The 55,000-nt window shown below is 43.4% G+C and overlaps 4 protein-coding genes, 1 long non-coding RNA gene and 1 pseudogene across 7 annotated transcripts; 3 read left to right on the top strand and 3 right to left on the bottom strand.

Annotated features, from left to right (window-relative positions):
• Positions 1 to 9,703: 9,703 nt before the first annotated feature.
• LOC121685557 lies at positions 9,704 to 11,149 on the bottom strand (annotated as a pseudogene).
• Positions 11,150 to 16,443: 5,294 nt separating this feature from the next.
• LOC121685156 lies at positions 16,444 to 25,101 on the top strand. The gene is made up of 3 exons (XR_006023276.1): positions 16,444 to 16,532; positions 21,139 to 21,143; positions 25,092 to 25,101. It is a non-coding gene; the product is annotated as an uncharacterized LOC121685156 (long non-coding RNA).
• A 7,645-nt stretch (positions 25,102 to 32,746) lies between these two features.
• Positions 32,747 to 33,296, top strand: LOC121685150 (complement C1q-like protein 3). Its single transcript, XM_042065502.1, has 2 exons — positions 32,747 to 32,870; positions 32,956 to 33,296. Exons 1-2 carry the CDS (start codon positions 32,747 to 32,749, stop codon positions 33,234 to 33,236), a joined length of 405 nt encoding a protein of 134 aa, XP_041921436.1. The 3' UTR covers positions 33,237 to 33,296.
• Positions 33,297 to 41,619: 8,323 nt separating this feature from the next.
• On the top strand, positions 41,620 to 44,011 carry LOC121685139 (involucrin-like). Of its 3 annotated transcripts, none has more exons than XM_042065484.1 (3): positions 41,620 to 42,193; positions 42,552 to 42,696; positions 43,598 to 44,011. In XM_042065484.1, the coding sequence occupies exons 1-3, from the start codon at positions 41,714 to 41,716 to the stop codon at positions 43,879 to 43,881; spliced, it is 909 nt and encodes a 302-aa protein (XP_041921418.1). In that variant the 5' UTR covers positions 41,620 to 41,713; the 3' UTR covers positions 43,882 to 44,011. The 3 variants fall into 3 exon arrangements, with proteins under 3 accessions (XP_041921418.1, XP_041921417.1, XP_041921416.1); XM_042065483.1 differs by having other exon boundaries at positions 41,620 to 42,290; positions 42,526 to 42,696; XM_042065482.1 differs by having other exon boundaries at positions 41,620 to 42,290; positions 42,517 to 42,696.
• A 1,731-nt stretch (positions 44,012 to 45,742) lies between these two features.
• LOC121685144 (cerebellin-1-like) lies at positions 45,743 to 48,914 on the bottom strand. Its single transcript, XM_042065489.1, has 3 exons — positions 48,539 to 48,914; positions 48,077 to 48,208; positions 45,743 to 46,361 (listed from the first exon to the last, which is right to left on the bottom strand). The coding sequence occupies exons 1-3, from the start codon at positions 48,867 to 48,869 to the stop codon at positions 46,084 to 46,086; spliced, it is 741 nt and encodes a 246-aa protein (XP_041921423.1). The 5' UTR covers positions 48,870 to 48,914; the 3' UTR covers positions 45,743 to 46,083.
• Positions 48,915 to 53,423: 4,509 nt separating this feature from the next.
• LOC121685143 (complement C1q-like protein 2) lies at positions 53,424 to 54,633 on the bottom strand. The gene is made up of 2 exons (XM_042065487.1): positions 54,007 to 54,633; positions 53,424 to 53,804 (listed from the first exon to the last, which is right to left on the bottom strand). The coding sequence occupies exons 1-2, from the start codon at positions 54,509 to 54,511 to the stop codon at positions 53,521 to 53,523; spliced, it is 789 nt and encodes a 262-aa protein (XP_041921421.1). The 5' UTR covers positions 54,512 to 54,633; the 3' UTR covers positions 53,424 to 53,520.
• Positions 54,634 to 55,000: the final 367 nt, after the last annotated feature.

The following is a 55,000-nucleotide window of genomic DNA, read 5'->3' as shown; positions in this document are numbered from 1 at the left end:
GACGTAAACGTGCACTTCTACACTGCCTGGGGACGTAAACGTGCACTTCTACACTGCCTGGGGACGTAAACGTGCACTTCTACACTGCCTGGGGACCAAAGGTCAGACTCTTTTGATCAAGGTGAGACCATGGAGGATGCTGTTGTGTTAACCCTTTCAGCGCCTGATCAAGGTGAGACCATGGAGGATGCTGTTGTGTTAACCCTTTCAGCGCCTGATCAAGGTGAGACCATGGAGGATGCTGTTGTGTTAACCCTTTCAGCGCCTGATCAAGGTGAGACCATGGAGGATGCTGTTGTGTTAACCCTTTCAGCGCCTGATCAAGGTGAGACCATGGAGGATGCTGTAGTGTTAACCCTTTCAGCGCCTGATCAAGGTGAGACCATGGAGGATGCTGTTGTGTTAACCCTTTCAGCGCCTGATCAAGGTGAGACCATGGAGGATGCTGTAGTGTTAACCCTTTCAGCGCCTGATCAAGGTGAGACCATGGAGGATGCTGTTGTGTTAACCCTTTCAGCGCCTGATCAAGGTGAGACCATGGAGGATGCTGTTGTGTTAACCCTTTCAGCGCCTGATCAAGGTGAGACCATGGAGGATGCTGTTGTGTTAACCCTTTCAGCGCCTGATCAAGGTGAGACCATGGAGGATGCTGTTGTGTTAACCCTTTCAGCGCCTGATCAAGGTGAGACCATGGAGGATGCTGTAGTGTTAACCCTTTCAGCGCCTGATCAAGGTGAGACCATGGAGGATGCTGTTGTGTTAACCCTTTCAGCGCCTGATCAAGGTGAGACCATGGAGGATGCTGTTGTGTTAACCCTTTCAGCGCCTGATCAAGGTGAGACCATGGAGGATGCTGTTGTGTTAACCCTTTCAGCGCCTGATCAAGGTGAGACCATGGAGGATGCTGTAGTGTTAACCCTTTCAGCGCCTGATCAAGGTGAGACCATGGAGGATGCTGTTGTGTTAACCCTTTCAGCGCCTGATCAAGGTAATAATAATAATAATAATAAAGCTTTATTTGTATAGCACCTTTCATACACAGAATGCAGCTCAAAGTGCTTTACATTTGAAGCATGTAACACAATAGTAGTCAGTCAGTCATTATCAATCACTTTTCTTTGCTGTTTATGATATGCTCAGCAACATATCAAAAATATAGAAAATGACGTCATAAGACTGGCAGCCTTAACCCTCTTATCCCCCACAAGCACGCCATATGGCAACTGTGGCAAGGAAAAACTCCCATATTCCAGGAAGAAACCTTGAGCAGAACCTGACTTAATAGGGGGAGCCCATCTGCTTCTGGCTGGCTGCGCCCTCCAATAGTAGCAGATGTAGAATAATCTGAAAATGTAGTCTACAGGATAAGATGAGTTAACTAAAAGCTTTCCTGTACAGGTATGTTTTCAGATCTTTTTTAAAAATATTTACTGAACTCGCCTGCTTGATGTACAGAGGCAGGGTGTTCCATAGTTTGGGGGCATAATGGATAAACGCAGCTTCTCCACTTTGTTTGTGGAGCACTTTGGGTACGATTAAAAGATTAGAATTGGATGATCTAAGTTTCCTTTGTGGTTGATAAGATATTAAAAGCTCAGAGATATATGAAGGTGCTATGCCATTCAGAGCTTTGTAAGTAATTAACATAACCTTAAAATCAATTCTATAGGAAATAGGGAGCCAGTGCAGTTCAGCCAACACAGGGGTGATGTGTTCTCTCTTCTTAGTCTTAGTTAAAAGTCTAGCCGCAGAGTTCTGTATGAGTGCCAATTTCTTTAGATGTTTTTTGGGAAGACCAGTGAAAAGTGCATTGCAGTAGTCTAACCTGCTAGTGATAAAGGCGTGAATTAGTTTTTCTGCATCTTGTTGAGTTAAAAAGGGCCGCACTTTGGCAATGTTTCTCAAGTGGAAATAGGCTGTCTGAGTAACTTTACTGATATGGGGCTTAAAACTTAACTCTGCATCTAAGATGACACCGAGGCTTGTTACTTTTGGTTTGACCTGGTGTGCCAAGTTCCCCAGATTACTAAGAATAATATCTCGCTTTAGTTTTGGTCCAACCAGAAGTACCTCTGTTTTGTCATCATTTAGTTTCAAAAAGTTTTTGCTCATCCACTGATTAATGGAGGTTAGGCATGCAGTGAGGGAGCAAAGGCCATCTGGGTTAGTTGGCTCAACAGAAAGATACAATTGGGTATCATCTGCGTAGCTGTGGAAGTTTACATTATGTTGACTTATGACGTTTCCCAATGGAAGCATATATAGAGAAAATAGCAGGGGACCAAGGCAGCTCCCCTGGGCCACACCAAAAGGCAAGTCATGTTTTTCAGATACATGATCTCCTAGACTGATATAAAAATCTCTGCCAGTAATGTAGGTTTGAAACCAGTTTAGAGCATTATCAGAGAGACCCACCCACTTCGCAAGGCGGTGAATTAGGATGCTATGATCAATGGTGTCAAATGCCGCACTCAAATCCAGAAGAATAAGGATTGAGACTTTGTTTGAGTCGGTAGCTAGTCTGAGATCATTGACTATTTTTACTAGAGCCGTTTCTGTGCTGTGATTTGATCTAAAACCTGATTGGAATTTTTCAAGGATACTGTTTTCGTTGAGGAAGGTATTTAACTGATTACAAACAACTTTTTCAAGTACTTTGCTCAAAAACGATAGATTTGATATAGGCCTGTAGTTGCTCAGATTGGTATGGTCAAGATTTGACTTTTTAAGTAAAGGTTTCACAACAGCGGTTTTAAAAGCAGTTGGAAATATACCTGTTTCTAATGAGGTATTTATTACCTTGAGAAAAAAGGGAGCTAAGCCATCATATACTTTTTTGAGGAATGTAGTAGGGATTGGATCTAAAACACATGTTGAGGAGCCGGTTTGAGTTATAATTTTACCAAGCTCAGATTGAGTAATAGTGCTAAAGGACCTTAATTTTGGGGGGCTGTTTTTGGGTGTACTATCAAACATATTACTTGTGTTACCAATAGCCTCCCTTATAGAAATGACTTTGATTTTGAAGAAGTCTGCAAATTCTTCGCATCTTAGAGAGGATGCCTGACTGAGTGTATCAAAAGGTGTTTGATGCAATAGCCTATCAATGGTAGAGAACAACACCCTAGAGTTTCCACTGTTTTCAGCAATTACCTTAGAGAAGTGGTTCCTCCTCTCATTCCGAATAGCTCTATTATAATTTGCAATTTTTTCTTTTAGAATGGCACGGTGAACCTGTAACTTAGTTTTTCTCCATGTTCTCTCAGCTTTCCTACATGATCTTTTTAGATCATGGATATTTTCGTTCATCCAAGGTGTCAGTTTGCTACAGGGCCTTTTTTTAGTCTTTAAGGGTGCCACTCTGTCAAGCAGAGCGCCTAATTCACGATTGAGAGCCTCTACCATTTGATCAATGGGATGATGTAAAATATCTAAATTTATGGAGTCTATAAGAGCTATGAACTGCTGTTCTGCTCTAATGTCCAAGAGTCGCGATTTGATTGCAATTTCGGGATGAATTTTTGGAGTATGTAGTACAATATTAAAAGATACACAATGATGATCAGACATATTTATATCATTTACTGATAAGTCTGTGACTTCTATCCCTCTGGAAATGACTAGATCGAGGGTGTTGCCAAGGTTGTGGGTGGGTCCTGTAACATGCTGCTTTAGCTCTAAACTGTCCAACACATTAAGGAACTTACTGGCTTTAGCATCAGTTGTCTTATTGACATGAATATTGAAGTCGCCATTTACAATTATCCGATCATAGCTAGTGATGATGAGCGACATAAGTTCAGAAAACTGGTCGAGAAAGCCAGTCCATAGTTTAGGAGGGCGGTATAAGGTTAATAGAAGTACAGCTGGGTCAGCCTTCAGAGTGAGGGCAATATACTCAAAGGAAGCGAATTCGCCAAAGTTGACTCGTGTGCAACTATATTTGTTTGAGAGAATGGAGGCAATTCCACCACCTCGTTTGCCTTGTCTAATTGAGTGGAAGAAATTATAATTTGGGGGACAAGTCTCAACAAGAACAGCTTCGCTGTCTGAAGTCAGCCAGGTTTCAACAAGAAACAGAAAATCCAATTTTTTTTCACTAATAAAATCATTGATTGCAAAGGTTTTGGTAGTAAGTGCACCTATATTTAGTAAACCCATGTTAGCTGAAAATGCCTCTGGCTTTTGAGGAATATGCTGAGGTATGGAAAGAATATTTGTTAGGTTTCTAGTTTTAAATTTGTCTTTTCTTTTTACTATACGTTGGGTAGAAATCAACGTTGGAATAGAACTATAAGCATAAGTCATGCTATTGCATGACACAGCTTGATCTATGGTAGTAGTATTGTATGTTACCCTGCAGAAAACATTCTCAGACTCATCCACATGTATAATGCCATTCGAATCAATACCTGGGGGGCGTGAATCTGTAATATTTTCTACAGAATGTCAATGTCTCAGTGTGGACGCTATGTTGTCGGAGAGTAGCCTGGCTCCATGTTGGTTTGGGTGGAGACCATCACGCTTCAGCATACTGGGCCTCTCCCAGAACAAGCCCCAGTTGTTGACATAGGGGATGCTTAGGGAAGCGCAGTAGCGTTTGAGCCAGGTGTGGAGATCGAACAGTCTGGACCATCTCTCAGCACCTTTTCTGTAGGTAGGGAGAGGCCCAGAGATGACAAAGCGTTTTTCTGTGCCCATCAGAGTGGTGATGAGAGTTTTGTAGTTTTCCTGCAGTGCTACTGACTGCTTATCTCTGATGTCGTTCGTGCCCACGTGTACGATGATGTTGTTGACCTTGGTGTGGCGGGCCAGGATGCTTGGGAGTTTCTGCTGGATGTCAAGGACCTTGGCACCAGGGAAGCAGTAGACCTTGGAGGGACCGCTACATGATGGGGGAATGCAGAGGTCTCTAACCATGGAACTGCCAATGACCAGGGTGGAGGTTGATGAGGTCCGGGGAGGAGGGGGTCGGGGGGGCGCCGACTTTGAGGAGGGACCAGGATGGTTGTCTCGGGGCTGGAGGGGCTCCTCATCCTCGGTCAGAATGGCATAGCGATTTTCCAGTCGTATAGGTTGGGCTGGGCCTGGGTGCCGTCCGGACCGTCTGCCGTGCTTGTGATGCTTGCTTCTACGCCATGGCTCAGGCTGGTGTGGAGTGGAGCTGGCCAGCAGAGCAGGCTTGGTTCTCAGCAGAGGCCGGGGAGAGGCAACAGGGACAGAAGTTGCATTAGTGCATGGCATGGTTAAAGTATTGGAGGACAGAGTGAAATCAGGGCATCTGGCATTTGTGTGTGTAAGAGAGGTAACGTTACTTACGGAGAGAATGGTGTCAAGGAACTGTTCATCCTTCTCAATCTGATGGAGGGTCGCTATTCTGGCTTCGAGTTCCACTATCTTTTCGCTGAGAAGGACGCATGAGTCGCAGCCTGGTGCACAGCTGAGGGGAGGCATCGTGTCGCGGCGAGGGCTCGCTGGTGTCAACTGTTTTTTAAACGTTTGTTTGCTAGTTGACTAGCAACAGCGATATCGTGCAGTTCCTTGATTTAATTCTCCTGTTAGAGAAGCTGGTCAGTCTTTATGCAAAGCTGTTGGGGTTTCCTGTCTTCATTAATCATGATGTGTCAACTGTCAGACCAGACTGCCTCGCTTGTGAGCAAGCGACTTCAGTAGACGAGATTCGGCGTCCTCGATTACTCCAGCCCCGACCCCGGGAAGGGAAATCTTACTAGAAATCTTACCGGCAGGCGGGTGTGGAGCATGCGCGGTCATGCGCACATTACGTTTAGTACTATATTGGGTGAGACCATGGAGGATGCTGTTGTGTTAACCCTTTCAGCGCCTGATCAAGGTGAGACCATGGAGGATGCTGTTGTGTTAACCCTTTCAGCGCCTGATCAAGGTGAGACCATGGAGGATGCTGTTGTGTTAACCCTTTCAGCGCCTGATCAAGGTGAGACCATGGAGGATGCTGTTGTGTTAACCCTTTCAGCGCCTGATCAAGGTGAGACCATGGAGGATGCTGTTGTGTTAACCCTTTCAGCGCCTGATCAAGGTGAGACCATGGAGGATGCTGTTGTGTTAACCCTTTCAGCGCCTGATCAAGGTGAGACCATGGAGGATGCTGTAGTGTTAACCCTTTCAGTGCCTGATCAAGGTGAGACCATGGAGGATGCTGTAGTGTTAACCCTTTCAGCGCCTGATCAAGGTGAGACCATGGAGGATGCTGTAGTGTTAACCCTTTCAGCGCCAGTTTTTTTTTTTTCAGGCCTATGGAGCTGTACCCCTCAAAATCCACTTTTCTCAGGATATAATTATTTGTCTGGAAATTTGAATGTTGCATTCGAAAGAGGGGGTAAAAAAAATACACATTGCTGAGTATTATATTTTTTGAGTCACTCATTTGTTCTAAAAAGCCTTTCAAACGTGTCAATGACGTCATTCATTAGCAGAAAGCTAGTGTGTTGTGTGCAACAACGACCCAACCTGTAAGAAATCGAATAGACGTAAGTACTCGTTCATTTAACTTTTGACCTATAATCCATATTGCGCTTGCAGAAAGAATTAGTAAAACACACACAGCACATAGTATACACACAGTGAGGTGAAGCACACACTAATCCCGGCTCAGTGAGCTGCCTGCTACAGCGGCGCTCGGGGAGCAGTGAGGGGTTAGGTGCCTTGCTCAAGGGCACTTCAGCCGCGGCCCACTGGTCGGGGCTCGAACCGGCAACCCTCCGGTTACAAGTCCGAAGTGCTAACCAGTAGGCCACGGCTGCCCCGGATTGCAACAGATTGCAGGTACAATGGAGTTAATAGGGCTTTAATTTTTTTAGGGAGTTAATAACCCAGCTCTCCGTAAACGGGCTCTGGCCTGATCAAGGTGAGGAGGATGCTGCAGTCAAAGATAATGAATGCGTAGCAAGATGGGTCGTCCTAGTTCATGTCTATGAGGGCAAAGTGGAGTTCAGTCAGAGACAGGCTCTGGTTCAGTTCCCGCTTGCACAGGGGCGTGTCACTGACGTATGACTGACGTTTAAACGCCTCGGTTCCACGCCAGACAGAAGCCGGAGTACAAAACAAACTTGGTGTACACCTTCATTAATGTAGATGAACTTTCGAACTTTCGACTGGAGGGTCATACTGTCACGACATTCTCCTGAAATGGAGAGGAGGGTTTGGAGATCATGACACCGTGGCCGAAATGTGCATTCATTGCTCAGAAAAATAAGGCTTTGACAAATTCTGGGAAAATCTTGGATTCTGCCAATAAAACTCAATGTTAAAAAGGGAACCCGATCACTGCATAAATGGAGGATAGTGGCTCCCCTTGTGTGGGGCGTGTACTACTGCTACCCTATTTAGAGGGAGAGCAGATAGCTAAGAAACGTTCAGAAAAAGTCCTGTTGGCAAATTTGAGGAAAAGTCGGTAAAGGGGCTATTTCACACAATTTGAGGGTGCTGAATTCAAATATTTCGTTTACCAAGCTCAATTTTGAGTTTTAAGCTTGCTAATTAGCATAATTCACATACTTTTTGGTTTTGCCATCAGATATCATAGGAATTGCAAAAAATAAGGCATTAATATATTCTTTATGTATCAGATATGTTGTAGGACAGGACAGGAATTACCCAAATGACCCTCAAGTAGCAAATTAAAATAAACTAAAATTAAAATATAAATAATAATAATAGCTAAAATTCAGTATGACGTTTAGAAGCAAAATAGATTCCTTGATAATAAATTGATAGAATAGTAGGTGACTGCTCATTTTTCTATAGAAAGTACTTTGTCACTAACTATTATGAACAGTTGTCAGTCTTAACAGAGGATTTACACTGTATTTTTCTTTTACTGTAAAGGCGACTGTGCTTGCCTAGTAAAAACATCTCACTGGTGCTCTTTCCTATCATTCAAATTCCAGCCATGCAAAAAAATGGAAGAGTGTGCCGGTTTGAGGGTTGCTGAAGAGTGCTATGGAGATTGCATTATTTGCAAAACATTTAGACAAGATATCCTTTATAGTGCAACAAAAAGAAACATTCTCCAGTGCATCATTTACTGCATATGATGCTGAAAGGGAAGTGGACCTAGGACAAATCCTCAGCTATGAAGACAAATCCTCAGCTATGAACTGATTAATGTCCCTGTACTGTAGCTATTGCAGATAGCTATGGTTATTTGTGAAGTGGAAATAAGTCTATCCTCACTCAAGTGCTGTCTAGCAATGTGAAATGTCCAGTAGTGATCACTGCAAAAACTGCTCATTCAACACTGGTAATAGATGCTCAAGATCTAGTTATGTCTTTAGGACACCCATCTGACTGCAGCACATTTAAGAAGTATGCAGGAAGGTTTGTAAGAAACTTTTGTATTGTTATTTGGTATTTGTTATGTGGTAGCATGATGTTGACTATCAAAGAAATAGACCTAGGGCCTGTACTACGAAGCAGGGTTACTGGCTTATCTGGGCAATGCCCGTACGTGGACATTCATTCCATCGGTGATGCTGAACATCTGAGCAAGAATACTGTATGTCCGAAAATAAATCGGACATAGGCCTACAGTATGTCTAATAAATTAAAATCACCATTTTAACAAACGTATTGAATTGAATGTCATATTACTGTACCCTGCACATAAAGGCTACACATTTCCACAGCACCAGAATCCGACCGAATGCCTCCCTCAACCCCTTCCATAATCAGCTTTCCACTATTATTTGCGATGGCCAACTCCTCTGCTACTGTAAAACACTCTGGTGCCTTTCCTCCTACAGTAGTGTTCAAAGACACCTGTTTCTTGTTAGCTGTAAAACAGAGGCCAAGTGAAGGCTATAAACTAGGCCTACATGTTTTCATAATTAAGAAATATTAATGCAAGCTATAACTATATAAACCTACTATTCTGAATAATGTTTTTGTATTTCATTTTCACCTGCTGCCATGTGCGTTTGGCAATGGTGTTGCATCTGAAATGTTCACAGGATTATCTACACAGGATTTTCTCACAGCAATCTGTGAGAAAAAATCACCCAACCCAAAACTAATTGCAACAGAAATGATTTTTGTTGTATTCAGTTCATGAAACCTTCCCATATCACATACCAAAAGTCCATGAAAAGTGGTGGAACATTTTCAAAATTGGAATTATTTATGCATATACATTAATCCCATTCAGATTGCCACTTATCTGAGATGTAAGAGTTCAGTATAGGTTTAAGGTCTGGGGAAGGGATATGACATTCTGTGACTTCTTCATTGTGGGCTTGCTTAGCAGCACTGTCCGCTTTCTCATTTCCCCTCAGACCAACATGGCCTGGGACCCAGCAAAAAACTACACTCAAGTTCTGGTTCTTTAGACGTTCTAGTTGATCAAGCTCAGCTTTGGTTGTACTTTTTGCGTGACATTAAAGCCTACTGGAAAGATTTTTAATTGCACTTTAATTGAATGCAATTTACTTTTACGATTAAATAAAATTAATTTATCCCTCTCACCCATAGTTTTCTATTTATTTACAAATGTACATAGGCCTACTGTAATTACATTTATACATAGTTATTCTACTGATCTTTATACTATTCATCCTGCACATAGACTTATTCTTACTACTCTTAGTTATAAGAAACACCTTAGTGGTGCAGCTTGGACACATCCTCAGTGATGAACCCAGGGTCACAGGGTGTTTCGGGTCTCAGATCATCAGACACACTCACCTGGGCGACCCAGCCGGGGCTGATCAGACCCCGACTTGTGTCCAAGCAGCGCACTAAGCCATGTGTCGCCCCTTTTGATCCATAGCCACCTAGAGGCTCTCTCAGCTGCCTCACAGATGTTTCTGGTGGCTTTCCTTTCTTGAGCACCTCTAATTCCAAGCAGCCTGAGTGATCGGTGCAGGCTCTGTCCTGGGAATCCCCTGCAGCCAACCTCGATTGGCTCACAGCAGTCCCTCCACCCCTTCAGCCTGCAGTCCTCCACCAGTTCCAGATACTTCGCCCTTTTCCGCTCAAACGCTTCCTCAATCCGGTCTTCCCAGGGGACTGTGAGTTCCAGTAGCACCACTTGCTTTGTACTCTCTGATGTTAGGATCATGTCTGGCCTGAGCTTGGTGCTGGTGATGTGCTCTGGAAACTTCAATTGTCTCCCCAGGTCCACCTTCAGCTGCCAATCTCCTGCTGTAGATAGCAGCCCAGCTGGGACCTTTGGCTGTGACTGAGGCTTCTCGCCGGCCCTGACGAAAGCAATGTGTGGCCTTGCTAAGGGGCTGGAGCTTGCTTTGCTGGATTCCCGCACGGATGGTGTCCGCTACTGCCTTCAGCACCTGGTCATGGCGCCATCTGTACCTCCCCTCTCCCAGTGCTTTCGGGCAGCAGCTCAAGATGTGCTCCAGCGATCCTCTTGCAGGGCACAGGGGACAGGATGGTGCTTCAGCTAGCCCCCAGCAATGCAGATTTCTCTATAAACTGGATGGATCAGGAACTTTATTCTTGCTGGCTCTGACCTCCAAAGTTCTGACCAGGTGATTTTCCGAGTCAGTGCATGCTCCCAATTGGTCCAGGCCCCCTGCTGACGCATGGCCACCGTTTTGCTGAGCCACTCCTCTTCCACCTCTTCTCGGACCTCGCCCTGAATCATCTGCCGTCTGTCCCTTCCCTGCGCTCTGTCATAGCGCAGTGCCTTGTGGCAGCCAAGTCCTGGTCGCCCAACTGCCACAGAGCCTACTAGCACACTGTGCCGCAATCTTGCCTCTGCCTGCTGGACTGCCTCCTGCGCCCTCCACTTCCGTCCAGTCCTGACCTCTATGCCTGCAGAGGAGACTCTGGTGTCGGCTGAGTCTCGGTAAAGTAACACCTCCCTGGCTCTGGTTACCTTGAATTCCTCTGTCAGGCCTGAGAACGGGAGCTGCAGCTTGTTGGTGTGCCCATACAGGGCAATGCAGCTTAGGCTCTTCGGCAGGCCCAGCCACCTGCGCAGGAACTGGCTGATGTTTCGCTCCAAGGTCTCCACTGTTGTTACTGGGACCTGATACATCAGCAAAGGCCACAAAAGCCTTGGCAGGATGCCATGCTGATATATCCAGGCTTTAAATTTCCCAGGGAGGCCTGACCCGTCCACTGCTGCAAGCCAGCTTTTCAGCGCCGTGTGCATGGCCTGGATTGCTGCTTATAATGTTGTTTCTGCACTACAATGACACCGTTTCCACACTGCACATAGCTGTATGTTATGTACATATCTGTTATATATTTGTCATATTGAATATCCATATTTATTCTGTTTTATTATATTCTGTTAATACACTGCATATATCTATATTATTATTTCTACTATTATAATGTTACTGCTACATCTACATTCATTATTCTACTTATTGTATGAGAATGAGACTGCTAATACACTGCACATATTTATATTTAATTCATATTACTCTAAACCACCTTCTGTAAATCAACTGTATACTACTGTCTACATTGCACTATATTTCTTGACCTGTCTCTGTATATTTCATCACCTTTCTATACTTTGCATCACATTGCATGCATACTGTAGCTACATGAATCACAGCTAAGATCCTTGGTTGCTATGAAGGCCAGTCGTTCTAAATGGATGGTTGCTATGGCCAAAGGCCAGTTATCTCTGCAGTTGTCAAGTGATCCGTCCTGACCCGACACTCTTAATAGTCCTCTCCTTATGGCACGCACCGTGTTATCTAATTGGAGTAAGTCTTTGTGACAACACGTCATGATACATTTGATAATGTTAGATCGTTGTTTTGGTATGAAGCATATTTTACGTAGCCTAATAAATGCGCTCTAGAAAGTGAAAGTAGCCTAACCTAGGCCTATATGCGCTCTGTGTCTGAGTTGTCTGTGCACTTCCGCAATTGATTACGTTCCTCAAATGGAGAACACATCAATCCCATGGTATTGTTTGCCTTAAAATGCATGAAACATGCAAGTTCAAAATCCCGCCGGTAGCCACGTTACATCTCCGTTTCATATTTGCCTAGGCTACTAGCCTACAATAAATTGAACGAACTCAACTGACAACAGGTAGGCCTATATCTACTGATTCGGTCATTGAGACTACAGAATACAGACTACAGAATACAGTACAACAAACTTTCTGTCTTTCTGAAGTTTATTTTTGTATTCCGGGGTACAGTAGCCTAATTGCATAATGTCTTGACAATAGTTTTTCTTACTGGCTTGCTGTTTAAACTGACTGCGCCGCTCTGAAGTTTCCTGCCAGGTTTATGACGTAAACCGCATCTCGGCTCTGGCATTGCCTAAACTCATCGTGTGGGAAATCAGATTATCTGTCAATATTGGGCGTTGAAAGTAAGGGATATTTGCTCAGTAATAGTAGGCTTCATTTTGTAACATTTATAGAGAAACCGAGGGGAAGTTAAATTAGAAATTAGAATCGTTGGAAATTCAAAACACATACAAAAAAATATTCGGGGCTTTTGAAAAGAGATTCGGGGCTTGAGCCCCCGAAACCACACCCTAGCTCCGCCAATGCAACCACTCAGCAGTAACTTCTGCATTCAGTGAGATTTGCACCGCCCTAATTTTATTTTTGACTCTTCCCGTCACCGTTGCAACCTCTGAGTGCTCATTCTCCAAGTTAAAGATCATTCAAAACCACCATAGAGAATGAGAGAGCAAAGAAAATGGACATACACAGAGCATCGTGGACGAGTTTGCGGAGCGCAAGGCTCGTCGTATGCCCTTCAAATAGTGCTGCGTATTATTGTTGTTTTATTATTAGGGGTCATGTAGCCTAATATTTTTTGTTGTTGTTCTCTTGGTTACACTTCATGTACGTTCGATGGACTTCAAAATTACATAGTTGCTCTCCGTTGTACTGACGCTTGTAAGACCCGCTGTTGCGGGCATGTGTAGCCTATGTTGTAAAATTATGTTATGATGAGTTTAATAAAGGGCCTGGTCATGTGCCCCGCCCCCGCTCTGACTTGTTCCGCCACTGGGTAGAGTGCTAGCCCTTGACTAGCAAATCAGTGCACAAGAAGACAGGAAGTGACAAGTCAACATACCAGATAAACAGTGATGGCGCAAACAATGACACCACACTCTTATCATCGTTTGGATTATTGTATTGGATTTCTATTGGATTTTGGATCATGACTCTGGACCGATGCACTCGAAGAGCTGATGAGCATGATCGAGGAGACGCCGCGGCTTTGCAACGCATCGAAGAAGAACTCGATTCGAATAGAGTAGTGAATAGGGGGTGTCACAATTCTCCAAATCCTCGATTCGATTTCATTTTCGATTAATTAATGCATTCCTTAAATGTTACTTTTTTTGCCCTTTTTTGTTTTGGGGGGCTTTTATTTTAGACTGGCTAACGCCAAACTCCATCTCACTGAGATCTCATTGAGATGGGGTCTGGGAACTTATAGGCTAAGTTAGTGTTACGTAACGTGAAAGACAAAATACTTCCACACCGGTGATTTCAGAGTAGAAAGAGGGGCTTCGATTTCGGTAGGTTGATGTGTATATTTTAACTGGCTGCAGCTTAAAATTAAAGGAGTGTTGACTCCGACATTGACATTTTGAGAATAAAGTTGAAATATCATATTGATTTTAATCTCGAAATATCATATTGATTTTAATCTTAATTTCATCTTGGCATGTCAATCAAAACTAGTTTGGAGAGAATGACCGCTCCAAAGGATGGCAGATCTATCTGAAATAACACCTATTTGATGTACCATTCATGATTGTCAAATATTGAAGTTGTGGGAAGTGTTGGCCTACATAGCTTAAACTGTACGTTTCTTTCGTCCCCGTTTCATTTCTCCGGGCCAAGAGTGACAAACTAAATAAAACGCACGTTCGACATCTGAATAACTCCTGAACGGTTTTGTAAATGATGTTTAATTAAAAACTGTTTTATTCCTCCCGCTTCTCCCCTAGCTGCCACTGAATCGTACAGTCAGTTTGCCGACGACTCAACAAAATGCCTTGTGTAGCGAGATGATTTGGTGAAATTGTACAAATTGGTGAATCGGGTTTAGCAACAACTATACTAACTAGTTATTCTCGAAATTTCTAATTTAATCTAGTTATGGCAAAAATGTTTTTTCTTTGTGTGGCCCTAATACCTACTAACACCAGTTCAGGCGCCTTTTTGTGACTTTTGAGTGTTTCAACACAGCACGTCAGCTGCTAGCATGCAAAGGTCTCCTGCAAAGCGCAGCAGGAAATCTCAGAATAATTCGCTGAGACATCGATGGGCCTGATGCGCACAATAGAGGCAGCACTTGAGAGGATGTCTGCAGAATGGTGCCACCACATCTCCTGCCTCGATTGGAGAACAGAGTTCAGAATCTCATTTTTAATTTTAACGCCTGTGTAGGGTTAAGTATGAATGCATCGGGCACGCGGACCAAAAGACACATTTTCTGTTGCTTTTGTGTTTGGAATTTTTCGAGTTAAGAAATGAATCACTTTCCAACACATCTGGCTGAAAAGCTTCAAGAAGCTTCATCTCACGATCACTAACATGTACAGAGAAACCAACGTTGACACACCATAATGACCAAGCAAAGGCAAACACAAGACCTTAAATACACAGGAAACTATAAAAGGAACACAAATCATTTACTCAGGTGTTGATCATCAATCATCATCGCTACAGCATACCTGTCAACATTTAGCTTTCCAAAAACGGGAGATTTTTTTTTCCTGTGATTAATTAATCTAAATTAATCACATATATAATTTTTCCTGTGACAGTATTTGAAATATTTAAATTCAAATCGAATCATTGAATAATCAGCATTAGTGACATTAAAGTTCAAAAACTCTTTTATTATAATTTTCACTGTTCAAATAATGGCCATAATAATCTGTGATATGACCTAATATGCTGAGAAAATAAATTCAAAAGTGCTTCGGGAAGAAGTTTTTTTTTTTCACTACAAGGCATTTCAGGCCACAGATATAACCTAGGGGACACAATGAAAATAAATTAACACTCCCCTCAATCTCAACACTATTTCTTTGCATTGAACTCGTCATACGGAATTGATTAATCTGCACTATTTTTGTTAATCAGTTATTTTTTCTCAAATTAATTAGTCGAAATTAATCAGTTATTTTGACAGCCCTAGAAAAAATGAATGGATCAATGATTTTAAAATGAAGTTTTATGGCCATGAAAATTACGGGAGTTTTCCGGGAGAAATAACGAAACGGGAAGGTGCCGGGAGATGACCTTGAAATACGGGAGAACCCGGGAAAAACGGGAGTGTTGACAGGTATGCGCTACAGAAACAGCAAGCCGTATTCTCCAAATGTCGAGATACACACACGAAAGGTATCTTCAACTCTTAATTATTTTTACTGCACCACTTCATAAAGAGGAGTGTCTCAATTTCGTTATTCCTACATTCCATTTCGTTTCAAGGGGCAGTGAAGGCAAGCTACATCATCGCTTGGGAAATTGCTAAGGCAGCCAAGCCTTTCTCAGAGGGTGCATAGACCTCTGAAGTTGGCCTACAAAAAAGAACCAAAACGACCATCTTTGCCCATATAAGGAGATCCGGTTGTTAATTGAAGCTAACTACCTATGGCAAGTTGCATTGCAAGTTAGCTCTGCGGCAGCAAAAATCTAAGTGTGCCGCCTTTACGTACCGGAGATCACAGTACCCATCCGAAGGCAGAGGACAAAAGTGTGTTCAGGAAAACGTCTGCATTTCAGACGTTTTCATCCTCGTGAGAGTTTAACAGGTGCGATAATTCAAAATCCCCATGTTATTTTCCCATCGGAAAAATTGCCAGATACCGGATGTCAAAGATGGCAGCTTTTTTGTAGGTGAACTTCAGAGGTCTATTTGTCAAGACCTGCATGCTAAAGGCAGCCGAGCCGCGTAAGCAACACACGTGTCTCGCCTTAACTACCGGTACATTGTCCAAAAAAGAAAAATTCATAATTTCATAGCTCTCGTATCTTTCATTGTAGAGCTATGCGTGCAAGAGTATAGAAGTACCTTAAACCCCCTCTCCTTGCCCCTCTCTTGGTAGCAGAGCCAGGTGGCATTCTTTGGAGGATAGTATAATGTAGCATAATTGTATTAATGATGTATGCAATATAAAATATGTATATTATGGCTTAAAGTTGCTATTAACTGTACACACCTCTTTTTGCATGCAAAATAAAATATATGTACAGTGCATATGGAAAGTATTCACAGTGCTTCACTTTTTCCAAATTTTGTTCTGTTACCGCCTTATTCCAAAATGGATTAAATACATTTTTTCCTCAAAATTCTACACATAATACCCCATAATGACAACTTAAAAAAAAAGTTTGTTTGAGATTTTTGCAAATGTATTAAAATAAAAAAGAATCACTGTATTTACAGCCTTTGCGATCAAGCTCAAAATTGAGCTCAGGTGCATTCTGTTTCCACTGATCAACCTTGAGATGTTTCTACAGCTTAATTGGAGTCCACCTGTGGTACATTCAGTTGATTGGACATGATTTAGAAAGGCACACAGTTAACAGTGCATGTCCAACGTGGTATCATGGTTTAAATAAATATACACGGCACTTCAAAAATAGCCAACTGGCGTGTTATCTGCATGCGTTTTGAGCTATCTGCGTGTATATCAATGCCGCGTAAACATACACGCCACTTATCGTCTCACTTCCGCATATATGGCGCCCTCTAGAGTTAGGGTTATGGCGTTGATAAACACGGCAAATTGCAAAAATGCTATTATGCGTTAGATAACAGGCTAGGCGTGCAGGGTTGGGTAGTAACGGATTACATGTAATATGGATTACAAAAATCAAGTAACTATAATCAGCCCAGATTACAATAAAACAATTGTGTAATCAGATTACAGTTACATTGTTGGGGATTACCTGATTACATTTTATCATGCGAACAATGCAACTTTTTATGATAGCCTAGCTATCTTTTAATTTGACAAGAAAAAATGTGGGCGGGGGAAGTGGTTGAGCACTGCTCTCCCATGCCCACATCCACGGCTGAAGTGCCCTTGAGCAAGGCACCTAACCCCTCACTGATCCCTGAGCGCTGCTGTAGCAGACAGCTCACTGCTCCGGGTTGGTGTGTGCTCTGTGTGCTTCACTAATTCACGGATTGGGAGACCAAATTTTCTCTCACGGGATCAAAAGAGTATCTATACTAACTTATTTACTATTGGGGGAGGTCTCTCAGCACACTGCCTGATCTTTTCCTCCTAATCTTAATGTAGCCTCTTGTTTTAGTGTTACCGTTTACCTTGAGAAAGTCACCAGGTCCCCCTGGTTGAAAAACATCCCAAAGGAATAATTTTTCACCCCCACAATTGAAATGGACATGGTGTCATTCAATCTCAGGCCATGTCTCTGGGTCAAAAAAATCCAGCGAAAGCTAAATTCATTTAGCGTGTTTCCATCCAACTCATGCGCATTAGTCAGCATTTCCAACACCTATTGATTCTAAGTATTTTGGGACACTTTGCCTATGTTGAGTGAAATGGACGCCCTCCTCTCTGCGGTCGGAATAGCCTAGGCCCTATAGGCCTAATTCATTCCTTCATTTTGAAAATATTTTGTTTAATATCGATTAGAAGGAGAAGGCGGAGAATGTTTATATTGCGCAATCGGGTGTTGGCAGCTTCCCATCGCCGGAGACCGCCATACACTTGGGAATGACCAAGGTCTCGGCAGTTTTTTTTGTCAAATTTGGCACTTCACTGTAGAGCTTCATTTCTATCATTTCACGCGGGCTCTGGCTGGGCTCGGGCTTGGCGGTAGGCTAAATGAGCGGTCAGGTGATGCGTTTCGGTTAGCTGCGAGAAAGATGCAGAAATGGATGCTTAGGAGGTGAAACAGAGGCTGGCCTCTTGTGACTGGCGTTTTAGTTGCACCGGCAAAGAAAGCAAAGTCTGAGGTGTGGAAAAGTTTTGATCATGTGCATAATGAGAATAATGAGCCAGTGGTTATGTAAAATCCAAAGGATGCAACATTCTGTAGAACGACAGGGAATTCGTCGCTGATAAGGCATGTTGATCAAAGCTGTCAGTGCCCATCAGGATCACGTTTGTTAGGCTACAGCAACAAAATCAAACCCTGCAAAGGTGAAACAAATGGTTACGAAGAAGAAGTGTGTCAGCTTTCGCTGTAAAGACATTAGGCCTTTTAATATCGTAAATGGCGAGGGGTTTGAAAAGCTGGAGCAAGAACTAATTAATGTTGGGGCTGCGTATGGGAGGGTCCCCGCAAACTTCAGAATGCTGAGAGGACTTGGGCTATTTTATTTCTTTATTCCAACTTCCAAGTGGCCTAGGCTACGTTAGTCATGAATAAATGATGTCAAATGTTACTCACTCTTGACAAAAGGCAAAAGAGCTGTGTGCGTGCAGACATTTAAATAATGTCGGGCTGTAAACGGGTTCGGGCTTTTAAAAACGGAGTCAGTCTTTTTCTAGTTTTGCCGTTACGACAATATTGTAGTGTCGGTGGATGTACATGTTTAACGTTGAATGAGTGTCTCCCAGAATGCAGTGCGAGTGAATGCTAGAATGTGTAATGTCGGTTATAATAGTTGTAGTTACGTTTAGCATGTTGTGTATTTGTTAGCGTGTTAGTCTCTTTGGTTGTACCTCGTGCTTATCCCCGTGTTGATGTGTGTGGTAAACCCTTATTGTGTGTAACATGTGCGGCTGAGACTACCCCTGTGTTGCCCTATGTAGTTATCCGTATGTCTGAGTCTTCCTGTTCCAATAAATGGCCGTCCTGGCCAAAGGTGAATCTTGTCTGAGGGTGAGATCGCTACAATATCAAACAAAGTCTTTCTATAACTTTGTTATTCTTATAATATTTGTAATTTCTTATACATATAAGTCAGCTCTTCCACAGGACAGAACAACTCTATATCGGTTAGGGATGTCACGCATGAAACAATGCTGTAGAAACACGAAAATACGACTTTGAGTTTAGTCTAGGCTATCATTTCAGTTCCTGTTTATCTATTGCACGATGTGTAACAATTTAAAGGAATCTAGTTGCAGTCTTGTAAATAGTGACCCTGCAAGATCCCTAGTCATTGCAAAATCATAGTCTGTGACTTACAAGGACACAGGGGGGGGGGGGGGGGGGGGGTGCAGTAGAAAAGGGGTTTAGTAGATTAAGTGGCAAGGGCTGCATAAGAAAGGTGGGGGAGGATTGGGATTGGGTGGGGGGCACCAACAAGGAGCACCCAAGAGCAACAGGGCAGATCCAAGGCTCAAGGGGCTAACCCAACTGCCAGGGGTCTTGGTGTGTGTGTTGGGGGGATGACAGGAGAGATGGGATAGTGTGCTATGTATGTGGGGAGAGGGCAGTGTGCAATATGTGTGTTGGAAAAGCGTCCTCATGAGACAATGTGCTGTGTATGTAGGGGAGGGGGGGGGGCAGTGTACTCCAAGTATGGTGAAGGGACTTACTATTGCAAGCAGAGTACTGTATGTATGATGTATGTGAGTGATGACAGTGAAAATGTGTGTGTGGGCGGGAGGGGAGTGGAGCAGTGACTGTGTAGTGTGTGTGTGGGTAGGTGGGGGCAGTGTGCTGTAAGTATGTAGAGGATGTGTGTTGGAGAAGATCCTGAAGACAATGTGCTGTGTATGTAGGGAGGGAGGGGGCAGTGTGCAGCAAGTATGTAGAGGAGGCTTACTGTAGCAAGCAGTGTGCTGTATGTATGTGAGGGATGTAATAGTGCTAAAAGTCTTGTAGGTGTGTGTGTGTGTGTGTGTGTGTGGGGGGGGGGGGGGTCATGAGTGCTGAGGAGTGAATGAGTGCAAAGTCAGTATAGTGTGAGTTCAGAGTTGGGAAATGTTTGAGAGTGCTGAGGAGTGAATGTGTGCAAAGTCAGTATAGTGTGACTTCAGAGTTTGGATGGCCTTTGTGACTACATAGGCGTCTTCTTGATTTCAGCGGTAGGAATAATCCATTGTTAGGATGAGAAGAGTCCTTCAGAATCTTTTGGGCTCTTAGGAGTACTCTTCTGGAATAGATATCTTATTCAGCAGGGAGTTGAGTTCTTATAGTACGTTCAGCTGAGCGCACTACTCTCTGCAGAGTACTACAATCTCTAACTGTGGAGTTCCTATACCAGGTGATGATGCTACCAGTACACTCTCAACCGCTGAAGTGTAGAAGGCCTTCATGATGAATGTAGAAACTTTGAATGTCCTTAGCTGACGAAGGAAGTAGAGTTGTTGTCTGGACTTCAGAACATATTGAGTGTTAACAGTCCATGTTAAGTCTTTAGTAATGTGGACACCAAGGTATTTAAAACTTGTGACTCTCTCTACAGGTTGCCCGCTGATCATTAGTGGGGTGTAACTGTAGTTCTGCTGCTGCCTTCTGTAATCCACTACCATTTCCTTGGTTTTATTGATATTCAGTGTCAAGCTGTTAGATTGACACCACTGTGCCACCTCATCAACCTGATCCAAGTACAGCTGTTCATTGTTGTTACTAATCAGGCCCAAGATCACTGTGTCATCTGCAAACTTGATGATGGAGGTATGACTACTGTTGGCTTTGCAGTCATGTGTGTATATGTTGTACAGCAGTGGACTCAAAACACAGCCTTGGGGAGCACCAGTGCTGATGGTTAATGAGTCAGATGTCAGACCCCCCACTCTAACCACTTGTGAACGGTTGGTGAGGAAGTAAAATATCCAGTGACACAGGGTGGTGTTCAGTCCTAAGGCCTTCATCTTTGTGACCAAGGAGGTACTATCGTGTTGAATGCTGAACTAAAGTCAATGAACAGCATCCTCACATAATTCATCACTGTAGACGTCAGGGCTACTGGGCGGTAGTCATTCAGACATGATGGACTTTTGTTTTTCGGTACTGGAACAATAACAGACTGCTTGAGGCAAGTAGGAACTGTCTCTTGAGCCAATGATGTGTTAAAGATATAAGTGAACACAGGAGCTAACTGAGCAGCGCAGGATTTCAAAACCCTGTTAGAAATTCCATCCGGTCCAGGAGCTTTTCTACAATTAACCCTCCTAAAGGCATTGCTCACATCGACCTCAGAGATACAGAAAGGTGCATCCTCACTTGCTTCACATGCTGCAGCTAGTGCAAGATAGCCTGTGTTTTTCATGTCAAAGCGAGCATAAAAAGCATTAAGTTTATCAGGGAGGGCTTTACTCACATTCATCATAGGAGGGGACTTTCTTTCAAAGCCAGTGATGGTTCGGGGTCCTTTCCACACTCGTGCTGGATCACCCTCCAAGAAATCAGCTTCAACTCTGTCTCTATAGCGCCGCTTAGCATCTTTAATAGCTCTACGTAAACTATAAGATGCTGCTTTGTAATCCGTCATATCCCCTGAAATAAGCCCAGCATTATAAGTCATGGTGTGTCTTTAATGCCGTTCCCACTTCTCTATCCACCCATGGCTTCTGGTTAGGGAAGCTTCGGATCTTTACAGTTGGGATGATGGAATCAGTTAGCATATTGATGTAACTCAATGATACTTCCGTAAACTCATTGATGTCAGACAACTCTACTACTTGTCTTAGATGTGAGAGGGTCAAAAATCTTTTCCAAATCTTTGCAAATCTTTCCAAAGTCTGTCAGTGTAAGGAGGGCTTAAGTGATCAATTTTGGGATGGGGTTGAAAATTTCAACCACCAAAACACCACCCCCAAAGTGGAGGAAAAGATCAGTTAACTGACACAGGAATGCTTTACTCACAGCAAAGAGATTTCTTAGATGTAATGAAATAATAAAGAGAAGAATAGAATGAGAATTCTTTCATCAATTCAGTGGTGGTGTCTTTTACTTAAGGGACATATTTATTGAAGTAATCTAAAAGTAATCAGATTACGTTACATGTTTTTGGTAATCCAACTGATTGCATTACTGATTACAAAAAATGCCATGTAATTTGTAGTCAGTAATGGATTACATTTCAAAGTAATCTGACCCAACCCTGTTGGCGTGTCATACATACACAGTTCATGATATCAGTCTGGCATGTCAGACCACAAAACAAGCATGAAGTCTAAGGAATTGTCTGTAGACCCCCGAGACAGGATTGTCTCGAGACACAGATCTGGGGAAGGGTACAGAATAATTTCTGCTGCTTTAAAGGTCCCAATGAGCACCGTGGCCTCAATCATCCGTAAATGGAAGAAGTTTGGAACCACCAGAACTCTTCCTAGAGCTGGCCGTCCCTCTAAACTGAGTGATTGGGGGAGAAGGTCTTTAGTTAGGGAGGTGACCAATAACCCGATGATCACTCTGACAGCTCCAGGGTTCCTCTGTGGAGAGAGGAGAACCTTCCAGAAGGACGACCATCGCTGCAGCACTCCACCAATCAGGGGCTCGTTTCTAGAAAAGTTAGCAACGACATTGCTCAACCACCGTGGTATGATGCAACTTGCGACCAAAAAACAACATTGTTACACCTGTTTCCAGAAAGCATTGTACCTGTGTCGCAATTCGCTACCTCCGGCGTTTGAACACCGTAGTTCCAACAACGTTGTTGATGATGCAGCATACGTATATCATTGGTGGAAACAGTGGCAACGTGTAATACCTCATCCCCTAGAAATTCTCTGCCACGGTCTATGTCGACATTTTTCTAATTTTAACTGAGTGATTAATGCTGGCATTGCCATTGGCATCAGCAAAAACCTAAACCTATTGCAAGCATATAAAACAGTTGACTGAAGTTTGAAAGTTACACAATCTGTACATATTGTATAAGTAATGTCATTGTAATGTCAGCTGATTGTAGGCTAGTAGGCCGCATGTAATTCACCGTCAGCAATCACACACAGTTTTTTGTATATAGAATGGAATTGTAATGACTCAAGTAGTTAACTACAGTGTATGGTTGCTATGACAATAAAACCTGAACACTGTCCTAACTGATTGGGTTTCAAATGTCAAGAGGTCATATTAAAATGAAAGGGCAGGATGTTGTTTATTGAGGCCATGACCCGTGTAAGACAGAAAACCAGACCAAACACATTATGTTGAATGAAGGAGTAGATTTATCTCAGGAAGTGAAGCACTTTAGCTTTCTCTTGGCCTTAAGATTTTTTTTTGGCTCTTTTAGCCTATTTCTTCTGTGCAGTTCTGTCCCAATCCTGCACATGACGAATTTTGGCATGATAAGGTTTTTTATATGCATAGCATGTTCAGAATGAGCACTTTCAATTTGGGAGCAAATGTTGCTCTGGCACAATTGTTGTAGTATATTGTTTTTGATGTTATTCTTATTCCACCACAGTGCAAGACCCTCTGACACCTCAGCTTCCATCTTCCACACATGCTTGCCCAACAGCTCTGATGGTTGTGTAAGGCCAGCATCTGGGGTGTATCGCTGCTCACTTTTCCTGTGTTGTGTAATTGTAAAAGTTTCCATACAAAGCTCTCAGATGGTGCTGCTTGTAAGTGTGATGGTGCTGCTTCTGTGTCTGCCTTGTTCATCAGGAGTGGCTCTGAGTCGTCCGGTAAGTAGTCTCCCCTGCTTGACTGAACAGCTATGGAGGCGTCCGGTAAGCAGTGTCCCCTGCTCGACTGAACAGCTTTGCTATGGAGGCGTCCGGTAAGCAGTGTCCCCTGCTCGACTGAACAGCTTTGCTATGGAGGCGTCCGGTAAGCAGTGTCCCCTGCTCGACTGAACAGCTTTGCTATGGAGGCGCTCTTGAGGGCAGCAGCCAATTCCCGGGCGGATGGATTTTCCCGGGTGATTGAGAACAAATTCTGTGTAGGAAGCTTTGTAGTGTTGAGGGAAATTCATTCTTCATTATTTGGAATGTCTTGGCACTTGTCCCACATTAAGCTTGAATGAATCATCCAATTACAATGTACACTACCGTTCATAAGTTTGGGGTCACCAGCTCATTTCAGCATTAAACTCCATTATAACCAGGTTCATGAAATAACAATCTTGAATGCTAAAAATACTTTAAAAACAATTATTTAATAAATATTTCTAGAAAATATAATTCCATACAATTAATTGTATATTTCAGTAGGCTATTCAATTTCATTACCCTAAAAACCTAGAGGCCCCCCCCCCCCCATACCAGGATGGTTTGACCCAACCGGTCACATGCCACCCGCCATCACCTGTCAATCACTGTCAAAACTCAAACGATGGTTCCAAAGTTTAATAAATTAGACACTGATGTCACAGTGCTCTGTTTGAAATCTTTTTTTCTCAACTAAAAATGCTTTGCGCTGGTTAGGGGGTACTTGGCTGAAAAAATATTTCACAGGGGGTGTGGCCAGCCTGACGCTCATGTTCATAAAAGGTGGCAGTATGACATGTTTTGCCCTCAACTTTGGGGCCAGTGTAAGAGTGTGTTGTCGGTCTATGTCGTGGAACTGCTTGATGTGTTCCCACTTCACAGTACCGCCTGCAGTCTGTGATCATACAATGTAATGACATATGTGATCATCCCACTTGTGAACGTCTCTTACCTCTGAGTGTCTCCCTGCATATAAAAGTCGCTCCTGAGTATAAGTCGCATCAGTCAAAAAATGCATCATGAACAGGAAAAAAACATATATAAGTCGCACCGGACTATAAGTTGCATTTATTCAGAAAAGTATTTTACAAAATCCAAAACCAAAAACAGAGACTATGTAACTGGATTATTGAGGCCAAAAAGATTAATGTTAATGAAGACAAAGGAGTGAAGGCAGCCAAGAGGAGGGCAGGAAGGTAATTGCAAAGCAAAAGATTCATTGAAAGAAAATGCCATGTGGTACACCAAAATGTATTTAAAATGCGGAGAATACAATGCAATCAAGCATTTTGGGCAATGTGGAGTCACAAGCTGGCAGCAGATTAAATGCTCACTGTTTTACACCATTTACGAGGCTCAATGTATCTCCACACTTCATTGGTAGACTTCCGAGGGCCCTGACATTTAAAACGAGACATTGAGAACTTTGAAAAAGCACTGGTAGTTTACTTACAAGACGATTTATACAGACATTATCTTCACGAAGTTTAGCGTTTGCAGCCATCTTGAATTTAGTCACGATAAGTCGAGTGACGAGTAAGAATGAACAGGTATGATAAGGGATCAGATTCCAAAAATAATTCAGTGGAAATGCATGAATTCCAGATTCAAGTTTCCAGTTCCAGTTTCAACTGCTAAACTGCTAAAAATTATTAGCTAAGTTAGCTGCATAACTACTAAAAATGATTAGCTAGGTTAGCTAAGTCACATAATTAGCATAGTTAGCATGCTAGTTAGCATAGTTAGCATAACTACTAAAAACGATAAGCTAGGTTAGCTAAGTCACATGGGTTAGCATGTTAGCATTGCTAGCATAGTTAACATGTTTAGCAAAACTGCTAGAAAATGTTACTTAAGTTAGCTAAGTAGCATGGTTAGCATAGTTAGTATTGCTAATATTGTTAGCATGTTTAGCAAAACTGCTAGAAAACGTTAGCTAAGTAGCATGGTTAGCATTGCTAGCACTGCTATAAAACATTAGCTAAGTAGCATGGTTAGCATAGTTAAAAATCTTAGCATAACTGCTAGCAAACATTAGAGCCATTCCAACTTTCAGTTATCGTCAAATATCTACCTATACACAGCCATTAAACTATTTGAATATCTACATTCATTAAACTTCCAGTCTGTCAACAACTTTTAAACGGTCTACTTTTAAACTATCATTAAACTATCTATTAAACTAGCTGTCTATCAACAACTTTTAAACTATCTACTGTCTATCAACAACTTTTAAACTATCTACATTCAGCTTTTAAACAGTCTACTTTTAAACTATCAACTTTTATTAAGCTATGCAACCACCATGTCTATCCTAGCATCACCGTAGTAACCATCTCTGTATTATCTGTTTCACAACTTTAGCATTTTCATGCACTGGTAATTCCTTGGAATTGCATTTCTAGTTAGACGTTGTTGTTGTAAAGATATTGCATGTAGATGTACTATATAGGCTACTAAAATTTTAGTTGACCAATGCACAAACAAAACCGTGAAACGGACAAATATTATCAAGGCTTTGAATGTTTCCATTTGTGCACAGGGTGTCTGTAGATCTGTGTGCATAGCATTTATTTCTGCAGGCCTGTGGCCTTTGGTAGTTTTATTTTACTTTATTTTCTTAAATTCTGCAGGCAGCTCCCTGCACTTTGTGTAACGAAAGAAGAAAGAAAAGTTTGCATAAATTAAATTTTACTATCTACTCCCCTTTTTTGATAACTGACATCGGTTTTACATATCGGTTATCGGACTCGTTTGTTGGTAGTAATTGATAGGACTGAGTGGCGGTCATATTTTGTACCGCTATGCGGTACATGTAATTGATATCGGTATTGGACCTTGGTGTTGGCGCTAGCAGTCATAATACAAGAAGCTCACAGTGCTGTGTGACCGATGTGTGGTGTCATTATTTGTTTAGCTGGGGCTCAACTCAAACAGAGACTTTGAAGCTGAACAAAGTCCTCACAGAGAGCAGATGTGTGGCGTCATCATTTGTTTAGCTGGGGCTCAACTCAAACAGAGACTTTGAAGCAGAACAAAGTCCTCACAGAGAGAGCAGGGCTGACTCTAGTGAACAGACCAGAGCAGAGACACACTGTGTGTGTTGAGCATGAAGATGAAGACTCTTGGAGCTGTGCTGCTGTTGCTGTGGTCTGGTGTGGGTGTGGTTGCAGCAGAGAGTGGAGGCTGCCAACACAACGCTACAGGTGCTGCCACAACCTCCACCCAACAGATTAGTCCAGTGGTCCCCAAACTTTTTCTTCCGAGGGCCAGCTTACTATGCCTGGCTGTAAGAGAGGGCCAGTGACTCGGAGTATATCAGTAACCATAAATAGCTTAGTGCTGTGAACAACAGCAGTCTACCTTAGTTGAATATTCCATTACATTTAATCTATAGGCTATTGCAATTTAATACCATTGTTAGCTGTGTTTATATTGCCATCATGTGTAAAATGTAACTCAAATTAAATAATACTAATAAAAAGACTTTTGCATTCCCATAGGTATTAGCAGGTAGTCCCAAAAGTATATTTCATTAAAAATGTGTGAACTCTGAACTCTGAAAATTTAAAGTTCTCAAACTATGAGAATTTTATGAAGTGCTGAAGTGGTCTGAAATGACCACCATTCTAACTTTCACTCACCTGAACTTGTGAACATTGTATGAACATTTGAACAAATAAAAATAATTATCCCAGAAAGTCCCAGAAATATGACTTGAATATAAGTTAGTTAGTTATTAACAATTCATTGATAAACTTTTAGAATACTTTGAGCACTGATGCAGTCAGCATAGGCCTCTTACATTGTTTGCAGGTAGGACTACATTTCATTCCGTTTTTGATGGCAAACGCGAAACAGCGCCAAAACAACCACCAGTGGACAGAAAGAGTATTACATGTGTACTGTTAAGACTCGCCATAGAGAATGAATGGGGGAAATTGCGGAGGTTATGGTTTGACGATGTCGTACTCCCGTGCGGGCCGGTTGCTATATACCACGGACATGTTTTGGGGGGCCACCCAAAATGAGGTGGCGGGCCGTATCTGGCCCGCGGGCCGTAGTTTGGGGACCACTGGATTAGTCTGACCGATGTCAACTCTGTGCTGAGAGAGATGAAAGCTCTGATGACAGAGCAGACAGAGGAGCTCCGACTGGCCAAAGCCCAAGTGGATGCCCTGGAGTCCAGACTGACAGCCAGTGAGGGCCAAATATTGACTGCAGGAAAGGAATACAGGTAAATTAACCTACCTATCACCTACCTCCTCTCCTCTCCTCTCCTTTCTTTTCCTCCTACACAAATGGACAGATTGCATGTAAGGGCATGGTTTGGGTTCATGGTTTGGGTTCACCCAAGAGCGTGCAGATGCATGTCATGTAACATTAGTAATTAGATTAGATTCAACTTTTTCAAAGTGTTCCCATCATGATTAATACGTCTTTTTTTGAGCTAAACAGTGAAATGGCAAAACACCAGAGGTGGGACCAAGTCACTGTTTGGCAAGTCACAAGTAAGTCCCAAGTCTTAGCACTCAAGTCCAAGTCAAGTCCCAAGTAAATAGAGAGAAGGGCAAGTCGAGTCCAAGTCCAAGTCTCATCAAAGCCAAGTCGAGTCCAAGTCCAAGTCCCAATCTTTTTCAAGTCCTGAACAAGTCATCAGGTACTCTTCACTTAATAATGGCATTATTAGACTATCGATCATAATTTTAACACTTCCATCTAATCCACAGAATTTGAATGTCTTGAAATCTTTTACGATATATGCATGCGCATACAATATACACATGTGCATACCAGAGTAATCTGTACAAAACGGATATAGCTACATGACAAATATATATATTGTTTTTCCAAATTGCAGAGCCCACTGTAAGTATGAGTAATAATTTGACTGATGGCATTTCACTGCGCTAGGCCACAGATTTGCCTGCAAACAATTTATTAGGCTGTCTGCCAGTGGCGACTCATAAGGGAAGCCAAGGTCAACACTTTTATATTATTTAAAAGATAATAATGACAGTCATTTTGTTTTAAAGTATTCATTTCTTAAGAAATACTACACATTTGATGCTGTTTATCTCATTTGTAAATGGTGCACTGTCACTTTAAGCCCATTGTGTGCCACTGTCCACACATTCTCATAATGATCTTTTTTTTACCAGCTCCATTCAAATATAGCCTATGGCTAGTCCACAAACTCAAACATTGTTTGTGCCACATGTAAAGCACAATATTAACAATGATAAGCATGATATTAAGTTGGCACAAACAGCTTTCATTCCTTTGGAAATAGATGCATGTTTGACATGATGCTTGCTTGACATTTTCTGTTTGCAATTAAATGTGAATTATGAGCCTGGTAGCCAGTAGCCACCTAGCTAGCTGAGTGGAATGCGTTTCAATCGGCATATCAATGTGCTTCATGTAAACAAATTATTGAATAGGCCTACTTCAAGACTCACCATTTCCATTACACAAAGGCAAAGACAACTCTTCATATTCTTGTCCACTTTCCAAATCACAGTGAGTGCAGCCTATGTCATAGTGACCTGGATCTCATAGTTTATAACAGTAGTGAGAACCGGATAAATCCGCAATTTCCCCAAATCTCGTATTTGTTGCCTTCATGATTTCCTTTTATACGTTTCTTATATTTAAAAGAAAATATCAATCATCATCAACAATGACAAGCCAGCTGGAACCTGCCACTCGTTTTCTCTCCCTCTCGTGCGTGCTTAGATGGGGTTCTCAATTAAATGCAGTAGGCTAGCATAAGTTCAAGTTGGATCTTAATGGAGAGGACTCGAAAAGTATCATCTTTATGTAACATGCTGTTGGTGCATTTTGACATTGTAAACGTTCTCTAACAAGAGTGCAAATCAGTTTGCTGTAAAGCTACTAGTTATTGGCTAAATGTTGGTCGTTTCTCTGTCTCTTGGTGCCCTACACACAGTGCGTAACGCATGTGGGGGTAGCGACAGCACTGAACTGTGCTCTAGACTGGCCGCTTGTCTCCGCTATTTTTTTTTTATTTTTTTTTAGTCGCGGAGGGAAAGCATCTCTGGGATGACTGATCCACGATCAGGAAATTTAGTTTTTGACTCGAGACATGTCAAGTCGTCACAAGTCAAAGAGGCAAAGTCCGAGTCAAGTCTCGAGTGAATAGTATTCAAGTCCAAGTCGAGTCGCAAGTCATGCCGAATTTTATCAAGTCAAGTCTGAAGTCATTAAAATCATGACTCGAGTCTGACTCGAGTCCAAGTCATGTGACTCGAGTCCACATGTCTGCAAAACACTAATGTTGAATCATATGTACAAGTTTTGAGCAATATATACTGGCATCCAGGCAACAATCACATAAAGGTCTTTTCAAACGTTGCCTGGATGCCAGTATATATTGCTCAAAACTTGTACATATGATTTAGCATTAGCGTTTTGCCAGATGTGCAAGATGCACATGCCATAGACACTAATGCACCCCCATACCATTGGCTTAGATGTTGGCTTTTGAACTGTGACCTAATGACAAGTTGGACTCCAATTTAATGTAAAATACTTAAAGAACAATTCCGGCGCAAAATGAACCTGGGGTTAATAACAAATGTGTACCGAGTTCGGCCGTTCGCTGGAATTTATTATTTAACCAAACGTGAAAGGTAAAAAGGTGCCTGTACACTTACAAAGTTCTCAATGCTTCGGTTTACATGTAGAGACCCTCATTATGCTACCGTGTAAGTGTGGTGCTATTTTGAGCCTTGTTAGTGGTATAGAAATAGCGATTACTTTTTACTGTACGTCTGCCCCGAAGGCTAGTGTTAAACGCTAATTAGCGGTTTGCAATAAAACTGGTCACATTCGACTAGCATGAAAACAAATCCCAGCGAACGGTCGAACTCAGTACACATGTCTTATTTACCCCTAGGTTCATTTTGCGCCGGAATTGTCCTTTAATAAACTGTTACGAATTCAGCCCACTCAGGTGGAAAACTTGCACAAGAGGGATTTTCCCGATGGTCAAAATGTGGGTACTTGTCAGAAAAATATGAGACGGCTGCAAACATAAGATAGGACAGGAAAATAAAAAAGAAAACTGGTGGTGGTACTGGTGGTAAAGGGGTGTTTGCCTGCCTCCCGTTCCTGGGGCACAGGCCACTCCCAACAAAAGTTAAGAGTGGGTCTTCTGTGGGAAACTTAATAAACTATACTCACTGAACCTATAACTAAGAACGTGCAGGAAATGTACAACCGCTCAACTCATAAACTAAAAATACCAAAACGATTAACAAAGTGCTTTACATCATAATTCAGCAGAGTTTAACCAAGAAAAATAGTAAACTAAGAATGCCAGCCAGCGTCTGTCAGGAGGGAGGACGGGAGAGAGAGAGCCATCTTGGAAATGGGCCGGCTTTTATACTAGTGGGCCGGCCCTCAGTCAGTCAGTCACTCCGTGTCAAAATTGGAATAACACGGCCAGTCTCCACCTACACAACAGATAGGGACAGAGCAGACCGCGAGGAGCACAGGAAAATACATTCAACTTCAACCACATAACAACGACCAGATTGAAAACTCTGATAAATGCAGTTATAATGCGGCGGTCATTATAGTCAGATTTTTATTTTTATTTTTCGCATGTCCAAATTTCCGTCAAGGATTCCCGGGACACTGAAAGACCGGGGTAGACGAAACTTGGTGGGCATGTAACCCCATATGGATAGCATGGAACCATCATTTTTCGTTTTGGTCTGTAGCCCCCCCGCTGAACTGCACCCCCCGAAATGAGGGTAGGGCAGACACAGTTTTCTGTGAATATCTCGGTTTAGGAGGAGCATTTTTTTTGTATGTTGATCTCAAAGGGCCATGTCAACCCATTCCATAACCACTCATTTCATGTATAGCGCCACCTAGTTAAACACAAAAAAGTAAAAATGAGGTGTTGTAATCGCAGGTATCTGTGACCTAACATAGTCAAAACTGCACGAAATTGGAAGTGTAGGATCATTATGACACCCTCTGAATGCACGCCAAGTTTCGTGGAATTCCGTTCATGGGGGGCCACACAATAAATTAATTTATGTTACTATACACCAACTGGCCTGTAGGTGGCCGGAGACAGTTTTCTGTGAATATCTCGAGAACCGTAGGGCCTAGGAGGTCCACCTTTTTTTGTATGTTGGTCTTAAGGGGGCATGTCAACCCATCCCATTACCACTTATTTCATGTATAGCGCCACCTAGTTAAAAATTAAAAAGCAAAGAATTAGGTGTTTTCATCACAATATCTCTGGCTGAAATGGTCAAAACTGCACGAAATTGAAAGTGTAGGATCATTATGACACCCTCCAAATGCATGCCAAGTTTTGTGAACTTTTGTTCATGGGGGGCCTTACAATAAAATAATATATGTGTACATTTAGTGACCGTACACCAACAAGGATTCCCGGGACACTGAAAGACCGGGGTACACGAAACTTGGTGGGCATGTAACCCCACATGGATAGCATGGAACCATCGTTTTTCGTTTTGATCTGTAGCCCCCCCCCCCCCGCTGTACTGGACCCTCCGAAAGGAGGGTAGGGCAGACACAGTTTTCTGTGAATATCTTGAGAACCGTAGGGCCTAGGATGACCAATTTTTTCCGTATGTTTGGCTACAGGGGTCATGTTAACCCATTCCATGTGCACACATGTGCATAAACAGATACACACGCACACACATACATTCACAGTAATCATACGTATGACACATACTAACACAGTAGATATATGTACGCATGCATGCACATGCACAAACACACATACGCAGGCAAACACACAAGCACGCACACACACACACACACACACCCACACACATAAACATAAACGTGTACACGCACACATGCACACAATTCAAGAATTTCTCAGAATTATGAACAGGCAAGATGGGGGTGGGGTTGTATAAAATGAATTTTACATGTGAAATCTATGAACTAATCATGTTTTGGTACTGTTTAGCAGATACCAGTGAGAATTGAGTGTGGATAATGCAATTTAGTGAGACAGTTAGAATCATATAGGCCTTTCAGCGTGATTTATTTTTGTGGAAAAAATGTGCTGGACTGGGCGGCGGTCATATTTTGTACCGCTCTGCGGTACATCTAGTTTCTATATGTGTGTCTGTGTACATTTTTAAATGTATCATTCTGATTTTGGTGCCTTGGAAGAAACATGGCTTTTACAGTCTCCCTGGAGACAGACACAAACAGATACACAGGACCCTTCACTGTTGGGAAAACCCTAGTCTACAAACACATCATCACCAACATGGGCAATGTGTACAACCCCAACACAGGTGAATGTCATTTCAAAATATCAGACTATCTATGTCATGTCTTCAGTAGTATGTGTGTGTGACCTGTAGTTCCTCTCTCACTCAGGGTTCTTCACAGCACCGGTGAAGGGAGTTTATGACTTCAATTTTTACGTCTATGGAGGTGGCGGCCCTATTGGAATTGGAGCTTATCTCCGTAGGAACAGGGAGAAGCTTGTGATGGCGTTCACCGGTGGAGATGATCATTCCATAAACGCCTCTAACGGTGTGAGTGTGCTTCTGGAGGTGGGAGATGTGGTGGATATTTACCTGCCTGCCAATCATAGGATAATAGACAATGGAAACCATCACAGCACCTTCAGAGGTCACCTGCTGTTCCAGGTCTAACACACACTACAGGCTGACCATTTAGAAAGTGTGTTACCTGTTGAACCAAAAGAGAGAGAAATACACACTCAATTAATCAATCAGAAGTTGAAAGTTAGGTTATTCGGTAACACTTTACTTGACAGTATCGACATAAGAGTGACATGACACTGTCGTGAACACATGACACTGTCATGACACATGAAACCTACTGTAATCCTAACCTCTAACTCTAATCCTAATCCCAACCCTAAACCTAACCCTAATCCTAACCTTAACTTGCTATGACAAAAAACGAATGTCACTTAATAACAGAAGCGTTATGTCATAAACGTTTATGACTTGTTTATGACACGTTCATGACAGTGTCATGTCACTCTTATGTCGACACTGTCGAGTAAAGTGTAACCGGTTATTCACATTTGCTTGCTACTGTAGCTGTGGTGAGTCCTTTGCCTTGACTGTGCACATTTCAGAAGACGGGTCTGTACTGTAGGTGTGTTGTCTGCATCATACACTGTTTCAGAGTCTGTTTATTATATAGAATAACATGTTCCATGCATTGTGAGCCGTCAGTGGCTCAGGAGGTAGAGGGGTCGTCCAGCAGCTGGAAGGTTGCCGGTCCGTGCCCAAATCCTCCTGACACTTTTGGAGTGTCCTTGAGCAGGAGCAACCCCAGTGCTTCCAATGAGCAGGTGGGTGCCTTGCATATAAATGCAGTCCATTGTACAGGCTCATTTTCACATCTAAAATAAAATGTTGGATCTGCTGTGTATAGCATGTGTCTATGATTGGAGAGAGAAAGACATCATTCTGAATTTTACAGTAGACAGAAACACACACACACACACACACATGTGCATACACATTATTAAGCATGCCTGTGTCATGACTGTCGGCCAAACTCAGTCAGAGAAAAACAGTCCATGATTACTGAGTCAGTCATTCCAAGATAGAAACAGCAGAGTCTAGATCAAACTCCTTCTACCAACACACAGGTGAAGCTAAGCCCACAGTACTGACACACAGGTGAATCAAACCCCACAGTATACACACAGGTGAATCAAACCCCACAGTATTGACACACAGGTGAATCAAAGCCCACAGTACCGACACAGAGGTAGCATACTGTAGGTGTATAAAACCCTATAGAATAACACAGATGTTTATAACATCCTACAGCTATGACAGATAGATAGAAAGCTCTGTGTCTCTGTCTATCATACACCTGTGTCAGTGCTGTAGATGTCTATCATACACCTGTGTCAGTGCTGTAGCTATCTGTGTCATACACCTGTGTCAGTGCTGTAGCTGTCTGTCATACACCTGTGTCAGTGCTGTAGGTGTCTATCATACACCTGTGTCAGTGTATGATAGACACAGGAGGAAAAGAACAGCAGGAGAGGTCGATGTCTGCTCAAATATGTCAGAATTTCTCCAAAAAGATTTCAAAAATGGTAATAATAATAATACAAAAATACTTTTACCTATAACAAACAAAAACAAACAGATTCTAAAAATAATACAGTCAATTCACAATCAATGCACAGAGCACTTACTCTGCCTCAAAAGCAGAACTGAGCTAGCCCATTAAATAGCCTAAGCCATTACTACAAATTTGCCCGCATTGGGATGATGGGCCACCATAAAAAGCCTGGGGAACACTGGAAATATATTTCAATATTTTACTTAATAAGTCAACATATCAACTTGGGTTTTCTGCTCGCTGCCATCATGCCAGGAGTGAGTGTCCAAAACCTTTCTTTTTAGTAAACTATGTGTACACTAACAATGTTCTCAATGCTCAAGTTCATGTGTAGAGACACTGATGATACTTTGATCAAAGTTTCATGTTGTGTCGAGCCTTCTTAGTGTTTTAAAAAAATAGTGATTTTGACGCATCGAAATAGTAGGCTAGTGCCCCTACGACTCCCATTCACGAAAGTTTGACTCGGGTATTCACAAAAACACCCTAGGATGCATTTTGGCGAGAGATACGCCTGAATAAGCAATATTAAACATATTGTAACAAACTGCAAAGTTGTCTCAGAATGGTTTTATTGGTTACGCACCAAAACACACGAACGTCATTACACAGGCAACACAAGGGAGGTCAGTTAAACAAGCACGATACACAAACAGGGTAGTCACATACAATACACGGGGTAAACACATGAGGTACAACATAACGAAAGACTATACCAGCTAACACATATATGACAAGGTAAACGCAATTACTCTCACTAAAACTAAAACATCAACATTACACACACACACATACACTGCACAGCACCATGGGAGTTCAGTCATGAACCAGCTAGGCTCAGTTCACTACACAGCCCCCCGAGACTTAGTCTATGTCCCTTTGACTCAAGTCTTACCCTACGTCAGTCCATGAGCCTGGCTGGAATGCGATGCTGGCGTTGTGGGCACCCGCTGTCGCGGCAGTGACTTCCGGGGACGGCTGCACGGTGATCGGTGTTAGAGCCACAGCTCCATTGTCACCAAGGTCCACAGAATCAGTGTCCAAGTCTCCACGACCCTCAGCTGAGGCCAGGGGTCGATACGGGGCCAGTCGATCACGGTGGAGAGCCACCACTCTCCGACGCTTAATCAGTCTCACACGATAGACCACCGGCGACTGCGCGTCCGTGGCCCCAGCTGCCACTCTGCAGTGCTGCGTTGTGGCGTTGGGCTGCGGTGCGTTGTCTCCGGTCTCTCGATCACTGTAGCTGGTAGCGGAAGGCGGCGAGACGACCTTGGGGTGCTGCTGGCGAGCGTTGAGTCTCTCGCTGGCGTGCTGCTGGCGAGCGTTGACCCTCTCATTGGCGCGACGCTGGCAAGCGTTGAAAACAGCGACTCTCTCTCTCTGCCAGCGGTGATGCAGCCTGTAGACGGCGAGCGGGCTCCGGTTGAGCCGCGGCCAGGCTCCTCTCCTCCCTCCGGTGGCAGTGCTGGCACTGGTCTGCTGCACACGGACGCCTGGACAGGGCGTCCGCGTTGCCGTGAAGGTGACCCGCCCGGTGTCGAATCTCCATGTCGTAGTCCTGGAGCGCCTCCAGCCAGCGAGCCAGCTGGCCCTCTGGTTCTTTGAAGTTCAGCAGCCAGGTGAGCAGCCATGGTCCGTTCTCATGGTCCGAGCAGGAACCGTTTGCCGTAGAGGTAGGTTCGAAAATGGCGCACTGCCACCACCACAGCCAACAGTTCTATGCGGGTCACGCAGTAATTCTTCTCCGCTCGGTCCAGTGAGCGGCTGAAGTATGCGACCACCTGCTCGCCCTGCTCGCCTGCTTGAGAGAGGACAGCCCCGACGCCCACGTCGCTGGCGTCGGTGTCCAGGATGAACGGCAGTTGAGGGTCAGGGAAAGCGAGCACTGGGGCCTCACATAGCGCCCTCCGCAGCCGCCGGAATGCCGCGTCGCACTCTAGCGTCCACGGCCTTTGTGCGTCAATCGATGCAGCGGGCTGGCGATTGTAGCAAAGTCCCGGATGAAACGCCGGTAATATGACGCCAGGCCCAGGAAGCTCCGCAGCTCAGCACCGTCGCGTGGAACAGGCCAACGTCTCACCGTCCCCACCTTAGCTGGGTCGGTGGCCACTCCGGCAGCCCCCACGACATGGCCTAGGAACCCGGTTTGCCTCCGGAACAGGTGGCACTTTTTCGGGTGCAGTTTGAGCCCTGCACCTCGTATGGCGTCGAACACCTTCTCCAGATGTCCTATGGCACCGGTGAAGTCCGTTGCATGACACAGGATGTCGTCCAGGTAAACCACGCAGCATGTTCGTGGAATGCCCGCCAGGACACGCTCCATCAGCCGCTCGAAGTTTGCTGGCCCGTTGCATAGGCCGAACGGAAGTACATGGAACTGCCACAGCCCTTGCCCAATGGTGAACGCTGTCTTCGGCCGAGCTTCCGGGGCTAGCTCAATCTGTCAGTAGCCACTGCGTAAGTCCAGCGAGCTAAACCAGCAGGAGCCGGCAATGCTGTCCAGCGCATCGTCAATGCGGGGGAGCGGGTAGGAGTCTTTCCGGGTTACCTGGTTGAGGCGCCTGTAGTCAACACAGAACCGCCACGAGCCATCCTTCTTCCGGACGAGTACAGCCGGCGCAGCCCAGGGACTACTGCTTGGCTCGATCACTCCTGCCGCGGCCATTTCCTTGACCTTTTCTTCAGCTGCTTGTCGTTTGGCGAACGGTAAGCGATGAGGCTGAAGTCGGATGGGCCGGGCATTTCCGGTGTCGATATCGTGTTGGACCAGGCTCGTTCGGGTGCAGTCCTCATCTCTTGCAGCGAAGATGTCGGTGTACGCTGCTAGTAGTCTCCACACCTGGCTACCCTGTGCTTCACTCAGCCCCTCACAGCTACGAGTGCAGAGTTCATTTACGGCTTGCCTTGTCTCTACAGAGGGCCGCGCTCTCTGAGCGGAGAGTGGTGTTTGCTCAACCCGCTCTCTTGGCTCCTCCCTGGTGGGCGTGAGCTGAGCAGTGGCGGGCTCAACAAGCGGACCTGGATGAGACCTGTTGTTTTCGCGGGCTTGAGTTTCGCGGGCTTGTGTGGGGAGGGGCGGAGTCTGGGATGACGAGTACTCTTTGCGAGTTCGCTTCCTGCGGACTTGTGTGGAGCGAGTTGGAGAGTTCTTCGTCGCGCCAGCTCTCCGCACTTCATGCTCTGTTTTCCCCGCCGTGTGCAACACTACGCTGCTCGTCCCCAAGTGTAGTGTGAACCGGGAAATGTCCACCACAGCCCCCCATTTCTCTAGCACGTCCAGGCCGAGAATGCAATCATCCTGAATGCTAGCCAACCAAAGCCGGCGGCTTGCCGTCTCACTGTTGATGCACACGCACACCACTTTTTGTCCATACAGTTCCGCTCGCTCTCCGGTAACTGTTGTGATGCGCGTTTTTGTCTTTTCCCAGCCTCTGGGTCTGGCTACCAGCGTGCCGGGTAAAAGACTGGGGCGCACAAGCGAGATAGTGGAGATAGTATCGATCAAGGCGTGACACCGAGTCCCGTCTAGTGTGCAGTCCACATACAGTCTTCTGGTTTGACCGAGCCGGCCCAGCCGTATGCAATCCATAGCCCCTCCCGTCGTGCCACCTTCTTCTAGTAACTGGGGCGCGAGCGTGAGGGGTGCCGGGACTGGGCAGTACCACGCGATGTGTCCCGGCTCGCCACACCGGTGGCATCCGTCTCCGCTGGCCGGCCTCTTCCACTCGCGTGGGCGGCGTTGTGGTGGCTGTGCCGTGGTCTGCCGTGTCACCTCCAGTTCCTCCCTGTCTTCCTCCATCGATGTCTGGCGTACGCAATGCCTCGACTCTGTTGTGCGGAAGATGTTTTCCACTCATTCGGCTTCCGCAAGGGCGCTCAGGCGAAGGTGTTCTTTTAGCCGCTCTGGGTGGATGCCTCGCACGAACGCTTCCAGTGCCATCTCTTCATGTAGACTATGGCTGTACGTTGGGTAGCCCCGCTGGGCAGTCTCTTGTCCTTGTGTCGCCGTCTGGAAGCGAGTTGTTCTCTGGCATCGCTGATGAAGATTCTCTGGCCGAATCGTCGTTGCAGAGCGGCTTCGATTGCGGTCCAGCTTACTTGCTCCGCCGATGGCAGGTCTTCTAATACTTGTAGCGCTTCCCCCTCCAGAGCCAACGCCACCTGTATGCCCGTTCTCTCCGGACCTGTACCAGGTATGTCGCCAGCGGCCTTTCGCCATTGTAGCGGGGCAACTTTACGCTGGGGCGCCCTTCTACCGCCACCGTCGCACCGGGGACCGGCCGGTTTCCATCGCTCCCGTGTGGAGCGGGTTCAAGTGGCAGGATGCTGCCATCAGCCCGGTTCGTTTCCTCCTGTGGCCAGGGCCGGGTCTCTTCGTCACGGTCACGCTGCAGGCTGGCTCCGTCTGCTGGGCCCAGCAGGTGGCCATGGGTGAGCGCACTGTCGAAGAGCCGTCTTGGCAGGAAACTCATCATCGCCGGGGTATCAGTTGCAGCTTTCTCCTCCCGTCCAGTAGGGGTCGTCATCCCACTTCTGACACCAATGTAACAAACTGCAAAGTTGTCTCAGAATGGTTTTATTGGTTACACACCAAAACACACGAACGTCATTACACAGGCAACACAAGGGAGGTCAATTAAACAAGCACAATACACAAACAGGGTAGTCACATACAATACACGGGGTAAACACATGAGGTACAACATAACGAAAGACTATACCAGCTAACACATACATGACAAGGTAAACGCAATTACTCTCACTAAAACTAACACCAGCATTACACACATACACTGCACAGCACCATGGGAGTTCAGTCATGAACCAGCTAGGCTCAGTTCATTACAATATTCATAACATTTTGTGTACTATATTATTGCCATTGCTTGTGTGTGATGCCAATGAAACTCTTTCGGACCGTATCGTAAACAGAAAACACGGAAAGTAAATGGGAACGGCTAGTAGGCTGCTGCAGCTAAGGACTTTGGTTAAACTATATTGTTGCAAACTACACTGAAATAACACGTTCAGCAACTTTGTGGTCTATTAGTCCTAGCATAACTATGTTAGGTAAGGTTGTCAACTGTCTCTGGGTCTAGAAACTAGAGATCAAGTAAACTGGTGACAGATCATGAACAAAGTTATTTCTCTTTATTTATTTCGTTGGAAAATACAATGTCAATGTCAGACTGTTAGAAAATGGGCTGTATGTAGAAAATGTAGAATGTAGAAAATGGGCTCGTAACTTAGGGAGCGTACCTATGTTCTCCGGGTCCTATGTTCCCCGGGTCCTATGTTCAGCACTTTGTATGAGACCGGGGAACATAGGACCCTTTTTTAAAACCCTAACCATAACCCTAACCCCGAGCGGGGAACATAGGACCCTTTTTTAAAACCCTAACCATAACCCTAACCCCGAGCGGGGAACATAGGACCGGGGAACCTGAAGACTGAGCTGTATTTCGCATATTATGTCCCTTGCTGGCCACCGTTTAACATGGCGCACGTACACAGCGAGTTGACACAGCATTTATGTAAATGTAATTGAGGATTTCTAAGCCAATAGGTATGCCTCGAGTTGTTGGTGGTGGTAATTAAACATGAATGGGGGCACATTTATGGATGGGAAATGTTGATTTTGTTAACAAACAACTGAAAACATTACACAGGGGACCTTTAACAATTGTGAAAAACTGTGTTCCGGAAAAGACAGGCATTTCAGTACTGTAAATGAGAAGTACATTGCAGTCTACATACTACAATGCACTCTGAATGCTTCACTGATTGACTGTTTCTGTCCATTGGTGATATGAACCTCCACTGTTCAGCTACCTGTTTACACTCTATTGGTTGTGTCATGTTATTTGAAACAACTGTGATCAATTTTAAATCATGTTACAGTAAACATATGGCATTTGTGCTTTCTTTGTGTTTACCTTTTGCCACTTGTAGTTACCATTATGCATCACAATGCAAAATGTGTTTTATTGCATGAGAATGTGTTTAGAGTTTTGCAAAAAGAGTCTAGGAGATCTGCAATTGTGTTTTATATCTGATAACTGTTTAAGGTTTTGCCAAATGGGTGATCGATTCAAGAAATGTGTTCGGACAACTAAGAATTTGGCTCAGAGAATGGAGTTTAGTGTTTTAGCAATTGTGAAAAACTTTAATGTATGGTTTTGAAGATTTGGTATGGGGTTATGGTATTATATGGTTTTAAGGATTTGGTGGGGTTATGGTATTATATGGTTTTGAGGATTTGGTGGGGTTATGATATTATATGGTTTTGAGGATTTGGTGGGGTTATGGTATTATATGGTTTTGAGGGTTATGATATTATATGGGGTAATGGGGTTAGAGTGACATGTTTACTGTAGAAATTGTATGTTTACTGTAGAAATTGTATGTTTACTGTAGAAATGGTATGATATGCAAAGATTTTGTGTGTAAGCAGTTGAAGAAACAGTGCACTTCAAAATGGGTACGTCCTCAATGTACAGGTCTGGTCTTATGTGTCATGTTTGGTCATTATATTTGTGTACTCTTAATGATCTTCTAGAAAGAAAACCAAGCATACTGTACACGACATCCTAAGAAAACCTGTTTTGTCAAATGTGTGTTGCATTGACTACATTAGTGTGTAACTGATTCAAACATTATCAGATCATATGATGGATGTGTTTGTGATATGATAATCAAATAGAGTTTTGATAAATAATGTATAGTTTTGACAGAAATGTCTAATTGTGTGTAGTGTTGTGTTAATTGTGTGTAGTGTTTTGAAAAAACGGGCCCTGTTTTCAAAATTGTGCTTAAGCAATTGAAAATACTGTAATATCCTACATTTCACAATCCCATCACAGGATAAGAGTCAGCTCTCTATGAGCTTAAATACGGCTCGTCTGGACTGTAGCGTTTACACCGCACAGCCTCCTTGCAGAGAGCAGAACTCACCCCAGACAACAGCCCACAGCCAGAGTAGAGACAGATCTGTGTGTTGAGCAAGAGGATGACTCCTGGAACTGTGCCGCTGTTGCTGTGGTCTGCTCTGGTGGTGGCTGCAGCAGAAAGTGAAGCCGAGAGGGAGATGAGGGGGATGATGGAGGAGCAGAGGGAGATGAGGGATCTGATGGAGGAGCAGGTGAGGGCTCTGATGGAGGAGCAGATGAGGGCTCTGATGGAGGAGCAGAGGGGGATGAGGGCTCTGATGGAGGAGCAGATGAGGGCTCTGATGGAGGAGCAGAGGGAGATGAGGGCTCTGATGGAGGAGCAGATGAGGGCTCTGATGGAGGAGCAGATGGCTCTGATGGAGGAGCAGAGGGGGATGAGGGCTCTGATGGAGGAGCAGAGGGGGATGAGGGCTCTGATGGAGGAGCAGAGGGGGATGAGGGCTCTGATGGAGGAGCAGATGAGGATGAGGGCTCTGATGGAGGAGCAGATGAGGGCTCTGATGGAGGAGCAGATGAGGGCTCTGATGGAGGAGCAGAGGGTGGAGCTCAGACACACTAAGGCACAATTGGACACCATGGAGACCAGACTGAGAGCCAGTGAGAAACTAGTGCAACAACTAAGGAGTGACATTGCGGGTGAGAGATCTGATCCTATCACTGGTGTCATTTCTGTGTACTGCATGCCATTGTGTTTGCTATTTCCTTTTGCCATTTGCTTGTGGTTCACATATAGATGTGTTTCTCTTTTTCTGTGTATGTGTGTGTCATGTATGTTTGTTTGTGCGCACATGTGGGTTTGTGTGTGTATGTGTGTGAGAGTGTGTGTGTGTGTTTGTACGCATGTGTGTGTGTGTAACCTCAGTTTCTACAGGGAATCTGAACCTCACGGGGAGCCAGATGGAGAGAGAGGAGAGGAGGGTGGCCTTCTCCGCCTCACTGATAACATCAGGTCATGTGTCTGTTGGTCCAGCCAATACCAATCTGACACTGATCTACAGAAATGTCATTACTAACATTGGAGATGCCTACAACAATAAGACAGGTATTACTGTAAACGAACAGCCCAAGACTCATACTGCAGTGATCATATCATATCATATCCATATCCAGAGGTGTAAAAGTCCAGCTTCAGAAAGTACAAGTCCTGCCACATGTTTGCTCCAACCATTCCCCAAACCAGCTGATTCTAATTAGCACAACTCCTCAGCCAAGTAGATCAGCTAAATTAATGAAATAACCTGTGTTAAGTGCAGAGGTAGAACCAATACATGGTGAGTGTATCATGGTGTCATCATGGTAACTTTTACTTTCTGAAGCCAGACTTTTACACCTCTGTCCATATGCTGTCTTGTCAAATCTACTGTCATACAGACATTAGTCTCTTCATGTGAAATCTGCTGTCATACAGACATTAGTCTCTTCATGTCAAATTTACTGTCATACAGACATTAGTCTCTTCATGTCAATACTGTCATACAGATATTACTCTCTTTGTGTCAAATTTACTGTCATACAGACATTAGTCTCTTCGTGTCAAATTTACTGTCATACAGACATTATTAGTCTGTCATACGTACAGACATTAGCCTCTTCGTGTCAAATCTACTGTCATACAGACATTAGTCTCTTTGTGTCAATACTGTCATACAGACATTAGTCTCTTCGTGTCAAATTTACTGTCATACAGACATTAGTCTGTCATACGTACAGACATTAGTCTCTTCGTGTCAAATTTACTGTCATACAGACATTAGTCTCTTTGTGACAATACTGTCATACAGACATTAGTTTCTTCATGTCAATACTGTCATACAGACATTAGTCTCTTCGTGTCAAATTTACTGTCATACAGACATTAGTCTGTCATACATACAGACATTAGTCTCTTCATGTCAATACTGTTAAACAGACATTAGTCTCTTCGTGTTGTCTCTGGACTACAGGTATTTTCACAGCTCCAGTCAGAGGGGTCTACTACTTTACCATGTTTATCTATGGTTCCGGTCATAATTGGGTATCTGTAGGAGGCTCTCTTAGTAAGAATAAAGAGCATGTGGTCATTGCCTACTGTCACCTGCCCCATGGCAAAGCCAGTGCCTCCAATGGAGCTTCCTTGCTGCTGGAGGTGGGAGACCAGGTCTTCGTGATCCTATATACTGACTCGTGGGTCCGCGACAGCTATAACCACCACACCAGCATCTCCGGTCACCTGCTATTCCCCATGTGAAGCGCTGACGAGAATTAGATAATCTATTCCATAACATTCACAGGAGAGGATTAGTTTTGACTCTATACTGAGATGTTGCACACACTCTGTCACATTTGTAGTGGAAATATTAAAAATGTGTCATCAAGAAGGTGTCATCAATCTGAGATGCTCTTTTTTGTCTCTCTGTGAAATGAAAATGGTTGTGTTGTGTGTGTGTGTATGTGTGTACAGTATGTGTGTGTGTTTGAGATGCTGATAGAACCACACAACCATCCATCAGGAGGTTCAGCTCCTAAGAAAATTAATTAAAAAAAAGTGTCATGTTTAGTGTGAGTCCATGTAGGGCTGTGTTTGTATTAGTGATGTTGCCAGGAGCAACTGGTGATGTAGGCCTGCTGTTTCTTAACTAGTGGGTCACAGAAACGCTCTGGGAGGGTCGCGGAGCTTGTGGTTAAAAAACGTTTTTATTTGTATGTCAGTCATTGCCATGGACAATGTTTATGTGACATGTCATGTTAGACATCATTTTAGTGGTAAACCCATGTACAACCCTGAATATTTGAAGTAAGATGTGGATTAATTTAAATAGAGGCCAAAATGGGACAGAAACCCCAGTGTGTGGTGTGCAGTGAATTGCTGGCACATGAGAGCATGAAACCATCAAAACTAAAATGCCACATGGAAACAAAGCACCCCTGTCAAAGACAAACCTGTCAAGTTCTTGAAAACTTCAAAAATGTAATGCCAAACATCAGCATGTTTCAAACAAGTAGGCCTACAGGCACGTTGCGTCCCTTAATATGTAGCTCACCGTATCCGTTGGCTTGAGCGCTAAACAAATATATGGGTCGCGACTTCATGAAATGGGAAATTGTGGGCCCCAAAGCCAGACCACTTAAGAACCACTGCTCTATGGATTTTGAGCTGCTTTTATTTATTTAGCAAAGAACCTGTGGTGGGATCTGGAGATGTTACATGCACTGGGCACCAGGGGGCAGTGTGGAGAAGCGTGAGCGTGGCAGTGTTTTTCAGTAGCCTGTCTCTCATCCTAGTCCATACCTGTCAACATAGCTTTCCAAAAACGGGAGATTTTTTTTTCGGGGGGGGGGGGGGGGGGGTCAGTGTTTATACCGGATCTGTGTTTGCATATGTAGGCTAATACGTTTCATACACGTGTTTCAACACTGCATTTCGGTCGTTGCTTTTACCTTACCATTACCTTACGCATGCCAGTTATGTATCCACCAGCTGCCTGCCTGCAGCCTACCTCCAAAGCTGCTTGCTGTCTGATTTGGTTCCGAGGACACAAGTTCAGTGTATCAACAACACTCAATAACAGTTTATGTGATGTGTTAATCAATTAAATTTCCAAGAATTTTACAACAGCTAGTTCTGGAGTAGGCCATTCAACTAGCCCGCTTGCTTACGACGAGACTCAGGCTGCGCAATCGGCACCCGCTTCCTTATTTGGGTTTTGGGTTGCCAGGTTTTAGCCTATGACAAAACGGTTGAAATTGAAACTAAGTGATTGTGTATGTGTAGGGTGTATTTCATACACAATCTGGTAACCTGGGAGATGTCAGACTAATAGAAAAAATTAATGGATCAATAATTTTAAAATGAACTTTTATGGCCATGCAAATTACGGGAGTTTTCCGGGAGAAATAACAAAACGGGAGGGTGCCGGGAGATGACCTTGAAATACGGGAGAACCCGGTAAAAACGGGAGTGTTGACAGGTATGTCCTAGTCTTGTGGAGCACTACTGAGAGCAGAAGGTCTGTGCTACAGTTTCATTGATTATGACTTATATTAGTGCTGTCTGAAAGTGATGTGAACATATGGGACCTCCATGAAGGCAAAATATATACTACACAAGCTCCAAATAAGCTCCTTTATTTTTATAAACAGTGGTAAATACTGTTGAACATCACATTGTAAAGTCATCTGTTCATACAGTACAATCATCCTAGTTATTGAAAATAAAGATGAATCACTTGTCAAAGATGGAGGAGAGAATTTGTGTGTGTGTGTGTGTTTGTATTCCTGTGAGTGCACAGTAAACATGACCTCCTGCATGCATGCTGTGTGTGTATGTGTTTGTGTATGTGAGCATGAGTGTGTGTGTATGTCTTTGTGTTTGTGTGTGTTTGTATGTGAGCATGTTTGTGTGTATGTGAGTGAGTGTGTTTGTGTGTGTGTGTATGTAGGCACCTCCCCATCACATGAGGAAGAGGAGTTGCCCGCTGAAGGTTGTGTAATGCCCTGTGTAGGCAGATACCCAGGCCCCCTGTCCCAGACGCAGACACACAGTGTCACCCTTCTCCAGCTGCAGGGACACCCCCTGGGAGGTGTTGATGTCATGGGAGGCTATGTGGTTGTAGGCGGCCACCACGTGCTGACCGTTCTTCAGGAGGTTGGCTCCCGCTCCGTGGGTACCACCAGCAAAGATGTGGTAGCGGAATTGGTACACTCCTCTCACAGGAGCCGTGAAGATGCCTGGGACAGAGAACAACATGCAGACAAAGAAAGGTCATGAAAACTAGGAGAGGTCATGGACACTAGGAGAAGTCATGGCGACTAGGAGAGGTCATGGATACTTAGATAGGTCATGAGGATATGGAGAGGTCATGAGGATTAGGAGGTCATGGAGACTAGGAGATATGATGGCGAGTAGAAGAGGTCATTGCGAGTAGGAGAGGTCATGGAAAGGTCATGGAGAGACCTGGAGACTATAACAGGTCGTGTGTGTGTGTGTGTGTGTGTGTGTTTGTGTAGCAGTGTACTGAGAGCATACTGTAGATGTGTGTGTTTCTTTGTGTGTGTGTGTTGCAGTGGACTGTAAGCGTAGATGTGTGTGTGTGTGTGAGCGACCGAGGCAGCCAGCCCACCAATTGGGATGTGAGCTTGGGGTTGTAGGTGGAAAAGGAGGTGCAGGAGAGGTTTTCAGCGTGCAATTTCTATTTATTAAATAACCAAAAGAAAAACTTGCAGGAATAGCAATAGGCTATTATTTAACAACAAAAAAAAACACTTTCAAACAAACAAACCAAAAATAAGTTCAGTATTCCAGTTCAGCAGTTCAGTATTCCAGTTCAGTATTCCAGTTACCAACAATCGCAGAGCATAAAGCTACAGTAAGTCTCTACCTCACAACAGGAGAGCCGCTTTCTCTTTGCTCTCGAGAGGAACTGAGCTACCCCTCTTAAATAAGCCTACCAATTGGCCTAAATTAGCCCAAATGAGGATATTGGCTCAAACCACTCAAATAGCTCTCTAACTACCTATTACAAATATATACAAAATGACAATGGTGCATATTACTATGAAAATATATGTTAATTACCATAACCAATATTGCCCACATACATAATAATAACAAGACGACAAACAGACAAGGCAAACACCCCTGTATCATAATGCCCCACTCCCTCCCCCTGTGGGATGTTGGTAAAAGCACTGTCCCAACGCGAAGCGCGCTTCCGCAATGGGACGGTGGCTGGGAAGCCGAAGCACCAGGAAGTGTTTTGAGTATGGTGAATGTTAACCGGTTTACAGGCGTTGTACAGCGAATGCAAATGGTAAATGGAATGACAGTGGGTACCACACTATGTGTTTAAGTTACCGGGAACAAAGAAAGACATTATTATAATTAATGCCGCTTTTGGCAAAACTAAAGAAAAATCGCGGCAGACCAAACATTTGGTCTGACGCATGAATGAACGCCAAACTGGCGGCAAAACTCCCGACACTAACGATTAGACAAAACTGTACACCAAACACACTTTACACAACATGAAACAATACTTCAAACAAACACACAACATCGTTTATACGCAAGGCAGATGTGGAGGGTGACTGTGTGCGTATGGGTGCATGTACTGTACAGTATGTGTGTGTGCAACCGAGTGGAGTCTCTCCCTCTCTCGCATTTCAAGAGCGCACCGAAACGTCTTTAAAGTCCGATATAGGGAGAAGGGGGAAAGTTCAACTTCTCACAGTGTGTAGCAGTGGACTGAAAGAATAGATGTGTGTGTGCGTGTGTGTGTGTAGCAGTGGACTGTAAGTGTAGATGTGTGTGTGTAGTGGACTGAAAGGATAGATGCGTGCGTGTCTGTGTGTGTGTGCATGTATGTGTGTGTAGCAGTGTAATGAAAGCGTAGATGTGTGTGTGTGTAGCAGTGGGTTGAATGTGTTAGTGTTTCCAGTCCTACCTGTGTTGGGGTCATAGGCGCTGCCGATGTTGATGAACACGTGGTTGAAGATCAGGGTGGTTGCAGTGTTGAAGGGTCCGATGTGTTTGTTCACCGACACAGCAAAGGAAGCGGAGAAAGCCACCTTACTGTCTGTGGGAGAGAAACGGTGAGTTTCTGTGTTTGTGTGCGAGAGTGTTTGTGTCTGATTTCCATTGCATTCCATTTCCATTGATCAGTCAAAAACAGGCTGCTGCTGTACGAGCCCATTTACAACCCTTATAGCGAATAAAAAGGCAGATATCCAACGCCCCGTCTTTTTGCTCTCATTTTACCATTCCATATCACTCAAGACACTCAAAGATGCTTATGAATATATCTTTCCTTCTTCTCACACAGAAATATCTAACCTCCGTATCACTCAAGACACTCAAAGATGCTTATGAATATATCTTTCCTTCTTCTCACACAGAAATATCTAACCTCCATTGTCTTTCTTCAGTTCCGCTATTTGTTTCTCCATTTGTGTCTTGGTAAGTCTGAGCTCCACTCTCTGCTCCTCCACTGTCTTCTCACTGGCTCTCAGTCTGGTCTCCATGGCCTCCATTTGTGTCTTGGTGTGTCTGAGCTCCACTGTCTGCTCCGTTATCAGAGCGGTCATCTCTCTCAGCACAGTGCAGATGTCCGGTTGGCAGCTTTGTTGGGTTTGGGCAGGCCCTGGAGCTTCATCTTGGAGATTTGTGTGTCCGCTCTCTGCTGCAACCACAACCAGAGCAGACCCCAGCACCAGCAGCACAGCTCCAGGAGTCTTCATCCTTATGCTCAACACACACACACAATCCTCATGCTCAACACACACACACAAACTCCTTTTATTTATTTAGCTATCAAAGAACCCATCTCAGCCAATGGGACGGGAGGGTTTCTGGTCATGTGATGTGATTGTGAAATGTGGGAAGTTTGTGACACTATCAGCAGCAGTGGGGAAACCCAGGATTTCCTGCTTCATGTAGGAATATGCAATACTACAAATATTATGCTTCATGCTTCATGTAGGAATACGCAATACTACACATATTATGTTTCATGTGGGAATATGCAATACTACAAATATTATGCTTCATGTAGGAATATGCATACTACAAATATTATGCTTCATGTAGGAATACGCAATACTACACATATTATGTTTCATGTGGGAATATGCAATACTACAAATATTATGCTTCATGTGGGAATATGCAATACTACACATATTATGTTTCATGTGGGAATATGCAATACTACAAATATTATGCTTCATGTGGGAATATGCAATACTACAAATATTATACTTCATGTGGGAATATGCAATACTACAAATATTATGCAAGGCAAGGTTATTTATATAACAAATTTCATACAGAGTCCCAAGAAGGTTCATTCTTCCAGGCAAACACAACACTGAGCAAGAGAGTAGGGTAGTCAAGCGTGCATCTGTTTAAGTGCATTTGATAGGTTATCTGAACGGTTTGGTCTTAAAAGAAAAGTCTGAGTTAGAACAACCTAGTGTCTCTTTTTGGATGGTAACGAGTGTAAACCTTCATTGGGGACCACATGTGTTTTACAGTAACAGTGTTAACCCCGTCACGTCACAAGACTGTGAGTTATCTCCTCTGCCCATTAAGCATCAATAGCATTCTCACACTCAGTCCTTCTTAAAGGAAGGAAACAGGTGATATCTGAATAGGAGGTCAAATATAAAAGCACCAGTTCATATTTCTGAGCAACCTAGACCTGTGACAGACCTCTTTAACCTAGACTTGTGACAGACCTCTTCAACCTATACCTGTGACAGACCTCTTCAAATTCCTCTGAACTTACATCAGCAGTCATCTGAAATGAGACGTCACCACCACCACCAATCATTATAAAAGCAAAGCAAAGACTGTACTTTCTAAGGGTATGTTCAGACTAGAGGTATTTTTCGCAGATGTTGGTGTCCATTTTACATTATAATCCTATGGAGTAGATCTTTTCAAAGAAGTCCTCGGCTCCTTTTAAAACGTGATTGCAGGCATCTTTTTCTGCAGCTCAGAGCTGTTTTTAAAGTGGAGAAATGTTCAACTTCTAGCACCCTACATCACACTGTTTTTTGACAGCTGACCAATCACAAGCGGATAACCGAGACCTGTGGTTTAGATGCTTCTGGTTGCTTTTTGGAACAAAAACGATGGCAGTACTTCGAAAGGCGACCCAGGAGTTGAGGACGCATCTTACCACATAGCTCACCGTATTTGGCTTAAATGCAAAAATATGGGTCGTGACTTTATGAACATGGGAAATTGTGGGTCCCAAAGCCAGACCAGTTAAGAATCACTGATTTATACTATACTACACTACACTACACTATATTATCTTACTGTATCTTATATATTATATTATATTATGATATTATGAACTACTAATAATAATATAACAATAAGGGGAAGAGTTTGGTACTATGATCAAATTACTTCCAACCTACTATACTACTACTACTACTTACATACTGTCTCACCTTCAGACTACTACACTACCACTACACTACTACTACTATACTACTACAGACCACTACATTACTACTACAGACTACTACTATACTACTACAGACCACTACACTACTACTACTATACTACTACAGACCACTACATTACTACTACAGACTACTACTATACTACTACAGACCACTACACAACTACTACAGACTACTACTATACTACTACAGACCACTACACTACTTATACTACTACTACAAACCACTATACTACAACTACAGACCACTACACTACAACTACTACAGACCACTACACTACTACTACACTACTACAACTACAGACTACTACACTACCTACCGACCACTATACTACTACTACTACTACTATTCTACTACTACAGACCACTATACTACTATAATACTACAGACTACTACACTACTACAGACCACTACACTACTACTACTATACTACTACAGACTACTATAGACCATTACACTACTATTACAGACTACTACTATACTACTACAGACCACTACACTACTTATACTACTACTACAAACCACTATACTACTACTACAGACCACTACACTACTACAACTACAGACCACTACACTACTACAACTACTACAGACCACTACACTACTACTACACTACTACAACTACAGACTACTACACTACCTACCGACCACTATACTACTACAGACTACTACACTACTACTACTACTACTACTATTCTACTACTACAGACCACTATACTACTATAATACTACAGACTACTACACTACTACAGACCACTACACTGCTACTACTATACTACTACTACAGACCACTACACTACTACTACTATAATACTACAGACGACTACACTACTACAGACTACTATACTACTACTACAGACCACTACACTACTACTACTATACTAATACAGACTACTATACTACTACTATACTACACTACTACTACAGACTACTATAAGTAGTAGTATAGTAGTCTGTAGTAGTAGTGTAGTAGTGTACTACTAATACAGACTACTACACTACTACAGACTACTACACTACTACTACTATACTACTACAGACTACTACACTACTACAGACTACTATACTACTACAGACCACTACACTACAACTACTACTATTCTAATACAGACTACTATACTACTCCTACACTACTACTACAGACTACTATACTACTACACTACTACAGAGTACTATACTACTACAGACTACTACACTACTACTACTACTACTATTCTACTACTACAGACCACTATACTACTATAATACTACAGACTACTACACTACTACAGACCACTACACTGCTACTACTATACTACTACTACAGACCACTACACTACTACTACTATAATACTACAGACGACTACACTACTACAGACCACTACACTAGTACTACAGACTACTATACTACTACTACAGACCACTACACTACTATACTAATACAGACTACTATACTACTACTACTACTATACTACACTACTACTACAGACTACTATACTACTACTAATACAGACTACTACACTACTACAGACTACTACACTACTACTACTATACTACTAAAGACTACTATACTACTACAGACCACTACACTACAACTACTACTATTCTAATACAGACTACTATTCTACTCCTACACTACTACTACAGACTACTATACTACTACACTACTACAGAGTACTATACTACTACAGACTACTATATTACTACTACAGACTACTATACTACTACACTACTACAGAGTACTATACTACTACAGACTACTATACTACTACTACAGACTACTATACTACTACTACAGACCACTACACTACTATACTAATACAGACTACTATACTACTACTACTACTATACTACACTACTACTACAGACTACTATACTACTACTAATACAGACTACTACACTACTACAGACTACTACACTACTACTACTATACTACTACAGGCTACTACACTACTACAGACTACTATACTACTACAGACCACTACACTACAACTACTACTATTCTAATACAGACTATTATTCTACTCCTACACTACTACTACAGACTACTATACTACTACTCATACAGACTACTACAGACCACTACACTACTACTACTATACTACTACAGACTACTACAGACTACTATACTACTACAGACCACTACACTACAACTACTACTATTCTAATACAGACTACTATTCTACTCCTACACTACTACTACAGACTACTATACTACTACACTACTACAGAGTACTATACTACTACAGACTACTATACTACTACTACAGACTACTATACTACTACAGACCACTACTACTACAGACTACTATACTACTACTACTATACTAATACAGACTACTACTACACTACTACTACAGACCACTACACTACTATAGACTACTACTACAGACTACTATACTACTACTACAGACCACTATACTACTACTGCTATACTAATACAGACTACTACACTACTACCACTATACTACTACAGACCACTACACTACTACTACTACAGACTACTATACTACTACTACTATACTACTACAGACTACTATACTACTACTAGTGACCTGCCCACACAGTGTTTCCCAGACCCCTTATAGGATGAATTTAGTCAGATGTTATGAATAAGTGTCTCCCCTGTATAATAGGCTAGAACTAGTTGATAAAAAGGATTTTCATATCCAACACTATCTAACTGCCTTTTCCAAGTATGTAGCTTGGTGCATGTACACACTCTGACCACAGAGTATGCGGCCAAACTGGCACCCCATGTCTTTCTTTTAACAGAGTGTGATTTTATAATCATCCATGATTCAAAAGCGCTTGAGAGAAACAGATGACACAACATTTTCAGTCATAAAGTTTAATCGGAATGGCAGAAAAACAGTCCATGTAAACAGGCTACTGAGTGGTCTTTGTGTTTAAAGCCTTGTGTCTGTTTTAATCACATAGGAAAGAGCAGGTGGCCAGAGAAGGTGGTGTGGAAGTTGCCGTTGTCTCTGGCCCAGCCGTTGGGCCACAGCTTCAGGTAGACCACGTCCCCCACCTCCAGCAGCAGAGAAGCCCCATTGGAGGGCTTCACATACATACCGGCTTGTTGAGAGTAGGCGATGACTGTGTGTTGGGCATTTTTATAGAGGGACACCCCGGTAGCAGTACTTGCGTGACCATTCCCAAAGATGAAAAAGACAAAGTGGTAGACCCCTCTGACTGGGGCTGTGAACACTCCTGAAACAGCAACAAAAAAAATACTTTAAGAGATTTAGGGAATTGTAACAGCCATTATGTAGCAAGTCTCCAAACTGTGATAATTCACAGGGTGGTCAAGATAGTTTGAGATGTAGATAACAGATGTAGATGTCAGAAAACAATACCATGTTTCAAACGCAAAGTGTGTCAAAATTCCCACCCATTCTTCTCTGTTATGTACCTGTGTTTGGGTTGTAAGCACTTCCAATGTTGATGAATGGATTTTTGAAGACCAAGGGGGTTGCATCTTTAAAAGGTCCAAAGGTTTCATCTCCTAAAGCCACTAGTGAGGCGGAGAAGGCCACCCTCCTCTCCTCTCTCTCCCTCCTCAGCTCCTCCACCTGGCTCCCCGTGAGGTTCACTCTGCCTCCTACAGCTCTCACAGCTGCTGCTTGCTCCTCCTGTTTCTCCTTCAGCTCCTTAATAACGGCTCTCTGCTCCTCCACTATCTTCTCACTGGCCCTCAGTCTGGTCTCCATGGCCTCCACCTGTGTCTTAGTGTATCTGAGCTCCACTCTCTGCTCCACCACCAGAGCGCTCATCTCTCTCAGCACAGTGTGGATGTCAGGCTGGCAGCTTTGCTGGGTGGAGGCTGTGGCTGTGTCTCCACTCTCTGCTGCAACCACAACCACAACCACACCAGACCACAGCAACAGCAGCACAGCTCCAGGAGCCTTCATCTTCATGCTCAACACACACACACACACACACACACACACACACAGCTCTGTCTCTGCTCTGGCTATGGGCTATTCAGCAGTGTCAGCTCTTCTCTCTGTGAGGACCTTATAAAGGCTTCAAAGCCAAACCCAGTTAAACAAATACAGCACTGGAGTGGGTTGTCTCTGGACTCCTCTTGTAGAATCACTCTCCAAGGACTTTGACCCCCTTTTATTCATCAGTGGTCATGTAATGTGATTGTGAAATGTGGGAAGTTTGTGACACTATCAGCAGCAGTGGGGAAACCCAGGATTTCATGTGGGAATTTGTAGTAGCCTACTACATAATAATATATAATATATATAATATATAATACTACTACAAATACTATAACACCACAATAAAACATCCTCCTCGTCTTCTTCACAGGTATACCACAGTACATATATACATACATATCCACAGTACATATATACATACATATCCACAGTACATATATACATACATATACGGGG

This window comes from Alosa sapidissima, chromosome 16 (genome assembly GCF_018492685.1).
Source record: "Alosa sapidissima isolate fAloSap1 chromosome 16, fAloSap1.pri, whole genome shotgun sequence".
NCBI classification, from domain to species: domain Eukaryota; kingdom Metazoa; phylum Chordata; class Actinopteri; order Clupeiformes; family Clupeidae; genus Alosa; species Alosa sapidissima.
Note: the sequence above shows the minus strand (reverse complement) of the source record. Positions and strands in the feature narration are given on the sequence as shown.

Bases quoted from the DNA above. Each gene is read 5' to 3' on its own strand.
- LOC121685150 (XM_042065502.1), top strand. From the start codon at position 32,747: ATGGCTTTTACAGTCTCCCTGGAGACAGACACAAACAGATACACAGGA. The intron at 32,871-32,955 runs GTGAATGTCATT...TCTCTCACTCAG, and splicing joins TGTGTACAACCCCAACACAG to GGTTCTTCACAGCACCGGTG.
- LOC121685139 (XM_042065482.1), top strand. From the start codon at position 41,714: ATGACTCCTGGAACTGTGCCGCTGTTGCTGTGGTCTGCTCTGGTGGTG. The intron at 42,291-42,516 runs GTGAGAGATCTG...GTGTAACCTCAG, and splicing joins ACTAAGGAGTGACATTGCGG to TTTCTACAGGGAATCTGAAC. The intron at 42,697-43,597 runs GTATTACTGTAA...TCTGGACTACAG, and splicing joins TGCCTACAACAATAAGACAG to GTATTTTCACAGCTCCAGTC.
- LOC121685144 (XM_042065489.1), bottom strand. From the start codon at position 48,869: ATGAAGACTCCTGGAGCTGTGCTGCTGGTGCTGGGGTCTGCTCTGGTT. The intron at 48,209-48,538 runs GTTAGATATTTC...TCTCTCCCACAG, and splicing joins ACTGAAGAAAGACAATGGAG to ACAGTAAGGTGGCTTTCTCC. The intron at 46,362-48,076 runs GTAGGACTGGAA...TCTCTGTCCCAG, and splicing joins CGCCTATGACCCCAACACAG to GCATCTTCACGGCTCCTGTG.
- LOC121685143 (XM_042065487.1), bottom strand. From the start codon at position 54,511: ATGAAGATGAAGGCTCCTGGAGCTGTGCTGCTGTTGCTGTGGTCTGGT. The intron at 53,805-54,006 runs GTACATAACAGA...TTGCTGTTTCAG, and splicing joins TGCTTACAACCCAAACACAG to GAGTGTTCACAGCCCCAGTC.